General features: G+C 35.6%; 1 protein-coding gene across 1 annotated transcript; it reads right to left on the bottom strand.

Annotated features, from left to right (window-relative positions):
• Positions 1-21,183: 21,183 nt before the first annotated feature.
• Positions 21,184-33,125, bottom strand: smarcb1b (SWI/SNF related, matrix associated, actin dependent regulator of chromatin, subfamily b, member 1b). The gene is given in 10 exon segments (XM_067375857.1): positions 21,184-21,589; positions 21,725-21,856; positions 25,772-25,962; positions 26,192-26,358; positions 28,501-28,628; positions 30,214-30,351; positions 31,579-31,687; positions 31,842-31,953; positions 33,011-33,104; positions 33,106-33,125. Coding segments are annotated over 10 exon segments (1,131 nt in total). The 3' UTR covers positions 21,184-21,549.
• Positions 33,126-72,089: the final 38,964 nt, after the last annotated feature.

Genomic DNA, 72,089 nt, shown 5'->3' with positions numbered 1-72,089 from the left:
GTGGTCTATGAGCTTTATACAGCTTTTTAGCGGATACCATTGAAAACAGCCTCACTTTCGTACCTGTCATGACGCTGCTCTGAATTACATCAATGAAGTTTAGACACTGATTTCATGTCTTGAAAAAACTATTAACAAGTAATTTACATTTCAGTAAGACTTTAGTGACCGTTGGTTTTGTTCAGTTATTAGATTTCAATGAGGATCGGTGTTGTTCTGTTATGTGATTTAAATGGCATCTGTTTTATTCATTTATGAGATTTCAGTGAGAGTTGATTTTGTTCCTTTATGACATTTAAATAATGGCCAGTCTTTTTCCATTATGAGATTTCTATGTTGCCTAGTTTTGTTTCTTAACAAGATTTTTAATGATCGTTGGTTTTGTTCCGTTATGAGATACCAAAAATGGTAAAGAGATCTCAGTGGTTGGTTTTCAGAGTCAGTCAGTTTTGTTTTGTTATGAGATTTCAAAGACGGTTGGTTTTGTACCTTTTTTCTTTTATGAGAGTTCAAAGACAGTCAGTTTTGTTTCATTACGAGATTTCAATGAGGATCGGTTTTGTTCAGTAATGAGATTTCAATGATGGTTGGTTTTGTTCAGTTACGAAATCTCAGTGATGGTTGGTTTTCAGAGTTAGTCAGTTTTGTTCTGTTATGAGATGTCAAAGACGGTTGGTTTTGTTCCTTTTTTCTTTTATGAGATTTAAAAAAAAAATCTGTTTTGTTTTATTACGAGATTTTTATGATGGTCGGTTTTGTTCAGTTACAATATCTCTTTGATGGTCAGTTTTATTCCGTTATGAGGTTTCAATGACAGTCGATTCAACAATTCAAACAATTCTTTGTTTTGTGATGAGATTTCAGTGACGGTCAGTTTTCAGTGTCAGTTTTGTTCAGTTACAAGATCTCAAAGGTGGTCGGTTTTGTTCCATTTCGAGATTTCAATGACAGTCAGTTTTATTTGGTTATAAGATTTCAGTGACGGACAGTTTTGCTCTGTTATGAGATTTCAATAATGGTCGGTTTTGCTGGGTTATGAGTTTTCAGTGACAGTTGGTTTTGTTCCTGTACAACACTTAAAGGACAGTTAGTTTATTTCCACTATGAGATTTTATAGATGGTCAGTTTTGTTTCATTATAAGTTTTCAATGACGGTCAGTTATGTTCCGTGCAGAGATTTCAATGGTGGTTGGTTTTATTTTGCTACGAGATCTCAAGGATTGCCAGAATTGTTTTGTTATGAGTCTTCAATGACAGTAGATATTCTTCCTTTACAAAATTTCAAAGACAGTCGGTTTTGTTCCTTTGCAAGATTTCAAAGACAGACTGTTTTTTCCTTTATGAGTTTTCAATCAGACAGTCAGTTTGTTTCCATTACGAGATTTCAATGATGGCCAGCTTTGTTTCATTGTAAGATTTCAATGACGATTAGTTTTGTTGCTTTATGAGATTTCAAAGACAGTTGGGTTTTTTTGCGTTGAGAGATTTCATTGACAATCGGTTTTATTCTGTGATGAGATCTCAATGATGGATGTTTTGTCTTTACAAAATCTCAGTGACGTCAGTTTTATTTGATTACAAGATCTCAATGACAGTCAGTTTTGTTCAGTTACAAGACCTTAAAGGATTAGTTCACTTTCAAATGAAAATTAGCCCAAGCTTAACTCACCCTCAAGCCATCTTTGGTGTATATGATTTTCTTCTTTCTGATGAACACAATTGACCAATTAGACCAATAGCATCTTGCTCAAAAATGACCAAAGAGTTTCAATATTTTTCCTATTTAAAACTTGACTCTTCTGTAGTTACATCGTGTAATAAGACCGACGGAAAATGAGAAGTTGTGCTTTTCTAGGCCGATATGGGTAGGAACTATACTCTCATTCCAGTGTAATAATCAAGGAACTTTGCTGCTTTGATGCTAACGGTCGGAACTATGCTAAGCTATGCTAAAAGTGGTACTGCCAGACCCGGAGATCAGCTGAATGGTTTCGAAAACGGTAAAACTCAACTGTTTAACTCTAGGGGAGTTGGTAAATTGGAATGTTCCTTTAAGAAGCTTATTAGCCTATAATAGTGTTTTCATGTTATACTTTAGTCACGCATAAAATCCCATCACAAGTCACAGAGATGCAAGAAATAAAAACTAATAATGTAAAGAAAACAATAACTTTCCAGAGTTCTAGGTATGCAGTAACATAGGTAAAGCACATAAACTGCATTATTTTCATCTATTTTATAGGTATCCAATATTCAGTGAACACAAATTGTACAGTTAAAAAGTATAGAAATAGACCTATTGTTTACTCTGTATGTTATGCTTGCTTGAATTTTTTATTTTATCAAAATGGAATGTCATTGATTAGAAGTCTTGGTTAATTGCACAACAAATCTCAAGGGGGTTGGAACTCTACTGTATTTATTTCCATTACTTTTTATAGAACCACCAATTGCATGTGCTGTGATAGATTGGCAAAGGGTTATCGGAATGCATAATCTATCACAGGCATCGGCTAATGAGGGCTTTCTGGGTTGATTGAACTGCTTCCAGTTTCCATACACATTAAAGACACATAATCACACATTTCAAAGAATGCTTTGGAAACTGAAGCAATTGGTCCTTTGTGCATGCTGTAGCCGAAGAACAGATTTTGGACCCAGCCGATTAACTAATGCATAGCTAGAATTGGCTAATGAGACAGGATACAACATTTAAACATAAATGAATGAATACTGAAACAGACAACTTTTTTTTGAGCATAGGCTACCAATAAAAATGGTTTTATTAACAAAGTATAAAACGGGAGGAGCACTTTCAGATAATTAACCTAATTAACACAGGAGGAGCATACATACAGAGGCCTACCTCTGTTCCATGACAGCACTTCCCGTCCGATGAAGAATCTTTCGTCCTCGAGGAATCTTTGCCGCAATCCTCTGGCCTAAGAAGTGATTCGCCTCCGTCGATCCCTCTGTGTTATCTCGCGGGTGTCAGCACAAAATGGGTCCCCGCACGCCGAGATGCTTGCTGAGGCCTACCCTCGCCACCATGGGGCAAACATCCACGATCTCCTTCTGTGTTTCTCATTCCTGCCATAAATAAATGGACAACAAGGCCCGTCAAGCTCTAAACTTGCGTCTTGGGCAATGGATGGACAGATTGTGGTAGATTAAGTCTATTAATTTTTTAATAGACTTATAACCATTGTGGCATTTTATAAGTTGACTAATTAATAACATTAAATACAACCTTTGACATACCCCTGTATGTTTTTAAGAGCCTTTTTTTTTTTTTTTTTTTTTTTTTAAACTTCGTCATGTACGTGTGTGTCCAGTAGGGGTCACTCTTGGGTAGTTGGTTAGGTGGGAACCTTCATTCAGGTAACAGGTTTGCTGGAAGGAAAGTGCACACAGTTTTTGACCGCTATGCAAGTGGGACTGGAACTGGAACTGTGGATTTATTGACTGTTTGTTTGTTTGGATTATTGCTTGCTTGAAATGAAGACCAGTCACAATAAAATAAATGACTGTGAACTTGTGTGTAATAGACTTGGCTGCTTACAGAAAGTAAGTGGATAACATAAGGGTATGTAAGTAGCCATACTATATATCAAGCGCTTGTTTCCATGGTGACTGGTCGATTTATCGCTGTTGAGAATGTCTTGTGTGTTAACCGTTAACATACTCTGGGTTGACTGAACTTGCTACTAGACACGTTTTTGGAACCAGCATACCTCGAGTAAGCAATGTTTGGGTTAATCATCCAAGAGTTCAGGCCATGGTATGTTTGATGGTAAAATAACCTTGCTTTCTGGAATACCCCCCAGTCCTGAAGGTACCTGAGGAGTTGAACACCGCATCACATAGTGTTTTCGAACATATAAGGATTTTTGTAAAAACGCTTAATATCTTTTGAAAATGTTGTCAATTTTTTTTTTTTTGTGTGTCATTGTGTTTCTTGGTTTATACCAATTCAGATGATATCTTGTTTGTCATTTTCCATCATTTTGTTTGTCTGTCATTTTAAAGTAAATTAAAAAAAACAGTTATTTCACTACTACTACAAATTTTGTCCAAAATCTGATCAGACTATCTTTGGATCGAACCTCACAGAAATGATTTCAACGCAATTTTGACATTCACTACAATTATTGAGAAATAGGCCTACCTCTCTGACTGTTAGTTAGCTTATCATGCTAATTGGTTAACATGCTAACCAGTAATTATTTTTAATGTATTTAATGTAGTTCAACTATCAGTTTAACCATTAGCAACATTAGCAGTTAAGTTAGTTTAGCATGCTAATTGGTTAACATGTTAAGTAATGCATTTGTGTGCTTGTTCTTGCCTTGGAAGCTCTCAGCAGCCTGGTGAATGTGTGTCAGCTGAGTGGTGCACTGTGATGTCTGGAAGCTTGCTTCTGCCATAAAAAAAAAAAAAAAAAAAGGTAATTGCAACTTTTTATCTCCTCAGTTCTGACGTTCTTTTCTCGCAGTTGCTAGATAATATCTCACAATTTTGACTCTTTTCTCAAATTGCATGATATAAACTCACAATTCAGAAAACAGAATTGTGAGATATATAATTTAGCAAATGCAAGACAAAAAGGTTAACATTGTGAGTTTATATCTCACAATTCTGAGAAAAAAGGCCATGTATTGCGGTTTGCAGATATGTTTATTATAATTATTATTACTGTTTGTTGTTTGTTGCTGTTGTTGTACTTTTAATGATGTTTTATTAACAAAGTTCGGGAGGAACAAGTGTAGATAATTAACCTAATCAACTCCGGTGGAGAGCGTTCAGTTAATCAATGCAAACCAATGATAAGAGGTATAAATACAGCAGACATACTCTGTTCATCTGACAGTTCATCAGCATCCACCCCATCTCCTCACTTTAGTTCTATCTACTTTTACCACAACTGGGGGGAGTACTTTGGGTTTGGGCAAAAATTTCTGACCTCAGAGCACTTCCTCTGGACAGCACGCCAAATATGCATAACTCTTACTGTATTTAAATAAATGTAAATGTGAATTTGTGAATTATTCACCAGATTATTTTATACATAGCTATCTACAAATGAGGAATGATACAAAAAGTATTTTATACTATACATTGTATATTAATTATATTAAGATTTAATTAATCTACTCCATCATTACTCCTCAAGGTAAGATAAATTGGTTGAGTAAATGATTCAGTAACTCATTCATAAAGGTAATCCTATATTTCATTACTGATTTAATTAGTGATTTTCAAGACCGTCACTTGCTGACATAATACAATCTGCAGTAAATCAGTGAAAACTCCTGACCATCATTACTATGGACAAGTTCAGAAATAAAGAATCAGACAAATGATGAAAAGACCGGAACTCAAAAAACTATATCATTTATTGAAGACATGAAATGTAAATAAGAGGTATTTGTATTTAAATAAAAGTGCCCCCACTCCTCAAAATGCCCCCAACTCCTATGGTAGTCCTCATAATGAATATATAAGATTTGCATAGAGTATACATGCAGCAGACTTTAATGCATATATACATATTAGCTTATTTTGAGGTTCATTACACTATCCCCCGGTTTCACAGACAAGGCTTAAAGTTTCCGTGAACCGGAAGTTGCAAATGACAATGAACACTCTCCAGTGTTGTGACATATTTCCAAGTGAAGCAGAATATTGAATAGAGGGCAGAGTTTTACTTTAGCACTCCTCCTCTCCATTTCTCATTCATTGCAGACTAACTGTTGGAGGGGAGTGGTTTAAGCGATTTTCAACCCAAGCCGTCAAACTGACGTCATCTGGGAAGGAACGCCATTCCAGACCGGAAGTAACTTTTCAGATTTTGATTAAAGATTACCACGACAAACATTTTATTTCTGTGTAATAACTGGCATGGATTAATTGTTCACCACAAGACCAGTAATATGCACTAAAACAAAGTGCACAGGGTCAATTTTGATTTCATGCCGACTATAAACCTTATTTCAATTAGGATATTTAAGTAGCTTTTACGAACGTACCCTAGAAAAAACACTCAAAAAAAAAAAAAACACTGACATATTTTCTCAAACACGCATTTTAGTCTAGGACTAGCTTAATCCTGGTTTAGCCTAAGCCCTGGCTGTGAAACCGGGCCTATATTTAACAAATCATTTTGATTGCTTACAAAAATTAATGCTCATAAAAGCAATAAAAAAAAAAAAACTAAATTGGTAAAATCAGGAGTTGAGATACTTTTTTGCAAGCCTTATAGAGGAAGTTCATAAAACTTCAATAACTGAAACCTAAAACCATTTTCTTTATTTGCAGGGATGCTGTCCTTGCCTCTCATGGACTGATTTTCCGATAGCTCCTCAAATGCATGGTGATGGGAATTCCCCGTCTCAGAAATTCTTCCTGGAGCTGAAATGTGATTTGTTTTGCATTATCCTTCAAAATATTCTTGTTGTATATATTTTTTTTCTTTTCTTTTTTTTTAAGGTGCACTTGGTAACTTTTTTTTTTTTTTTGAAAATTAACAAAATTTCTTCAAATCCAGTCCTGGAGGGCCACTGCCCTGTAGAGTTTATCTCACACCCTGATCAAACTCACCTACCTGTACTCTGTAGACCTTGATTAGCTGGTTCAGGTGTGTTTGATTAGGGTTTGTGCTGCACTCTGCAGGGCAGTGGCCCTCCAAGGCCAGATTTAAGGGACCTTGTTTTAAATAATGACTTAATACATCAATACTTCTTCCAGAACATGTTATTTCTTTTTACTCTTATGCACTATGGTAAGCCTATTATAAGTGTTTATATTTCAGATTTAGCAGGATAGGGAGTAAAGCAAACAAAACAAAAAAAAAACTGCAATGTTTATAATTAAGATGAAATTCTATTACAAAAAAATAACAGAAATTGGCAAATCTTAGAGGAAGTTCATAAAACCTCAATAACTGAAACCTAAAACCATTTTTGATTGTTCCTAAGTATATTTACCACGACAAATAGTTTTTTTCATAACTTGCATGGAAGTACTACTTCATTACAATACATTACAAAATACAATACATTATAAATAGGTTTTATATATATTGATTATATATTATTCTTATATTTTAAATAATTCATAAGTCTATTTTCTATGTCTGATGAGTATATTTAAAAGTGTATGGTTCAAGTGGTAACTAAATACTTATCTTAAGTACTAAAGATTTTTTTATATATAAAGTACAAAATTATTATGAAAAATAGAACACTATGTATGGAAGTGAACTAAGTGTATTGAAATGAAACTTTATTTTTTATTTTTATTTTTTTTACTTTTTTTCACCTGGGTGCGCAAAAGACATTTTGTTTTTTAACTGATATAGGGTCAAAAGTTACAGAGTGTACCTTCAAAAAGGCAGGGTCAAAAATTTAAATTAAATATATGTAACTTTGAGTGTTCTGTATTAACAAAATCCACGTACTTACTTTTATAATCACCAAGTCTTCAACCTGAGACTTTGACAAACTTTCCACACTTGTGAATTTCACTCTCAACCCCATCGTATAACCTGTGCAAATGTGAAAAAGGTCAGTGCTGCGTGATTATAAAATAAATGTATGTGAAATCAATGATTTCCAAAAAATCCCTCTACACTATTTTATTTACTGTAAATATTAAATACTATTTGTCTTGATAATCAGACAATAACATCACAAGGAATTTACAATACTTTAAAGAATTACAATACTTTTACAATACAAGTTTCTCCTTGTAATAGTATCTTTAATTACTGTAATAGAAGTTGTTGTATATTTGCTCACCACTATAGCAGAAGAAAGGCAAACTGTCCATGCATTGTTCATCTGTCCACTGACCAAAATGTTGTAAAGACACAGCTGTGCAGTGTTGATTACCAGTCTGTTTTGGTATGTTAAAACCATTATCTGGCTGTGCAACTTCACCACGGACCATTTGTCTCCAATATGTGAAAGAAGAGTTGCTCTGATCTGACAACAGTCTGTTTCTGTACAGACCAATCCATACAACATTTCCAAGTGAGACACTCAGTATTTGCTGACGCTCCGTCTCATTTCTCACACTGGCCAGGTCTGTGTAATTCTCTCTGCAGTAGCTCTGAGCTTCAGTCCAGGTCCTTCCCTCAGATACCCAGACATACTTCTGAGAGACATTTTCTCGTCCTAAAAAAAACAAACCCACACAATTTAATTTGGTCTACTTTTAGTCTGATTCAACACCAGGGTCTTGTGTTAATCCAGTGATGGACAAGAACGTGCACAACTAGAGGAAAATTTTGTTCCTATTCATTTAATCTAAGTTCTAAAAGTTCTAAAAAATAATATATATATATATATATATATATATTTTTGAGCTGTGGGTTGTTTCCTATGCAAGTAATCTCTTATGCATTTTTGAGTAGAATATTTCAATTTCTCAGTAAAATAAGGTCTGTTAACATAACATTTTTTGTTTTGTTCTACAGCAACTGATTCACATACCTTACACATGAATTTTGTTTGTCATGTTTGTCATAAATTAAATTGTTAAACAAGTTACTATATTAGGGACAACAACTGCCATTGAGTTTACAAGCTTAACAAATCAGACAATCATTGTATACCTCACACAAAAACAACTTACATTTCATGTTTGAAGTAAAGGTCCTCAGAATTATATGTAAAACCTTATTTTACTCAAACTGATATTATGCCATCAAATTGAAAATGAGCTCGGACTATATGTGATGGAGGCACAGATCCAGTTCAGTATCAGGTTTCAGCATGCATCCTCACAGAACATTCATTAAGTTCTTGTACTGACATAAATGTTGTTTCTACAGTTTTGGTTCCCAATGACTTTGGTTGTTTTTTGTTCATACAATAGAATGGGAACCAAAACTTTTTGGTTTCCAACATTCTTCAAAATTCTTTTTGGATAGAATTTTAAGGATATTATTCAACTTATTACAGTGTCACATTTTGCCGGCACTTATTTGGTGGTTGAAATTGCCTTACATTTTAGGATTTAAGATTTGTCTCTCCCACATTCTGAGGAAGCATGCTAAAGCCTTGAGGGACTGATAAAGATAGGTTTTAGAATTGAAATTACATGTCTTACCATCATAGCAAACAAATGCATATTTATTGTCACATGATGAATCAGACCAGTTTTCATAATCCATGTAAACACACAGTTCTTTCCCATTATAGTTGTCTGGTTGATGATACCAGTTTCTGAAATCTCTCTCTCCTTCCTGATAGAAATCATTATCCTCAATGACCATCTCCAGCTGTTCTTCAGCACATCATCATACAGTCCAATCCAGGCTAAACCATTGTAACTCCCATTAACTGTGTTGATCAGACTGTTCATTTCCTCCATGTTATCAATGGTGGCCAGATCAGTGTAATTCTGTCTGCAGAATCTCTGAGCTTCAGTCCAGGTCTTATTCTCAGACACAAAGTGATACTGACGGGATGATGTCAAAGATGACACTGTGGAGAAAGTTTCAAATATTAGCCTTATTATTATTTTTAGAGAATATTAGCCATTAAGACAAACATCTACTCACCACTGTAGCAAATGAAAGGTAATGCAGTATCACAGTTTTCATCTGTCCAGTTCCCAGAGTCACTGAATGACACTGCAGTGCAGTATTCACCGTTTCCAGCATTATCTGGCTGTCCTGTCCTCCAGTTACTGAATGAAGAGTTGCTCTGATCTGACCAAGATCTGGTTCTGTACAGTCCAATCCAAAAGGAATTCAATTCATTCTTGAACAAATACTGGATCTCATGGATTTCAATGATGCTGACGAGGTCTGTGTGATGCTCTCTGCAGTAACTCTGAGCTTCAATCCAGGTTTTTAATTGGTTAACATACACATATTTTGTACTGACATTCTTCCTGCAAGTAATTTTTTTATTATGAATAATTGGAGTATTGTACATTTATTTGTAAATATTATATTCAAAATTGAAGTCCACCATCTTACCATCATAGCAAATTAAGCGATTTGAGTAGGAGCATGGATATTCATCCCATAAACCATATGTGTTCATATTCACACACAGACTCTGTCCACCTGAGTTCACTGGTCTCTGAACATACCACCTTTTATAACCTCCCTCTAATGCTGCATTATTCAGAGACCATCTCCAGCTGTTCACATCATCATACAGTCCAATCCAGGCTGAACCATTGTAACTCCCATTAACTGTGTTGATCAGACTGTTCATTTCCTCAATGTTATCAATGGTGGCCAGATCAGTGTAATTCTGTCTGCAGAATCTCTGAGCTTCAGTCCAGGTCTTATTATCAGGCACAAAGTGGTATTTGTGGGTGCATGAAGATTGTGTGCAGGTTCCTTTAAGTAATTTTAGAACAAAAAAAATCTGATTATTCTCTTAAAACCAGCACAAAAAGAAACTCAAATTTTTTAATTCAGGGAACTGTCTTGCTTCATACTATTGAAATTCAACACATTGGTTCAGTAAAAGTATCATATAATAAATCACTCAATAGGCTGCTTCAAATACAGCTTCGTTGTGAAGGGGTGGATTCTGGAATGCCCTACCCCTTACATATCTTTTGAGCTATTAAATAACATTTATCTTTCTAAATAATCAATTATTTGAAAGACTTCTTCAATGTATGTTAAAGCATTTATTTTCCTTTTCAAACACTAGAAAATAATTTTGAATATTGTAACTCTCACTGAGAGAAAAGAAAATGTTATCAGTATGTTTTGGGAAAGTTTCCTGCTCAGAGCAGAGCTCAGATCAACTTCAGCCTTGTAGAATCTGCAAATCATGTGTATCTGTGTATATCCTTTGTACTGGTGGACAACTGGCACTCTGCTGGAGAACAGACAGACGCCATGTCATGACCCAAAAGGACATCCAGTACTTAAATCCAGGGTCCCCTCGTCAGCATCCTGACGAATGGAGATATGCTTCTGACTATCTGTCCATGGAAGATTACCAAATTTGTCTATTTTTCTTAGCCAATTCGATTCATTCATCCTGACATAATGACATTGTTACAAGTCACATCTCCCCTGGACTCCATCTCCCATCATCCTCCCTGATTCTCACCTGCACTCACTTCCTCATTACCCTCCTGCTGATCACGAACTCCCTGCACCTGGACTTCATTATCAGCACACCCTTTATAATGGACTCACTCCCCAGCACTCATTGTTTGTTCTTATGTTTGCTTTGTGTTTGGTTGCTGTTTTATATCAGTCCGTTTAAGCCTCATCCCTGCTGCAACTAAACCGTTACAGATGTAGTTAGTAGACTCTTGTTAGAGTATTGTTGTGGAAATGTGACATTTTTTTTTTAAACTCTGACTCCGGGTCTTTATTCATCATATCTGGTCTTTTGGGTCTTTAACTGTAAAATTACCCTACAGTTAAATTCATAAAAAAAGTCAAATATCAAAATGAACTCACTGTTATAGCAGAAGAAAGGGATGCTGGAAAAGCAGTTCTCATTGGTCCATCAGCCAGAATCTTTGAGTGAAACAGCAGTACAGTGCTGAGAACCTGTCTGCCCATTATCATTTATACCATTTTCTGGCTGCGCTGGTGAATAAGGAAAGCCTGGTTTCCAGTTTTCATAATTGGTAATTTGTTGGTCAGACCAAACCCTGTTTCTGTACAGTCCGATCCAGACTCGTCCACCTGTTCTCTCAAAGATCATCTGGTTCTCAGTCTGATTTCTCACATTAGCGAGATCTGTGTAATTCTCTCTGCAGTATCTACGAGCCTCTGGCCAGGTTTTTCTATAAATGATTCTGATGTAACTCTGTGTGGCATTTGCTCTATCTGAGATATAAAATATGACATTTAAACATACACAGAAATTTTCACTGAAAATGATAAACCCATCTAACAAATCAAAAGTCCTTACCATCATAGCAAACAAATGCTTTAGGAATGTCGCATGACCTATCATACCATTTGCCAGAATAATCCATGTAAACACACAGTTCTTTCCCACCGCGGTTGTCCGGTTCATGATACCAGTTCCTGAAATCTCTCTCTCCTTCCTGATAGAAATCATTGTCCTCCAATGACCATCTCCAGCTGTTCTTCAGCACATCATCATACAGTCCAATCCAGGCTGAACCATTGTAACTCCCATTAACTGTGTTGATTCATTTCCTCCATGTTATCAATGGTGGCCAGATCAGTGTAATTCTGTCTGCAGAATCTCTGAGCTTCAGTCCAGTTCTTTGATTCATTCACAAAATGATACTGACGGGATGATGTCAAAGATGACACTGTGGAGAAAATTGTAGTTTTATTCATTTATTATTTATTTATTTTTTTTTCACAGCTGAAGCAAAGGATGAGAAGACTTGTATGATTGCAATTTATGCAATTTAATAGATTACAGTCCAGGCTGAGAGATATACATACCACTGTAGCAAATGAAATATATAGAAAAGCATTTTTCATCTGTCCATTTCCCAGAGTCACTGAATGAAACTACAGTGCAGGCTTCAGTACTATCTGGCTGTCCTGTCCTCCAGTTACTGAATGAAGAGTTGCTCTGATCTGACCAAGATCTGGTTCGTTACAGTCCAATCCAAGCGAATGAATTATAATAATAATCTTCATCACTTTGTACTAATGACTGAACCCTTTAGTTTTCAGTCTCATTCCTGATGCTGACGAGGTCTGTGTGATGTTCTCTGCAGTAACTCTGAGCTTCAGTCCAGGTTTTGTACTGGTAAACAAACACATAACTTGTGCTAGCATTCGCTCTTCCTGTAAAAAAAAAAAAAAAAAATAAATAAATAAATAAATAAAAAGGAAAGGAAAGGAAAGAAAAAAGATATGTTTCAGTATCATAAAGCTTTTGTTATAATTACTTGAAAAGCCCAACCGCAATTCTCAGCATCATATGAGTGGTTGAGAGTGGTTGTGATTAAACTTAAAAAACATTAATGTCATATCAAATGAAATTACTCACCATCATAGCAGATAAATGGATGTTGACTATACAAGCTTGTTTTATACCATTTCCCCAAGCTCATACGCATAATTGAATAGTCCTCCATAATTCACCTGGCCAGTAAACCAGTTCCTTAAGTCTTTCTTTCCCACATTGAAGAAATAACTGTCCTCTAGAGTCCATTTCCAACTGTTCAGATCATCATAGAGTCCAATCCAGGCCAAATCAATGGAATCATCATCCACTGTGTCCATTAACTGGATCGTCTGTTGTTTATTCTCAATGGTGGCCAGATCAGAGAATTTATCTCTACAGTATTTCTGAGCTTCTGCCCAAGTCTTGGATTCATTCACAAAGACATACTGACGAGAAAAACTGAAGCTGATAAAACCTAAAAAACAAACAAAAAAAACAAACAAACAAACAAAAAAAAAACAGACAAATTTAAACACAAAATGAATGTGTAGATTAATTATTTTATTTTCTAAATAATAAAAATAAATAACTGTAATACCAGAAGCTTGACAAAATCTTTACACAGAAAAGCAACTTTTGTGATGATAGAATATTTAATGGAAATGTTTGGCTTACCTGATATCAGAAGCAGGGTAAACATGTTTACTGTATGAATAAACATTATGCACTTTAAAATGTGCAATACATTTATTATGATTATTTCTACTTATTTATATACTTGCACTGATTATTACTGTAAAGGCTTACACTTTATTTTACAGTGCCGTAGATTACATTGTAATCACTCAAATAAGTACTGAGTACTATTAATTAACTACACGTACTTACTAGAGTTACAGTTAAGGTTAGGGTTTGAATTAGGGTTAGTTACTTGTAATTATGCATAATTTACTCTTATTACTATAGTAAGTACATGTAACGTGTAACTATGGCACTGTAAAATAAAGTGTTACCCTGTAAAGTTTTAAATTCAATGATGGAAATTCATTCTCAGCACTTGGTCAACAGCTTACCTTTGAATGTCTGCGTTTGTCTTTTCTCTTGATTTGCTATTTTGGTTGTAGTTTATCGTCTTCATAATTGATTTACAAAATATGGGTGGGGTCATGACAACATAAAACATGTCTGATCACATACATTCCCTATCAAATTTGAGTGTACATGCTGTACTAACAGACTAAACAGGATTTTTCTGAACAATATTGGCCAATTTAACAAGTGACTCATGAACAATCTTCACAAAACATAAAAACGGTCATAGATCGTTCACATAACCACACACATTATTAAGAATCAAGGGTTCACAAACTTTTGAGTGGGTCGTTTTTATACATTTTTTATAAATAAAATTGCTCTGTTAGCTGTGGTATCAAAACATAAATATGATTTAAAGTTTAATATATGGCAGAAGTACAGAATGTCACATTTTATTATTGACTGTTTCAACAAAAAAAATGTTTTACCAACTAAGAAGTACAGCACTTTTAGTGTTTCATCCCTCTGACTAATGTGAGCGTATTGAGACAGTTTAACTTAAAGTAAATGTAAAAACTAATATTTAATTGTAAATCCCTTGCAAACAATCACAGGAGCGAATCTGTGACCCATAGACATCACCAGACTCTTATTTCACACTCTGAAATGCTGTTTCAGGGTTTAATGCAGCCATTTTCAACAGTTACTTGTTTTGGGGAGTGTAATTTAATACACAAACTTGAAACAGAAGATGTTACCCTTTCCTCATTCCCTGCATTGTGTTTTTTCAACATGACAATGAGGATATGCATTCTCCCACGGTGAAAAACCTTCTGTGGACATGTAGTGCACTCTTGAGCGCCTGTGGGGGTTTCTGTAGAGATGAGTTGAGCAACACTCCCCATTAAAGATCAGAGGCCGTATTCACAAAACATCTTAAGGCTAAAAGTAGCTCCCAACTTGACGATTTAGGAGAAACTCTTAAAAATAATGGGCGTGTCAGTCCCAATTTTAGGAGACCTAAATTTTTGCTCTGAGAGTATTTCAAAAAGCATTTTAGCACTAAAGCTCCTAAATCTGTGAAACGTTAGTAGTCAAGAGGACTCCTAAGTCACTAAGACCAAATCACAAACAGTCCTAATCCACCCAAAGACACTGTACACCATTGAAGCAATAGCGATAGAGCCTTGGGTGTTGAACCTTTTCTTCATAAATGCAATACATTTTGATTTATAGATTTGAATCTACGAGCAAAAATGGCAAAAAAAAAAAAAAAAAAACTTTAACAAATAAATATTGACTGATTACCTGTGGCAATGGTTTTCATGAGTTCACACTTACAAATGATTGAATAGAGTAAAAAATAAATAAATACATTTTTATTCAAAAATATTTATTTGAATAGGGCAAAATTTGTATTTTAAAACCTTTATTTTAATACGGAAACATGACACGTCATTCTACAATATTTCTATGATTAAATCGATGACTCCTCCCCCATCAGCCAATCACGGTGTGTATACTCCATAGGTCAACCCTGCCCTTACTCTTAGCTTAAGACTTCTCTCTATTCCTTAGTAAATGTTGGTCTCAGCAGCTTTGTGAACAGTTTTTAAGAGAAAACTCTTAGCTAAGATCTTTTACTGCTATTTAGGAGAACTCTTAGTGCTAAGATAATTTTTTTTTTGTGAATATGGCCCCAGGGCAATCCAATCAAATACAAATTACAAAATACTATTTTGCATTTGAAATATGTATTTGAAATACATATATCATAAAAATTGCCCATCCCTGTTCATTGTCATGTTGAAAAAATGCCTAACAATACAGGGAATGAGGAAAGGGTAACGTCTTCGGTTTCAAATTTGTGTATTAAAGGTGCTAAAGAGGATGTTTTGTTTTATACATTTTTGCAATATTACTTGAAACTGTCTTTATTAACTGATAAAAGACTATTTATTAGGTGCACTGAAAGGTATAATATTAATATACATCATCTGTGCACGAGGTAGGGCCTTAAAAACAGCCAATTGTTTACGCGATCATCACGTCAACGATTGGCCCTCTGGCTTGTCAATCACTGCCAAGATTGATGGCATGGCTGCGCGCTCCAGTAACTTTCCACATTCCACAGGCGCCGCATGCAATGTTTTTGTCAGGAGACAGGAGTAACAACTGCAGATTATGAGTTACCTGCGGTGAGTCCGACATAATGAATCCACTAACACGATACAGCGAATGCCGGTGGTAAACACTCGTGTTCCAATACTCGTGCACAAGTTTTGGGAGGCGTTCCCTCGAAATGTGAAGCTGTGAAGGAGGGGGGTTGTTCTTACGCATGAGCTCATTTCAAAAACTCAGTAACAGTCTTTGGTTTCTCAGTCAGCAAAAAGATCCTGTGTAGCACCTTTAAATTACACATGGTGTGGAAATTCATGACAGCATTGATAAAGCACAACTCCCTCACACCTACATCATTCATACATCCCTATATAAGTATTACTACCACTAACCTTTACTGTGGGAACCAGGCGCTTCTCACTGTACTCCTCCTCTAGCAACACCATAACATTTTGGATGCTGTTAGATCCAAAATGATTGATTTGGTCTCATGAGACCAGAGTATTGATTCCCAGAATCTATATTTTGTAAATATGGTCTTTGGAAATGGCTTACTGATTTTACTGTGCTTTGGCTACAAAGGGTAGTTATTGTGGGTAGTTTCAGTGAGAACAACAACCATGCATGTCATTTCTGCAGGCTACATCTTACTCTGTGAGTTAAACAATCACTCTTGTCATAGCTTTTGCTGGCTCTGAGACACTCACTTGGTATTTTTCCTGCTCTTTGTCTAGCAAAAAAAAATAAAAAATCCCTCATCAATAAATGAAAGCTTAAAATGAAGGCCTGATTATTTCAGGGGCCTTGTCACAAGTCCATTGTTTTTAAATTTCTGTGTAACTTTTGCTATATTTTCACACTTAAAAAATTATTTGGTAATCCTCTTGTACCACTGTCCTCTTTTGTGCTAAAAAATCTCCTGACAGTTCTCTCCCAGGTGCTTCCATTGTTGTCAGCATTAAGTTTGAGAATGATTCAGTGGGCTATAGAACACTTTAATTGTCAAGAAATTACTTTTTTTTTTTTTTTGGTTCAACATACTTACCTGTTGATCAAACATTGCCTTAAACTTACACCAGAATTTTTTTATTTCGTTTTATTTAGTAACTTTTAGGAGGGTATACTCTACTAGACTCCTGAAGGTGTGCTGTGGTATCTGGAACCAAGATATCAGCAGATCCTTTATGTCCTGTATGTTGTGAGGTGGGGCCTCCATGGATCAGACTTGTTTGATCAGCACATCCCACAGATGCTTGATTGGATTGAGATCAGGGGAATTTGGAGGCTAAGTCAACACCTCAAACTCGTTGGTGTGCTCCTCAAACCATTCCTGAACCATTTTTGTTTTGTGGCAGCTTTGTGGAGCATTATCCTGCTGAAAGAAGCCACAGCCACCAGGGAATACCGTTTCCATGAAAGGCTGTACATGGTCTGCAACAATACTTAGGTAGGTGGTTTGTGTCAAAGTAACATCAATATGGATTGCAGGACCCAAGGTTTCCCAGGAGAACACTACCCAAAGCAATTTTAGTTACAGTAGCTCGTCTGTTGGAACAGACCACACAGGCCAGCCTTCGTTCCCCATGTGCATCAATGAGCCTTGGCTGGCCATGACCTTGTCACCGGTTCACCACTGTTCCTTCCTTGGACCATTTTGATAGATACTGACCACTGAAGACTGGGAAAACCCCACAACAGCCGCAGTTTTGGAGATGCTCTGACCCAGTCGTCTAGCCATTACAATTTGTCCCTTGTCAAACTCGCCTGTAGATGAGTTGAGCAACACTCCCCATTAAAGATCAGAGGCCGTATTCACAAAACGTTTTATCTTGCCACTAAGAGTTTTCCTAAATAGCAGTAAAAGTTCTTAACTAAGAGTTTTCTCTGAAAACCTATTCACAAAGAGACAAACTTTTACTAAGGAATAGTGAGAAGTCTTAAGCTAAGAGTAAGGGCGGGGTTGACCTTGTTGCTATGGATGATGTCAATACACTTACTAACTATGACCACAGTGACTGGCTGATGGGGGAGGAGTCTCTGTCAGCAATTTAATCAAGATAGCGCATTTAGTATAATCTGAAATCCAACCAATATATTTCAAGCTTTCTATAGATATAGTTCTCATGTATGTGAGGCAAGCAGCCGCTGAGTTTCGGTTCATTTAGCCTGTAAGTCGTGCTCCAGTTCACGCACCAGTGATCTTGATTGTCTGCTATATTTGCTTCTTATTTATTAAATCCAGGCAATTGGTTGATGAAACACTGATTAAAATTAAGATATAATTTTTACAAAACGAAAATCACTTTAAAGAAAGGCTTTCTTCGAAACAAAACTTAAGTGGTCAAAATCATGACCCGCTCCATGACTCCCGATATATTGCGCATCTTATGATGCATCTTATGCTGTTCACTTTTCATAATCAAGTAAATGAATTTAAAACATAACATAGGACTATTTAAACATTAATATGAAACTACATTTTCTTTAATGGCTATACCAACACGTACAGAGAAATTTCATAAGCAAGAGCGGATCATGAGTCACGAGTCAGATCAAGAATAATTTATTCTTAGACTTATATTTAATATTGGGGCATTCAAGTTATTTGACATATTTATTTATTTTTTTAAGTAACGCAATAGTTACTTTCCCTGGTAATTAGTTAGTTTTCGAATGATGTAACTCAGTTACTAACTCCGTTACTATTTGTGAGAAGTAACTAGTAACTATAACTAATTACTTTTTTAAAGTAACGTGCCCAACACTGCTTGTCACATAGCAGCTTTTAGACGTTGTTCTATTTTTTGTTTTAAGACAGTAATTAAAAAGAGGCAGCCTCACGCTATATGAACTTAATGGGGACTGTTGGATTGACCTGGTATGCTGGTTTGAACTGGTTTATGCTTGTCCTATGCTGGTCCTAAGCATGGACCAGCATAGGACCAGCATAAACCAGCACAAACCAGCATACCAGCTTCAAAACCTACTTTACCAGCGTATGCTGTTTTTTTCAACAGGGTACACAGACGAAAGCCGACTCACCTTACCTTGACAGTTTTCTGCATCCCTCTGCCACCCTATATATTATATATATATATATATATATATATTCGATTCAATCATTTGTAAGTGTGCACTCGTGAAAACAACTGAAACAGGTAATAGTACATTATTTATTTATTCATTTATTAAAGATTTATTTTGGGCATTTTATTGTATTTAAATCAAAATATGTATTGCATTTATTAAGAAAAGGCTCTATTGCTATTGCCTCAATTAACAGAGTACAGTGTCTTTAGATGGATTAGGACTGTTTGTGATTTGGTCTTAGTGACTTAGGAGTCCTCCTGACTACTCCTAATGTTTCACAGATTTAGGAGCTAGTTTTAGTGCTAAAATGCTTCGTGAAATACTCTCAGAGCAAAAATTTAGATGTCCTAAATTTAGGACAAGCCCATTTTTTTTAAGAGTTTCTCCTAAATCTGCAAGTTAGGAGCTACTTTTAGCCTTAAGATGTTTTGTGTATACAGCCCCAGTGAATTAAAGGATTACTCCACTTTTAAATAAACTTTGCCTGATAATTTACTCACCCCCATGTCATCCAAGATGTTCATGTCTTTCTTTCATCAGTCGAAAAGAAATTAAGGAGCTCATCATTCAGGAGTTTAACAGGACAGATATGACAATTTGTTATGAACTTGTACACTCTGTGCCAAGAAGGGTCAGAGCAGTATATTCAAAATTATGGAGGGCATACTAAGTACTAGAATATTATACATTTGTAGAATTAAAGCTAGGGTGTACTAATTTCTGCACTCCCTAATTTAAACAAAATTGGCTAATTTTATTTTATGACTATTGATGACATATTTCTCAGTTGTATTATGTTTAATACATTTTACCTTTTGCCATCTTTCCATTTATTGTATAGTGATCATAAAGAAAATACATATTTGGTAGGCTATTTGTTCAGAGGGGGTGTACTCATTTATGATGTGCACTGTAGGGTGCGTTCACACTTGTAGTTCTGTTCGTTTGGTTCATTTGGTCCGGACCAAAGAAGAAAAAAAAAAAACATTTAGTCCTGGTCCGGTTAGCGTTCACATTGGCAATTTTTATCACCGAACCAAAAGATACCGAACCTTAAGGCATAGGGATACATTCACGACGTGATTGTTCGGATTTTATGACGTATTGCCTATTTTGAGACGGAACTTACCGAACATCCAAAACAATGCTTTTTGCTGAGGTAAATGCGCTCGTTGTGTGTGCGTAGTCGTGCGTAGCCTGCATGTGATGGTATTTTGGCCAGCTGGGAACTCGTGAAGAGCTTATAAAATGTGTAAAGGAGTCAAAACACCGGCGGGAATCCATCCGTCACACACACAGATGATATGCTGCGTGGAGACGCGCGTCTGATGCCTGTGATTCGCGACTATGACAAGAAAAACCGACATGTGTGATCCTGTCTTTTTAGGGTCTCGTCTTCCTGTTTTTGGTTCGGTTACATGTCTTTGGTCCGTGTTGCATTCATATATCATTCGAACCGCACCAGAGTTCGTTTGGAAGCGGACCGAGACCCATCTTTTCAGCGGTCTCGGTCCGCTTGTTAGGTGCGCACCAGGGTTCGGATGGCAGCGTTCACATATGTTCAAATGAACCGCACTAACCGAGCAATCGCACCAGGGTTCGTTTTAATCGAACCAATTAAACATGACAAGTGTGAACGCACCCTAGTGTGTCCCAATGGGTAGCCTAATCAAAAGTTCTACACACTTGAGCCAAATACAGGAAATAGGTCATGTAAGTAGACAAGTGGTCAAGTGCAAAGAGCACAAGTGTGGGTATTTGAACAGAGCAAAAATGTTCACCTGCTGCCTAATATATCCCACCCACTAACAGATGTCGTGATGAAGAGATAATCAGTGTTATTCACTTCACCTGTAAGTGGTTATAATGTTATGCCTGATCGCAGATCGGTGTGCATGTATATAATATAACATGTGCCTTGATAGACTGGCACAAGTTATATATATATATATATATATATATATATATATATAAAAAAAAAAAAAAACAACCATAAGAATGCAATTTGCAATTGTCTTTATTTAAAAAAAGAAAGAAAAAAAAAGCAATTCAAGTTCATAGTATGCATTAGCACCTTTAACGAAAAACACAACACTCAATCAAACATTCTCAACAATGTCCTGTTCTTACAACCAGACTAGACAGATGTCCCTATAACTGGAGACCAGAGAATCAGCAACGACAGGCATTCTAACGAGACTTCCTGAACAGCCTCCATGAGCGCTGTAAAGCCTGGTTGATGCCAGATCAGAGTTTAAAGGCCTGATATTAAGAAAGTGTGTAATGCTGTGTGGGTTGAGGAGGTCAGAAGGCTGGAGGAATGTTATCTAGAGCTGTGTAGATCTGTGCAAAGGCCTCCAGCAACCCTGAGGCCCTTTGAGAGACAGTGAGCTTATCGAGTGGCAGCATCAGTAACGTCCAGTCTTTACCAGGCAGGGGCGGTGTTGGCAAGTCGTCGCATACGCCTGTGAAATAAAAATGCAACATTATTCAGGTGCAATAATAATGCACTTAATTTCATTATAAATGATATTATATATTTTAAATCAGTAAATAAAATGGTGTCAAGTAGGCAAGATCTAATTTGAACATGTTCTCACCTCGTGTTTCTGTCCTGGTCTCTGATTTTCTTCTCCATCTCCGCATCTGTCAAGGTCTCCAGCAGAGGGCACCACTGGTCGGCATCGCCTGTGTTCCGAATGGCAATCTCCACCGTAGGTAATGGGTTCTCACTACAGGAAATGAGCCAGATGGAGTCAGTAGACAGCATCTCTTAAACATCGTGGAAGACCAATGATGCTTCACTGATGACCACTGAGGCACAAAGGTGATGAATGACATCTAGAAATATCTATTAAACATTTGTTAAGAAAAACTGTTTATATAAAATCATACAATTTACTTCTAACCATCATACAGAAATCAAAGCCATGCTGTGGCAGCACATGCAGGGGTCTAACATGACAGTCACCAAACCACTGTCTGTTCTGGTATCACTAGGTTTATGCCATGTCATTTTTAGGAGGGAAAACTGATTTAGACATTAACGACATGGACATATACAGGCACATGTCCTGCAAAGGTATAATAAAATAAGAAAAGATTAAAAGTACTCAGCTTCCCAGGGTATGAAACGTTGGGGGGTAAGAGGGAGAGGAGATCAAGAAATTTTGAAGTATATTGACCTGAAATCAGACCTATTGGAACAGACAGTGGGAGAAGCAAACAATTAGAAGGTTATTGCAAAGCAAAAACAAAAAGCAATGACGTTAATCACAAAGAATTAAACAAAAACTCAATCTTGTAACATTTTAACCGTTCTAACTGAACCACAAAGCAAATTATGTGCCATTTTCACCTATGATCTACAGACAGCATGGTGAAAAGTAATGTAACTGGTTACACCCCCACAAATCCAAATCTCTAAAAAGGCAAAAGTAAGGTTGCAAGCCATGCAAGAGAAAAGCAACTTAATTATGAATCAATATGTAAGCAAAAATCAATGTAGGCTGTACTGCAGGGAGAAAATGTAGTTACTTTATAACTAACAGAGGAAAGAGAAACACAAAACTACTTCAAGGAACAATAAAGAGAAGTCACAATGCTCAAATGGTTGTCTGCTTGCCGTCAGACAAATAAATGAGATTGTAAAGAACCAGTGGATGGCCCAGACCGCATTAAAGATGGTCTCAATTTAGTGGCATAAACAAGACATGCCGTGTGTGTTTGTGTGTATTTGACCACATAATGGAAATTCCACTTCATATGACCTAATAACACAGTAAATCATTGTTTAAAATGGAATCAGGCTGCAGACTCCACAATCTCTACAGACACACAGGATATGGATACAGGTCAAACAATACAGTACAGCACAAACAAACAAAAAGATATTAAAGGGTTAGTTCACCCAAAAAATGAAAATTATCCCATGATTTACTCACCCTCAAGCCATCCTAGGTGTTTATGAGGATATGTCATATTTGTCACTTTTTGGAAGTACGTTGAATGCGTATGGCTGTCCTGCTGGAAGCTTGTTATTTTACTTTAAGTTTTAAATAAGGATATTTGTCTTACACATATGCATAGATTCACTTCAGATGGCCTTTATTAACCCCCGGAGTCATATGGATTCTTTTTTCTTATGGATGGATGCATTTTTTTTGTCTTCAAAATTTGGGCTGCCATTCACAACCATTATAAACCTTGGAGGACTAATGATATTTTTAAATATATCTCCGATTGTGTTCGTCTGAAAGAAGAAAGTCATATACACCTAGGATGGCTTGAGGGTGAGTAAATCATGGAATAAATTTAATTTAGGGTGAACTATCCCTTTAAATGTAAATATTAAAGAAAACCATACATGTGAGACATACACTACCTTCCAAAACATTTGGGGTTGTAAGGTTTTTTTGGAAAGAAATCTCTTTATTTGATCACAATACACTAAAATAGCAATAAAGTTAAATATTATTACAATTTAAAATAATGATTTTCTATTTCTATATATTTTAAAATGTAATTTATTCCTTTGATGACAAAGCTGAATTTTCAGCATCATTACTCCAGTCTTCAGTGTCACATGATCCTTCAGAAATCATTCTAATATGCTGATTTCATATTATTATAAATGATGAAAACACTAATATTTTTGTGGAAACCTGGGGCCGTATTCACAAAACATTTTATCTTACCACTAAGAGTTCTCCTAAATAGCAGTAAAAGTCCTTAGCTAAGAGTTTTCTCTTAAAACCTGTTCACAAAGCTGCTGAGACCAACATTTACTAAGGAATAGAGAGAAGTCTTAAGCTAAGAGTAAGGGCAGGGTTGACCTATGGAGTATACACACCGTGATTGGCTGATGGGGGAGGAGTCAGCGATTTAATCATAGAAATATTGTAGAATGACGTGTCATGTTTCCATATTAAAATAAAGGTTTTAAAATACAAATGTTGCCCTATTCAAATAAATATTTTTGAATAAAAATGTTGCCATAAAGGTTTTAAAATAGGTGTCACTAATTAAACTAGTATATACAGTTATTTGTCCACATCTCAAGAGAATGCAGAATTCAAGCGACAAATTATGTTTTATAAACAAAGTTTGGGAGAAACACATTCAAACAGTTTTTCTAATCAGCTCAAGAGGAGGAATATATACACAGATGAAAGCTGACTCGCCTATAGTTACTTCGACAGTTTTCTGCATCCCTCCGCCACCCCACTCTTCACTCTCAGCTGGGGATACAGAGATAACTTTGGGTTTGGGCTAAATTCCAAGATCGGAGCCCTCAATCCCCTTGGACAGCACACCAAATACGCTTATTACATATATATATTTTTTACTCTATTCAATCATTTGTAAGTGTGAACTCATGAAAACCATTTCCACAGGTAATCAGACAATATTTATTTATTTGTTGTTTTTTTTTGTCGTTTTTTTGCGTCTCATCGTAGATTCAAATCTATATTGCCTCTAGAAGTCCTCTTGACTACTCCTAATGTTTCACAGATTTAGGAGCTAGTTTTAGCGCTAAAATGCTTTGCGAAATACTCTGAGCAAAAATTTAGGACTCCTAAAATTAGGACTGACACGTCCATTATTTTTTAAGAGTTTCTCCTAAATCAGCAAGTTAGGAGCTACTTTTAGCCTTAAGATGTTTTGTGAATACGGCCCCTGATGTATATTTTTACAAATTTATATTCATACAAATCTAAGACAGAAATCTTGTAACATATCTTTATGATTTTTGTATGCAACAATTTAATGCATACTTGCTGAAAGAAATTAATTTCTTTAAAAAAAATTATTTCATTTAATAATACATTTATTTAAAAAGTATTATTGATTCCATACCGCTTTTTTTCAGGAACTAAAAAAGCCATATCATTTATATTCACTCACATATTTCACACACATGACATACAGGAAAAAAAAAATGAAATCGTGCACACAATTTACTAATTCATTACCTCAAAATAGTAAATTGTGTGCATGATTTAGTAAATCGTGCACATGATTTAGCCTACCATTTTTTTCCTGTATGTCATGTCTGGGGCTCCGTACACTCCAAATGTTTGTTGCTGATTTGAGTTTTATAGTGCTTGACAGTGATTAGAATGCCATCCCCGACACATAACCCATAAGCATCTTTCTCATTGGTAAATACATTTTTGTGGCAAGTGGAAAACAATTCAACCTACATGCAAAGGAGTTGTAAAGGCATGTATAGTTGCATTTTTTTTTTTTTTATTCTTCTGCGAAAACTGTGAATAGGCTTAGTCTGTTTACAAAATACCTACTGATTCTTGGCTAAATTACAGGCTAGGGAAATAATTCATTCTCTGCCTTATGACAGTGAGGTGGCGGTACAAATACTAGAAAACAAATCATGTCTCAACAGTGAGCCACAGAGGGAAAACCACAGCGACTCTCCTTTTACACTCACTGTACGGTTTAAATCATGGCAAGCATTGATTTTAAAAACAAAAACTGTCCTAAAACGACTCTATGGGGAATCCAGTGTCTCTAGAGGGGCAGCTACCTCATTTATGGACTATTGCATATAAATGGACCATCATCATCCTGAAACTAAAGCCCCAAGGCACATGAATTTTCTATCAGTAGATTTCAGTGTTGCCCACCTGAAGGCGTACGTCCTCTGGTGCCAGCTGAGCTGTCCGCGGATGCTGTAGGCGATGGTAGTGACGAACTCTCCTCCGAGGCCCAACTCAGAGCAGAGCTTCAAAGCAAACGTTTCTGGCGAGTTCTCCTTCTCTGACATGTCCCATTCGAACTGGTCCACCAGAGAGATGTTCCCCACATGAATGTTTAGCTGAAAGCACAATGCAGGTCAGCAATGGAATTAATCACATGCATTATGACTGGCCTCTGGCTCAAATACAGAACTGACACCAAATTCTGCTGCTTTTTGAACATGGCCATAAAGAGACAATTTTTCAGACAAATATTAATCAGGCCTTGATAAATATTTCTAATTCTAATTAAGTCTAATTAAGTTCAAAGTTAACTTTTTTGCTTTTGGCTACCACTGTAAAACACACCTTAATGATGACCCTCTGGTCCGTCTGCTCATCCAGAATGCTGTCGGTAGGGTAGGACTCGATCTGCTGTCTAATGGCTGAGGCGATGGCAGGGACAAAGGTGAGAGGATTCAAGTCTAGGTCATCACACAGGATCTCAGCAAACATCTCTGGAGTCATAAGTTTCTCTAGAAACACAAAAGCAGACACTTTTCCACTTAAATGTATTTAGCATGAATGCATAGTGCATTCAGCAAAAGAAAACATAGGCTACCACTAAAAATCTGGAGTCATTTTTTTTTTTTTTTTAAAGGGTTAGTTCAACCAAAAATGAAAATTCTGTCATTAATTACTCACCCTCATCGTTCCACACTTGTGAGACCTTCGTTCATCTTCGGAACACAACTTAAGATATTTTTCATAAAATCCGATGGCTCAGTGAGGCCTACATTGCCAGCAAGATAATTAACAAGATAATTAAGCAAGATAATCAATTCCGAGAAATCTACTTAAGATGTATTTAAAACAGTTCATGTAACTAAAGTGGTTCAACCTTAATGTTACGAAGCGACGAGAATACTTTTTGTGCGCCAAAAAAACAAAATAACTACTTTAATCAACAATATTTAGTGAAGGGTGATTTCAAAATACTGAATCTTTTGTTTCGAATCAGTGGTTCAGAGCATGTATCTAACTCCCCAGTGATGAACCACTGAAATTTTGAAACACTTATGATGTAACGAAGCCTCGTTTACTGAAATCACATGACAGTTTGATTTGCGCTCCAAACCACTGATTCAAAAAAATAAATATTCGTAAATCTTCGAAGCTTCATGAAGCAGTGTTTTGAAAATGCCCATCACTAGATATTGTTGAATAACGTCTTTTTTCTTTTTTTTTTTTCGTCTCTTCATAACATTAAGGTTGAACCACTGTAGTCACATGAATGTTTTAAATATCTTTAGTTGCTTTCTGGGTATTGATATTGTCTTGCTTGCAATGGAGGCCTCACTGAGTCATCAATATAATCAAAAATATCTTAATTTGTGTTCTGAAGATGAACGAAGGTCTTACGGGTGAAGAACGAGACAAGGTTGAGTAATTAATGACATAATTTTCATTTTTGGGTGAACTAACCCTTTAATACTTTTATTCAGCCAGGATACATTAAATTGATCACAAGTGACATTTAAAACTTTGTTACAAAAGATTTCTATTTCAAACCAATTGTGTTCTTTGGAATGTTATATGCATCAAAGAATCCCGAAACAATGTATCACGGTTTCCACAAAAATATGAAGCAGCACAATTGTTTTCAACATATTATTAATAATTTTATTAAAAGTAATAATAAATGGTTCTTGAGAACCAAATCAGCATATTAGAATGATTTCTGGAGGATAATGATATACTGCAAATGAAACATATTACAATAAATTAAAAAGTTACTTTAAATTGTAAGAATAATACACAGTATTTAAAAAAAACACACAGATTGTGTCTGAACTTTATGATTTTCATTTCTTAATGTGAATAAGATTTTTGCAGCTTACTGTAATGACTGTTTGGGGGAAAATTAAGCTTAACTGTTATGAAAATAATGTGCATAAGATAATAGTTTTCTGAAAAACTTCTAGTAAACAACTGATTTTCTATTTTGTTACCGCCTCAGGTTGACCACACACAAAGATTTTAAGCCCGATTTCAGGCTCGATTGGTAAACCCCAATGATCTGGGGGGTGTGGCCTGATTCGAGGCTTCTCGCAACAGACTTTTTGTCCAAAAAAATCCTCAACTGTGTGGTGTCATTAAGATTATTTTACTGCTCTTATCATGTCGGAGCCTGCACGATCCCAAATCGTAAATAAACATACTCTTGATCAGGCTGCCTCTTGATTCCCGCGGTAGCCAATGAGAGCGAGCAAGCTTCACCTACCGGATGTTTCGTTCTTCTATAGCTGAAACTTGACAGCCACAAACATGCCAAGAATGTGGAGTATTGAGAAAGATGATCACCCATATTTGTTCCCCCTTTGTTTTTCTTCCTGTAAAACAAAACTCCACCAGGAGAACCAGCTGACGATGTTGATCATCCTCCATTTGTTTTTCTTAAGTCACATTTGACCTCGTGAGTGTTTGTGAGATCTCATCTCACTGAAAATATTTACAAACAACAAGTGTGTGGTCTTGCGGTCTGGACGAATCTTCTAGTGTGTGCATTCGGAGGATTAAAATGCTAAAAATCGGTTAAAACTGCCCTAACATCTGTGGTATCTCGGAGTTTTAAAATCAGTTAAGATTTGAAAATCATCTAGTGTGGCCAGCCTTACCGTTCATGTTCCAGGTGAAGGCATCTCTGAGCTTCTGCCCATCAATCTCCATGTCCAGGCGGATAGGCACCAGGACCTCTGCCTGGGATGCATTTTCGTGGATGACTGCAGGGTCATGGTCATCAAAACTATGCATTGAAGGAAAGCAGAGACCCATAAACACACACTCTAGAATTAATTAGCACCATGTGTGCAGCATGTGTTCTTAAAGTCCACACCAGGGCTCTGATTCTGAACAACAGCCCACATTTTTCAACAAATGTCTGAATGTTTAACAACCTACATATGTGATTATGTGAGGAATTTAAAATGCTTGTCTTGCAAGTAATGACAGCAGAATGAAGTCGTTTTGGACACACTGGAGCATTGCTTTAAACCAACAGCTTGTTGGCGGCATTCCAGTCTGAACCGTCTCATTTAAAGCCAATCACTGACATTTACCAGAGCCTTCAGAAGGGTATGTTGACAATATTGGCCATTACATTCAGCTAAATATCCCAAAAAGGACATAAGATGGAGATGCAGGTCAATCGAGGACCTAAAACCACAAATGCATCTGGCTCATTTTTGTTCGTCTTAAAAAAGGGGACTTTGAGCATTTGGACCTTCATCAGATTATCCTTTCGTGTCCTTTCCTTTCGGAAGTGAGGAAGAAGGAACTTCAGCATGTCCAAAGAAAAATTAGCCTATCAAGGGTAATTGCTTTTCATAACATAATCAGAACAGATTCTGTCAGAGATAAACAACATAACCTGAAAGAATCTCTTAGCAATAACAAGCCAGTGTTTTGGACGATTGCTTCATCTGCTGACCTGAAACAACTCAGTCATGGGAAGTATATAGAGGAAATGTGGTTTAGTTCCTTCATAAACATCCTCTTGTTTGACATTACTGTGATAACATCATGTTACAGTCAACGGTTGCTTAAATAATTAATCGGAGTCTTAAGTTTCTTAATCAAATTTAGATTGAGTAACGCACTGATGATTGTTGGCAGATATCTCCAAAGAAATGTTTAAAAACCTGTGAAAAGACTTAATGAGCTAATTTTCTTTTCAGTGTTGACATATTTTTTACTGGAATATTTCAAATTGAGGCAGACAGCATCATATTGGACAAAAATATGCATGTCATGAATAATTTTGCTCCATTTTCCCAGAAGTCAACATTTAGAAGTACGATAGCATATATTTTACCAATCAAAAATTTGGGGTCAGTAAGATTTTTTAATCTTGAAAAAATGCATCATGGTTTCCACACAAATATGAAACTGTTTTCAACATTGATCATAAGAAATGTTTCTTGTGCATGAAATCAGTGTATTAGAATGATTTCTGAAGGATCATGCAACACTAAAGACTGGAGTAATGCCTGCAGAAAATTCAGCTTTGATATCACATGAAAAAAATTACATTTTAATATATATTAAAATAGAAAACAGTTATTTTAAGTAGTAATAATAATTATTTTCAATATTGCTGATTTTACTGTATTTTTGATCAAATAATTGCAGCCCTGGTTAGCATAAGGGACTTATTTTAATAAAATCTTACCGACCCCAAACTTTTGAACACATACACTACTGTTCATAAGTTTGGGCTTAGCAAATTTATCTTACTGACCCCAAACTTGTGAATGGAGGTGTATGTGTTTTTAAAGCAGACATGGACGATAAGACAAAAAAACTCGTCAGACTCTCATTACTCATCTTACCATAATGGAAAGGTTCTTTTCTTGTCACGTCCCATTCGGTTTCTGTTGATAGTGGTGGAACAAGGCACTGCGTCCAGGTGGTGGGAGCTGTTGGGTAGGGTGGGCACCCACTGACTGTTCCTCTTTGCCTTCTGCTCCCTAAATTTCAGATACAGAGTTAAAACAACATAAACTCCAACAGAAAATTGTCTTTTAGGCTACATAGTTCACAAATAGCTATAAAATTATATATATATATATATATATATATATATATATATATATACACACAATTTATATACAGTACCGTTCAAAAGTTTTAGGTCGGTACAATTTTTTAATGTTTTAAAATAAGTCTCTTTTTCTCACTATGGCTGCATTTATTTGATCCAAAATACAGAAAAAACTGTAATATTGTGAAATATTTTTACAATTTAAAATAACAATTTTCTATTTTAGTATATTTTAAAGTGCAATTTATTCCTGTGAAATCAAAGCAGAATTTCTGCATCATTACTCCAGTCTTCAGTGTCACATGATCCTTCACAAATCATTCTAATATGTTGATTTGGTGCTCAAGAAACATTTATTATTATTATCAATGTTGAAAACAGTTGTGTACAATTGTTTTTAGGATTCTTTGATGAATATAAAGTTCAAAATAATAATGCATCCCTTTTGAATAAACGTATTCATTCTTAAAGTAAAAAAAAAAACAAAAAAACTTACTTACACCAAACTTTTGAACAGTAGTGTATAATGTTACAAAAGCTTTCTATTTCAGATAAAAGCTGTTCTTTTGAACTTTATATTCATCAAAGAATCCTGGGAACAAAAATGAATAATAATAAAAAAAAGAATAAATGTTTCTTGAGCAGCAAATCATCATATTAGAATGATTTCTGAAGGATCATGTGACACTGAAGACTGGAGTAATGATGCTGAAAATTCAGCTTTGCCCTCACAGGAATAAATTGCATTTGACAATGCATTCAAATAGAAAAGAGTTATTTTAAAATGTAAAAAAATATTTCACAATATTACTGTTTTTCTAATCAAATAAATGCATAAGAAACTTCTTTTAAAAACATTTTTAAAAAATCTTAGATCTAAAACTTAAACGGTAGTGTGTGTGTGTGTGTAACAAATAAAATCCCCTCAAGAACTGCAATCTAAAAACTGTGGTTATATATAATTATCATATATAAATGATTTGTATAGAACACAGAGATAAAATCTGCTCTAAAATACTAATAGAAGTCATATGTGTATTAATAAAAACAACCCCAGTACATGATGCTGTATTTGTTATATTTTTTTATTACTTCTTATTTCCATTTAGACGGTCCTGTACATCACATAACCAAGGACCACAAGACTCCTCACCTGAGATACGCCGGAGGCTCTGTGCTGATGGACACTGCCTTGTACTTCTCATCATTCCCCTCGAAGATCTCCTCACACTCAGACGCCTTCAGCAGGGTCACACTGGTGGCTAAAGTTGTGTAACCATGATCTAACACAAAAAGAACACTGCACAAACTGCTGTCCAGAAGCAGGTCTAAAGGACTTTGAGGTAGATGCGGCTTATGGGTGCTTCTGGACCTAAGGATTTGAAAAGATAATTTAAAGGGAAAGGAATCACTTACCGTGTGATGATGCTACAATCTTCTTCCGCTCCTCCACGGACGCAAGGCGTCTCCATAGTGACGGGTACCGCTTATACAGAGAGCCTCTGAACATACGCAGGTAGTTGCCAACCTAGAAAGCAAAAACAAAGTAAAAACTAAATGTGTTTAAAGGAAGATACTACTTTTTTCCCCCGTTGTTGTTTTCATGCAGTGGTCAGTTTTGAGATTTTTTTACTTTAGTTTCAGACTAGTGCAAAGAAAACATCCAAAATACACATTTAAGTGTTTTTATATATTACACTTTATCTATTTGCATCTGTAGATTTCTATATAAAACATATATCTAAAGGCTTAATTTGTTAACGCCTCGTTTGCATTTTTAAACAACATTTCAGAAAACTTGTAATTTAAAAAACTGTCTTAAGATTGATTAACTGGGTAAGTAAGGTGATATATATATTTTTACCCTATTCACATGTGGTGTTTTGCCTTAAAATAAATGCATTGCTGTATTTAGCCCCGCACACTATTCTTAATACAGTATCAATGCCATAGAAAGATATGCTAAAAAAATAGTAAGAGTGGTGTTATTCTATGCACACATGTGTGCATGGTGTGATGGAGTATAATGTTTAAGTTTTGAAATCATTTACTCTCATGTTCCAAACTCTCGGTCACCATTCACTTTCATTGTGAAAACAGATTCAATGAAAGTAGATGGAGACTGAGGCTGTCAGTTCCTAACATTGTTCTTGACATCTCCTTTTGTGTTCCAAGGGAAAAAAAATAAGTCAGTAAAGTTTTGAACAACGGGGTGAGTAAATAATAATATAATTATTTTCTGTGTGAACTATCCCTTTAACATGTTATTGAAATGAAAAACTGCTATAATTATAACGTTATCTGTCAACTTGTCTGGCCCAAATATAAATATCGCACTTTAAATCTGACTTTTATACATCGGAGAGGCAAGTGCTTCACTTTATAGAGGAACGAAGATGATTGCAAGTTTTATTGATAATTTAATCATTCATTCATTACGTCGATATGCAGATAGCAGCATCTTTAACTGACAACAACCAACAAAGACAAGTCAAAGAAGATGTTTTAGTGTTAATATGATGGCTACATTAATGCATATCATATGTAAACATACGCATAATGCTACGTGCAAACAGAAAACGTACCTCTGAACCTATCATGTAAAAATCCCCATCTTGCTCGAGTTGAAATTTTATTGGTTTTTGTCCAAATGTTTTACTCAACGCCATCTTTGCGAACACAATGAGCGACAACGCGCATGCGTATAAAGGAAGCGGCGAGGTGGGAAGAGCTCATGGTCTGGGGCGCCACGCTGCAGGCGTGCAGTAATGCCTGCTGTTGGAGGACACCTCACTGGATGTTACAATCTTTTTTTACAGTCTATGGTTACAATACAAGGAGGAAGCCCTAAAAACAGTTTCAATATCTTAAAAATCAGTACTGACAATTCTACTTTTCTACGGAATATTGCAGTAGGCTATTTATTATAAATGATTAAAAACTTAAAACCAAACAAAAATGAGAAATGATGCCCAGTTGGCAATAAACTGAAATAAGTTTAAGTTGGAGCACTAAAATTATTAACTGGAAATAAATAAAACTAAAATGAATTAAAACTAAAACTTGAATAAAAATACAAAAATAATAAAAAAAAAGCACAGAATTACTAAACATTTAACTAAAATTAACAATATATATATATATATATATATATATATATATATATATATATATATATATATATATATATATATATATATATATATATAACTATAATAAAACTAAAATAAAAACTAAAATAACACTGGGTTGAACTTTATGCATTAAAGCAACTTGAGAGTTATTTGGCAGGCTGTATATTAATATAAAATGTATTATTAATATACATTTTACATTGTATAGGTCTATTAATTTGTTGCTGGAACATGAACAAATACAGTAAAAGCACATTTTTAATTTTAATAAAACTGCTTTTATAAATGTAACAGGTTTGAAAAGTGTTAATGTGTTTCTCACATTTTAAGAACCAGTCATGGCCTTTCACTCAAGTTGTGTGTTATTTCAGTATTCAATCAATAGGACAATATGAACTATATTTCAGTGAATGTATGAGCCAAAACACAAGCTAAAAAAAAAGGCCATAAGCATTCTGCTAAAAATATTTATTTTAAAGTGTTAGTTCACCCAAAAATGAAAATTCTGTCATTTATTACTTACCCTCATGTCGTTCCACACCTGTAAGACCATCATTAATCTTCGGAACACAAATTAAGATATTCTAGTTGAAATCCAATGGCTCTGTGAGGCCTGCATAGGGAGCAATGACATTTCCTCTCTCAAGATCCATAAAAGTACTAAAAACATATTTAAATGAGTTCATTTGAGTACAGTGGTTCAATATTAATATTATAAAGTGACGAGAATATTTTTTGGTGCCGCAAAAAATAAAACAAAATAACGACTTATTTAGTGATGGCCGATTTCAAAACACTGCTTCATGAAGATTCGGAGCGTTATGAATCAGCGTATCGAATCATGATTCGGATCGCGTGTCAAACAGCCAAACTGCTGAAATCACATGACTTTGGCGCTCCGAACAGCTGATTCGACATGCTGATTCATTATGCTCCGATGCTTCCTGTAGCTTTGTTTTGAAATCGGCCATCATGAAGCAGTAAACATTTTTGGGTGAACTAACCCTTTAAAAAACAATCAAAACAGTAAGAACATTTTGCTTGAGATCTCTGAGTCATATAATCTAAAGCCAAATTATTTAAATTCATTTGCAATTATGTGACTATGCTAATTAGATTGGAAAGTTTGGAGGAAAATGTGCAAGCAATTAAAGGGTACAGAAATAATGTTTGAAACAGACCTTTTAAAATGGTAATCATGTGCGACATCTCCATTATGAAGAAGAAATCTGCTCATTCTACATTCATGTGGTGGTATTTCCTAAAATGGTGGTGAAACTCTTACATCTGCAGCACTTTACACACACCTGAAGCATGGCCCTGATAGATAGTAGCTGGCATACTCCCTGATCTAATCCATTAACACAGGTCACCGCCTGAACTCGCTTCATTAACGCAAACACATATTTTCATTAAACATGCTGCATTAAACTTCACATTATCCTTTGGCTTGGAACATTAATAATTGGTCATTACCAGTAAGATTTACAGTGAAATACTCTTCCTGAAGCAGTTTAATCACATCCTTTTGATACTTTGGAAAGTGTGTCTCTTTCCAAATCTGTAAGACTTGTTCATCTTTAGAACTCAAATGAAGAGCTTTTTTTAATGAAATATTTTTATCTACAGCCTACACAACTATACTTTTAAAGGGTTAGTTCACCCAAAATTGAAAATCCTGTCATTACCCTCATGTTGTTCCACTCTTGTAAGACCTTCGTTCATCTTCAGAACTAAAATTAAGATATTTTTGATGAAATCTAAGAGGAATATGACTCATCCATAAACAGCAATATAATCACTTTCAAGGTCCAGAAAGGTACTAAAGACATCATTAAAACAGTCAATGTGACTGCAGTGGTTCAACCGTAATTTAATTTTGTCCTTTGGGGAACAAATGTGAAACAGAACTGAAATATATCAATCAATCAATACAAAGCACCTTTTCAGCAAATATCTCAATGTATGTCTCAGTCTAACCATGACACATACAATTCAGTATGAAAGAACATTATATGAGTTTGAGTTTTCTACACTGAGTTAAAACTTGACAATGATCTTGGTGCATAAGGGACACGATGCTGCTATAATTGAGTGTTTCTGCTAAACGAAATAGGCCTTGAGTGTTATGTGACCCCATTTCATAGTCAGTCTCTTAAGTCAATTAATAAAGAAAATCATAATTTTACAAGAGAGCTCCTCTTAGATAGGTTCACATTAGAGATTAAAAACACAGTGGAAGATAATAGAAAAGACAGAACTGAGCCTCAGAGGAGAAAAAAAAGAAATCTCATTATATGTGTTTCTTTACTCAGGCGGTTTTTGAATTGCAAGCAATTTGCCCTCATACTGATATATAATCCTAATGAAATGATGGGATAAGCCCACAGATCTAACACTTCATTGCCTGTTTGAATAGAAGGTACCTTTATCCGCAGTGGCTTAGTTGTAGCTTATGAACGATACATCTTTGCTTCTCTATTTTTTTTTAACACGGGGTTAAACACGAACCACCAAAATGCAAATGAGACTTAATTGATAAGCTTCACTTGCATCTACTTTCTCAAATATGTCTTGTCCATTTTAGATGCTGCTGTCCATGCCTTCTATGAACACTAGATGGCAATCTTGTATAAATGTTCCTCAACCCAAAATATGTACATTTCACCCCAGAGATGGATTCAGTGAAACTATGCTGGACTCTGTAAGTTCTTCAGTTTCACTGGTCTGTTAGCCCTTTAGTCACTACTGAAATGTGTATCCTGAGGGAGTGTCTGCTCAGTTTCAATGTTTTTATGTGAGAGAATAATTTTGCATAAAAATGTGTCTCGAAAGCCTGCCAAAGCCCAGCAGACAACTGTAAAACAAGCAATGAAATGAAATACCAATGACCTTCTATTGTGATATTGTTTGTTTTGTAGCAATTTTTAAATACACCTTGCATGAAAATGTTATATTTATACTTCCATGTGTGCATATTCATCTGAAGGAAAATCTTTTTTTTTTCAATATTTCTGGTCATAATCCAGCACTCACAGCAGCCATAAACTTTACAGTGCGCACAGGACTTCCAATTCATTCAATAATGCAGACATAAAAACTTGTCTTCCCGAAACAGAATCATTATGATGAATTCCTGACATAATAATTTAGTGCACATATGGACATATACTTGGACCAGACTCCATGCGCACTGGCATGATTGTTTCTGACCCTACAGAAAGCTTTTATTCTTTATTAGACAGATGTATTGGAGTGCTGGCAAGCACTTTCAAGTTAAAAAAAGGAACCAGGAATCTTCCATAAACGTCTGAGACCACATTGAAAATCTGGTATTCAAAATCAGATAATTAAGGATTAAAAAAAAAAAAAAAACATTATGACAAGAGATATTTCAGATTCTGCTATATTTATAAGTAATTAACATTACATTTTATGGATAACATGAACTCCATTGTATAGACGGTCAGATGATCTTGCTTCCATTGAAGCACAAGATATTCTTTGATCATTCACAGTCATTAAATCAAAAGGAGCCCACATGAAAACATTCTATAGAAATTTATAGTAAATACTACAGTGTTTTTGAACCATACTGTAGTAAATTGTAGTATATATTACAGTATTTACAACACTTTGTTAATGAATGCTACAGCATAACTATAGTGAACTGATAAACTGTATTAAATACTGTAGTAGGCTATACTTTAGATTTCACTACAGTAAACTAGTGTATTGTAGTATAATATATCCTATAGTTGAAAACTTAGTACATTATTGGGTAAAGTATGTGTTTATATTAGTTGTTATAGGCTATTACCACAGCAACTATTGAATTACTGTAACAAATTAAAGGTGATAAAGAGGATTTTTTCATCGACTGACAATCCAAAGACTGTTAGTGAGTTTTTGAAATGAGCGCATGCGTAAGAACAACCTCCCACGGCTAATTTCAAAGGAACGCCTCCCAAAACTCGTGCACGAGTATATGAACACGAGTGTGTACCACCGGCATTCACTGTGTCGTGTTTTTTGGATTCATTATGTCGGACTCACCGCAGGTAACTCATAATCTGCAGTTGTTACTCCTGTCTCCTGACAAAAACATTGCATGTGGAGTGTGGAAAGTTACTGGAGCAAGTCTCTCACAAGGAACGTCATGGCAGTGATTGACAAGCCAGAGGGCCAATCGGCTGATGTTTTTAAGGCCCTACCTCGTGCACAGATGATGTATATTAATATTATTCCTTTCAGTGCACCTAATAAATAATCTTTTATCAGTTAGTAAAGACAGTTTCAAGTAATATTGCAAAAATTTATAAAACAAAACATCCTCTTTAGCACCTTTAATTCAAGTACTTTACTATAGCATTGTTCTAAAACACTATATAAATTACTACTAAGTTGCAGTCAAATTAGCGAAATTTCACAGAAAAAAAGGTTCATTCTCTATTATAAATAATGTAGTGATATATGACGCACAACTCGCACACTTTCAGTGACTCAAGTCACTTTTAGTTCAAAACAAGCAGTTTTCTGTTGGTGAATTTGAACCTAACTTGTCACGCAAAATTATACCAATTGGGCAAATTCCTTTTGAAATGGAAATTTGACAAACAAAATTATAAAACATTTTTACAATCAAATCAAATCACTCAAATCTTGATAATATAAAACACAATAACAATTTTCAACACACATTTTTAAAATGTTGCCTCTTTTTTTCAAAACTTAACACACAAATCCAAGAATTGCACAAACAAAATGCAAAATGCCTCACATCTCACATTCAAAATATCACAAAAACATCTCAAAAGCAAGCATTTGTCTTATGTTCCGAACACCTTTGCCATAATATTCTATTTTTGGATATGTCACAGTTATTCAAAACCTAAAGCTCTTCTTTCACGAGCTCCTATTTCTGTACAAGATTGAAAGTAATTGGCAGAGAGATGTTGAAAAACTCACGGTAAACACAAAAGCAAGATTGAAACCAAACTCTTCATTTTTTTACTGTAAGCATTTGTGGTTGTGAATACGGTATTACACTGTATGAAAGAAAATAAATAAATATCAACCACATGTATTTGGACAGAAACAATGGTTTTGTCTGAAAAAGGAAATCAAGATACTTCCTGTTAGATTTCTTTGTGCTATATAGAGAATTGTGTGTTGTGTTTTGCAAAAAGTGTTTTGTGAAATTGAAAACTGAGTCAAAGGCTGAGAATTAGTGTATGGTTTTGCAGATTTTCTGTGTGGTTCTGGTGTTTGAGTGTTTTTTCTAGAAAAGCATTTGAAAAAACTCATTCTCACTCGAGTTTTGGATACCAAAATGTAAACAATATTTAAGAATATTTTCGAATTTTCAGTCTGTTAGCATTTTTGTCTGTATCATAATATCCATACTCTAAATCAGTGAAATTGTATTTGTGGAATTGCTTAAAAAAACTGATTATACAATACAATAATCCCTCCTTTGGCAATATAGTTTCAAACGTTTTAATCTTGTGACACACTAATTAGAGGTCAGTTCCATTTGCTTTATCAACATGACTGTCCCTCATTACTGTCATTCACTAAATAAACACCAAGGTAGAGTTATGTATATTCAAAGTTCAATTATTGCAATGACATATTGCTTTTTGATATTTGGTTAGGGGTTATTAAAGCTAAAACTATGCGTGCAAGGCTTTTCATAGCTTTTTCTAAAATGTCAGTTGCATTTCTGAGCAAGTCAGATGGGATTACAGCCTCAGTGTAGTTTAGTGTAGGTGCAAACATCAACTGCCATGAGAAGAAAAATCAATAACACCTCTGCCCCTTCCCATGATATCATCTGTGAATTTTTCCAAAGCCTGATCTTGTTGACACTCTAAAGATGGCCCTGGAAAACCGCCAGAAGTCTTCACTCCTCTTTCCTCTATTCCCTTCTTTTCTAGTTCCATTTGTGTCAATGTTTTGGCCTATTGCTCTGTTCACTTCTCCGCTCAACTCTTCAGCATTTTAGACAGCTTTGAGCTTCTATCCTTTTCACTGCTGATTCCTAGTAATCGATTTTTGTGCGCTACAGTTTGCACTCTTCTATCAAATTTAAGTGGATATCCAAGTGCATTTCAAGCCTGAGAATTTTCTATTGACAGACTAAATGTTCTGGTTAATTATCAATGAAACAGATTTTTGTTAAAATAAATATATTTTCCAATATATAATATTGAAATGTGTTTGTTTGAGTTGAACACTACTCAGGAACCCATCCAGAAGATTATGATTATGTTTTTAATTATGACTGCCAGTGATTGATGCATTGTTGTCGTGAGTGCAGCTGAGCATTAACAGCATGAATTTTAAGAGGGAGAGAAAGCGCAATATAAAAGAAGAGATGAGGGAGGCACTTTCATATGTCATTTGGGATTGCTCGTATTCAAGTAACTTAAAAATGATAACATTAAAAATGATTCCCTGCCTTATCCCGATGGTGCTACTGTATGGGCCCTCAAATCCTCAAATGTAATTCCACAAAAAAACTGTTGAACCTCACATTGATGAGAATGAGACAAAATTGCATGAGCTGATGCACGTAAAGGGTTAATTCACCCCCAAAAAATGAAAATTCTGTCATGATTTACTCACCCTCAAGTTGTTCCAAACCTGTATGAATTTCTTTCGTCTACTGAACACAAAAAATATTTTGAAGAATAGGGGGGTTGGGGTTCCGTATACTGTTTGGTTACTGGCATTCTTCAAAATATCTACTTTTGTGTCCAGCAGAAGAAAGAAATTCATACAGGTTTGGAACAACTTGAGGGTGAGTAAATCATGACAGAAATTTTGGGTGAACTATCCCTTTAAGAGGACTATTCCTTTACTATTACAGCTTTGTTCATTTGCTAAAACAAAAAAGCTAAAAAGTTCTCAGTTGCTTGACCTCATTTAACTAATTGTGCAGTCTGTTGTCAATAGCTTAAACCATTTCACATGGTAAAACACAATTTTAACACATTCTCATTCTCAGAACACATTCTGCACTCTAATGCACGTCATCCATACTGGTAAACACAAGTGGCAACAATCAAATACAAATAAAGAGCACATCTCATTGATTGAACACAACCACTCAAAATTGATGTAACCTTTTTCAAATGATGTGACACAACCAATATATAAGCCAGTTCAGAGAGCAAACAGGTTGCTGAAGGTGCATGGGAGGGAGAAAGTCTGAGAATGGATAGAAGAAATAATGTGAGAGGACGAGGACGAGTGCGTATGTGAGGTGGGCGACGAGAAGGATGAGGAGGAGGGCAAGAAAGAGGAGGAGGGGGAAAAAAGGTGGAGGAAGAGGGCAAGAAAGAGGAAGAGGGGGAGGAAGAAAAACAAAAAAATTGCAAAGAGCAAAGCAGAGTAGTAATTTCTGATCAATTTTGAGCTACTATGAACATGTTTCCATTCATCAAACAATGACGGAGAAATATTACATTTGTTTTGAGATTAAAAATTTACTTCTCCCTGAGAACTATATGTTTTGAACAATGTGCTTTCTGTTTTTTTTTTTTTTTTTTGGTGTATTGTTTACTGACTGCTTGATAGTGTATATCATTTGGATCACTTTGTTTATGATTCGAGAGCAGTGCTTGATTTTGAACACAGGTAAAAATGTTTTGAGACGAAAGTTTCATTTTGCAAGTGGAGTCAGAGGTTTTGTAAATAGTGCTTGAAGATGAGGTTTTGTGTTTAATGGTTGCAAGGTTTCATAAATTGTGTTTTAGCAATTGAGAAAAATTGTAAAGAGACTCAGAAGTCTAAATTTGTTATAAACAGAGCGTTATGAATCAGTGTGTCGAATCAGCTGTTCGGAGTGCCAAAGTCACGTGATTTCAGCAGTTTGACACGCGTTCCGAATCATGATTCGATACGCTCATTCATAACGCTCCGAAGCTTCCTGAAGCGGTGTTTTGTAATCGGCCATCACTAAATAAGTCGTTATTTTGTTTTTTTTGGCGCACCAAAAAATGTTCTTGTCATTTTATAATGTTAATATTAAACCACTGTACTCACATGAACTGATTTAGATGTGTTTTTAGTACATTAATGGATCTTGAAAGAGGAAATTGCTAGCTATGGAGGCCTCACTGAGTCATCGTATTTCAACAAAAATATCTTAATTTGTGTTCTGAAGATCAACAAAGGTCTTACGGGTGTAAAACAGCATGAGGGTGAGTAATTAATGACAGAATTTTCATTTTTGGGGGTACTAACCCTTTAACTCAGTGCAGCGTGCCATCTGAATTTTCCTAGCCCGACACCTTCCCCAGCACCACCTGCCTAGATCTGCTATGGGGTTCTCCTTACTTTCCTTGTAGCAGCTCCCATTCTATGTGCTGTATTTATGTGCATGTTTCCGCAGTTACCTTCACTCATGCGGCAGCAGCTGGAAAGATCTAGTCAGCCAAGATTATGCCATGTCCCAATTCACATACTATCCGTCCTAAATAGTATTCGAAATTAGAATTAGTGTGTCCCAAATCAGAATGTTGAAATGAGTATTCCAAAGATACCCAGATGGTCTACTTTTTCGGGTTAGAATACAAAGTGCAGATCTGTGCACACTCTAACAGCTAATATTTCAATTAAAACTACAAACACAAATAAAAAGTATTTAAAAAACTACAAACATGACGGATGTCTGAGGCCTACGGTTAAGCAAAGCAGTTAAGAAAAAGGGGTTTGAGTGATTAATAAATAGTAGCTTATCTAACCTGATGAAAATATATTTATTCAATGTTATCCACATTATATTTCATCTGCAACAGCATTGTGAATTTTTATAACGATGTGTTTGGTCATTAAGTTTTAAAATGCATCATTATGCAAACATGAGGAAAGTTCTCTGCATGAAAGACCCATGACTGGCAGATCTACATTTCTCTCCGAAATGGTAGGAAATTAAATTTAATTGAATATGGAGGATTTTAACAGTAACAAGATGATTGACAGGGCAGTTTAAACGGTTACAGGTTGCATGTAACTAAGCGACAGAGCATAAAGACGCAATTATAGTAGCTTGCATACTCTTCTGCATACACATACAAGTATGTATACTTTTTCTTCACAAAAACAGTACATACTTTTAGGGCATATAGGTGAATTGGGACGCAGCATAAGTCTATGTTCATTCCATTCTTATAAATAAATGCTGTTTAAATGTATTCCGGGAGTTGTCTTGATTGAAATGGGAAATAACAAATATTAAGCATGTGTGCATTAAAACAAATATGTCCCATGCTGAGTTTCTAACTGTTTGTAGATATGAAAGCACAACAGAAGCAATAAAGAAACACAAACTGCTTGTGGCAATGGAAAGTTGGAATAAACACCCTGATTTAGAGCAGTGGGTTTTATTTTCATTTATGCTAATTATATTATCCATGCTTGGAAATAAACTTTTCTATTTTTGTTTAGTAGCATGTGAAATAATAATGTTGCATCGTGCTTGTTTTTTTTAATTATTAATGTATTTATGCAATATTTCTAAGATAATTATTTTATACATTGGTTGGACAGTGTCCCTGAGGTTTTGCATGAAAAACACCAACTTTTGCACAGTTTATACCACAAGCTTTGCGAACGTTTCACTTGCTAAATCCACTCACGCTCCTGTCATGTTTCTGACAATCCTGTCTTTCTACTGCTTTACTGAGCACAATCCACAGGATGAGGACAGGATTTTCATCAAATGTTTTCAACTAACTTGAATAGACACGAGTGTGCTCAATGTCTGATCCTTCTATATACATTCAAATCACAACTTTAAATGCTTCAATTCAATTTCAGATGTCCCCGAGAATGACAAAAGGAGATTTAAACCATTGGATCTCTCTGAGGGCTGAAGCTAGGAATCAAACAATCTGCTTTTTACACAAGTCATCAAGGAAAATGGCTGGCCCATCATGTTTGCTCTAATTTTTCACAGAGCCACAGAGCTTTGACAAAAGTATCTACAATGCATGCATTTAGCGAAATGTCAGCTTGAGACCTTTGATGTCACAGTATACCTATTACATGATTCGACAGCTTGAAGAAGGTCTTTAATTCCTGGAGAAAGCAAACATACAAAGTATATTGATATCATTTCTGTCAATTCTAAGTTGCATGCAAAACTATATTTTGTCAGAATACACAGATTTGGCCAAATGGAGAAATGTGCTTTAAAAAGTGTCTTTGGCTATTCATGTAGCTCAAACCTCAAACAGTATAATATGGAGCCAGCAACATCATAGGTTTGATTCCCAGGTAATGCATGAACTGATAAAACATGTAACTTATATGCAATGAAAGTCTCTTAGGATAAAGTTATTTTTCAAATACATAAATGTATAATGGTGTAATTCCATTATGTAACGACAGGGGTCACTGTTATTAACCAGGTGAAGCTTCACCTCTTCACAGAAGGACCTTTTTTAGTCTAAATAAATAAATCAAATAATAAATGGCCATCACTTTTATTTTTATTGGAATCAATCTTATTCTCCTTCTGGTTTCTGGGAAGCATCAAAGTCAGTTGTCAAGAACACGTTGGGTTCTAAAAGGGGAACGATGGGGTCTGCACATAGCAGTGGGAGGCAATCAGAGGTTGGTTCCATCTTAACTGCTTAACTGGTACCTAAGTATCTTTCCCTTGGATCACACTACTGTGAGATAAATCTGCTAAGGTTTGAACAGTGTGAGGGTCTATTTACCTGAGTTGATTGGCACCGTGAAAATGAAATGTTAATCTAGGCTGCGCTCGTCAGCCTGCCATGTCTAAAAGCGTGAAGCCATGCCAGAGTTCGCACCGACTCTGCTGTGGACTTGGAAGCCATTAGCGTGATTACATTGGGAAAAAAAGACCCAAAGACCCTCTGCCAAATGGCATATAACTCAAATTCTGTGCTGCACACTAAAATGAACAAAGGATACTAGAGGGCTTAAGTGTATAGCATAGGTGAATAGGCAAACTGTGCTAGTAAATTGCAGTTATTTTGTCATTCAGAGCTGAAAAAGAGCACATATAGGCTTATTGAAAAAACATGCCTTTACCAACACTTTTGCAAAACTCAAAAAATGTACCATACATACAATTCACTGCAGTTTCCAGCTGAAATTAACACTAGTGGCAGTAAAACACCAACAAGTTTTAATAATTTTCACACAAATTTTGAATATAAGGTCAGATTATCAATTTAGAAAAAAATTATTTTCATGCGGTTCCTTGCAAATACTATGTTAAGACCTCAAAAGACTTTTACCATATTTTTAAAATGAATACATTTTTACACTCTAAAAAATGCTGGGTTAAAAACAACCCAAGTCAGGTTGAAAATGGACAAACCCAGCAATTGGGTTGTTTTAACCCAGCGGTTGGGTTAAATGTTTGCCCAACCTGCTGGGTAGTTTTATTTAAACCAGCTATTATTTAAAAATTGCTATATGGCTAGCTTAAAATGAACCCAAAATAGTTGGGAAATTAAAAACCAGATGCAATTAGAGACAACAATAATAGACAAAAGGTGAATGTTTATTAATAATCTTTAATATTTTATTAATATAAATTTTATAGTTTAATAGTTTATTAATATAAATTTATTAATAAGCAATTTAATAAATGTTTATTCTTTAATAATTATTCATTGAACATTAATAAATGTTCATTTCCAACATACTTTGGGTTAATTTTAATTAAGCAATCCAGTAATTTTTAAACAATAGTTGAGTTAAATAAAACTACCCAGCAGGTTGGGCAAACATTTAACCCGACCGCTGGGTTAAAACAACCCATTTGCAGGGTTTGTCCATTTTCAACCCAACTTGGGTTGTTTTTAACCCAGCATTTTTAGAGTGTATGTTTGCACCACATAACCTGCTGCATGTATGGCTTTTCAGACAACTTGCTTGGCAGCTCACCTGGTACACTGATGCAGAGCGCTCGGGTATGAGGAATAAGTTATGGGTAAAATGCTGGGTTAAAAACAACCCAAGTTAACCCAATTGACAAAGCCAGTGATTGGGTAGTTTTAACCCAGTGGTTGGGTCAAATGTGTACCAAACCTGCTGGGTAGTTTTATTTAACTCAGCTATTGTTTAAAAATAATTGTATTGCTTGCTTAAAAGGAACCCAAAGTGTGTTGGAAATGAACATTTATTAATATGTTTAATATATGTGTGACGAGCAGGGTGGGCGAGAGCCGTGAGGGAACGGCGCGAGGCCGGTGACGCGAGTGATAATGAGCGTCACCTGCGAGGCGTGCCGGCCTCGAGTCTCTCACGGAGGAGCTCCGGAGGCATAAAAGGAGGAGCGACTACAACGAAGGACGAGAGAGGACCAGGCCTGGACTTTATTTTATGTTTTATTATGTTTGTGTGGCCGGCAGACGTCCGCGAGGGTCTGCCGGCAATACTTTCGTTTTGTTCTATGTTTATTTTGAATTAAAAGTTATGTTGAATGTTCGCCGGTTCCCGCCTCCTTCTTCCCATTTACGAACTGTGTTACAATATGAATGAATAATAATTTAACAATAATCATTTATTGCTTATTTTTTTAACATTTATATACATTTTTTATTAATAAATGTCCACCATTATTATTGTTGCCTCTAGTAATTATGTGTCTGATTTTTAATTTCAAACTTATTTTGGGTTAATTTTAAGTCAGCCATAAAGTAATTTTTAAACAATTGTTGAGTTAAATAAAACTGTCCAACATGTTGGGCAAACATTTGACCTAACTGCTGGATTGAAACAACCCAATTGCTGGGTTTGTCCATTTGTAATTTGGGTTGTTTTTAACCCAGCATTTTTTAGAGTATAGTGCCTGTCACTGTACATTTCACTTGTAAAAGAAACAATGTAAGATTTCACTGAAATGTCAGCACAGTCATGTTTTTTTTTTTTTTGTCAATGAACTTGGATTGAAAAATAAAAATTTCCAAATCTGCTTGACTTTAGGTATCCTCAAAAAAATTCACTCAGATTGATGCTGTTTGCCGCCCTGTATCTCCTCCCAGAATGTAATGTCTCTCTTCAGGATGCTTACAGGCTACTTCATGCTGTCTCACTCGTCCACCTGCAACACTCCACCGTCACGGCAGAGTGCTAAGCCCCCCATTTCCAATGGAAATTTCACTTCTAATTCACGGTGCAGCTGTGACGGCTGCCCTACTTTGAAAAATGATGAAAGCACAGGGGCCCTCGCAGAAAGAACCCATTCCCTTTACACCTGGGCTCTGACAATCCCGACAACCCTCAGTCAGTCACTCATTGTCCTTTAAATGAGCCTCTTTGTCTCAATACTTCATAATACTATAGTTTTTCGCATAGCCAGGCTTGTGTATTCTGTGTGAACTCTTTCTTGGTGAGGTCAAGGGGCTTTTGACAATAATGCTGATTAGTACAGCCGGACGAAACTACAGCACTTTTATTAAATAACAGGGTTCTGATTAGCTAATGAGTCTTCTAAGAGGTAAAAGAGGGCTGATCGTTTCTGCAAAGGGCTAATGCTGGACAGCACCACTCATGCTCGATAACATTTGGCTCATTAGGAGCGAATTAAAAACAGACACAGCTGTGGTCAGCTTGTCTTATTTTCATTTCACACACAGCGAGGTGATTTGGATATTATGAGCCCACATTTGCTCATGTTTTTTAGGTGGGTAGAATACTCTATAATAATTTTCAACCCTTTTTATTTTTTAGGTTTAGCCTTGGTCATATTGCATTGTAAATCATGCTCTGCATATAGTATGCAAGTGTCACGCTCCAGGCTGTTGTTGACAGTAATATCAGATAATGTGTGGACCACTTCAATGTTGAAAATTATCTCAAATGCGTGACATTTATGTCTTTTAGTTTTATTTTTCACTTCATATCAGTAAACTAAATGAACGAGAATGAAAAGTGAGCAGAGGTGTGATAAAATTGCTGCTTTCACCACTTGCATTGCTTTTGTATGTATGAAGCACTCGGAGGATGACATAAACAATCTATGTGTTCCCACTTCAGGCTTCCAGAGATGTTCTGTGTAGGACTTGTTGTTCACACATTCAAAAGGTCAATGCACTCTAATTTACTGTGAAATGTGAAAATCACAAGTATAGCTTGACCGGTCAAGGGTACGCTGTTCTGAAAGCGTGTGTAGTAGGCAGACGAGATGCATGGATAATGTATTGTACAAAGGTATTCGAAAGCCATAGTGTGTAAAACAAAAAAGCATAGGGCTGCCATGTTCCATATGTCACTTTGATCAAGACTTGCAAGACTTTTAAACATACGGCATGTCGTAGAAACTGATTGAAACTGACAAGTGAATAAAGCATGTAACATGAAGAGAGAGGTGTATGTGTTTGTACTTGTGCCAGAGCTGGTTATTGAGATGAATTGTTTGATGGAAAACAATACTAAGGCTTAACTTAACCAGTCAGGTAACAGGATGAGTCACGGGGGACACTTATCAGGCGACAGATTACGTTCAGGCAGCCAGTCATATCCTGCAGGACAAAACCAACCGAAAAAAAACAAACAATTTTGTTAGTTCAAGATTGTTCATTTAGCTAGACAAAGTAGCTTAGGGTATCGGCTTGTGAATATGCAAGCTTATCAAGTATGTAGATGCTCTTAGGCATCAACAAACACACCATTTCACAGTCAAGATGGCCATACACACTTTCCAGCATTATGACCCCAAGACAATGTTTCCTTTTTAACCCTTAAATGCATACCTTGGGTCTTTAGTGACCCGGGACGTCATTCACTACCCTCTTCCTCATTCATTTTTTTAAAGTTAGACTTCAACCTTCTTGGTATTCCTCAATCATTAAATTATAAAAGAATGCCTATTTTTTAATTCATTTTTTTGTAAAAATTGTATAGGGTCGCTAAGGTGTGTATCAGTGTATGTATATTTTTTCTGCACAACAATAATTGAATCTTAGATGACGCAATAAGTGCAATTTACATTTATTCCACAAGGTGGCAATGTCTGATACACAATGCTGAAGTGAAGACTCATTCAGACAGAAAACGAAATAATAAGAAAAACATGAAATGGCTCGGTGATTTACTGCAGAGTAAGTACTGAACGCAATCAAATATGACTGTAACTGTTACAGGATGAATCTGGTGAAGCTGTTAGCGATCGAAATATTGAAATATTGATTTTGAAGATGCTGAAAATTATATAGTTCTGAGAATGTTTGAGATTGCGAATGGGCTAATATTTGCGACCTCAAACATAAAACTAGCCTTTTATTTACTGAATTTACTGAGAAATGAGCTCTGACGAGGACAGTGATGATGACATAAAACATCTGCTCAAACTGAACCCTTTCAAGCTCCAAAAGGTAACAAAATACGATTTATTTTATTCTTCTGTAATTGTTACTCTAATATCAGAGGAGTTTTATATTATCACGGCAGGTAGAGATCCCTCTGTGTTAGATATAGATCCGGGTCGATAAAGACCCGAATATGTAAGAATGATTGGCGAAACAGTCATGCATTTAAGGGTTAAAGGGTTAGTTCACCCAAAAATGAAAATAATGTCATTTATTACTCACCCTCATGTCGTTCTACACCCATAAGACCTCCGTTCATCTTCGGAACACAAATTAAGATATTTTTATTAAATCCGATTGCTCAGTGAGGCCTCTGTAGACAGCAATGGCATTGTAACTTTATGTTAGCAATTTCAATAAATATAACCAAATTTTAGAGATTGACAAAATCACCTGAATCTCAAATACCATCTGATGGCACTTTAAGCCACAGATTCAAAATGTATTATTTCTTTGCATTTGAAAAGCAGCACATTTTCCATAAAGTGCTTTACACAAGAAAAATGGTAGCACTTTATTTTACTACTCTGCACATACATATTATGTACGCATAGCACTCAGTTATAACTAACCCTATACCTACCCCTAAACCTAACCTTAACCCATGTAGTTACCTTGTATTACCAGTACTTTCTTTAGTTAACTACACTGTAAGTACACGTACTGTAACATAAAATGTAACCAGAAGCATATGGAGACATATGATGTCTATAAATGAAGAGACTACAAAGTCTACAAAACCTTAATTCTGTCACGGTTATGTTTAGTTTCTTTCCCCTGGTTTCACAGACAAGGCTTAATCCTGTCTCAGACTAATATGCATGTTTGAGCTGTTTTAACTGAAAGCAACTTGTGCTGACATATCTTAAAATATGTCACTGCAATTGTTATGTATCTTAGATGAACACCAGTAATGTTTTTTTTTTTTCCCTAAGGCACATTTATAAAAGTTACTTAAATGTCCTAATTGAACTAAGACCTACTCCTAGCTTAATCGAAGACTTGTCTGTGAAACCAGGCATTTGTGTCTTAGTTTGGTTTTCTCTGTTTCCTGGTTCCCTTTGGTTTAATTACTGTGTCCCATTTAGTTCACTTTTTGCTACTCTGTATATATATATACTCCCTGTTTTTTTCAGTTCGTTGTCCGCTATTGTCTATGAGAATTAATGTGGTTGTGTTTGTTATCTTCTATCTCCTGTGTATTCCTTCTTTATTTTATTAAAGCTTGTTATTAATCTTCTTCATTGTGCACTTCACTACAGCTACACCCGTGACAGATGCATTAAGCAATTATATTTTGATGATTACAAATGTTACTTCAGCAACAAATCAGCATATTCATTTCTGAAGGATGTGACACTGAAGACTGGATGAATTGCCGCTGAAAATTCAGCTTTGCCATCACAGGAATAAATTACACTTTAAAATATATATATATTTATATTATATTTTTTTTTGTATTTTTGATCAAAAAAATGCATCCTTGGTGAGCATGCGGTTTTGAATGGTTGGCTAAATGTTATTTTAAATCTTTTAAGATTAAAGGGTTAGTTCACCCAAAAATGAAAATGCTGTCATTAGTTACTCACCCTCATGTTGTTCCACACCCATAAGACCTTTGTTCATCTTTGGAATACAAATTAAGATATTTTGGATGAAATCTGATAGCCATATGACTCAATAGACAGCAATTTAACAACCATGAGGTCCAGAAAGGTACAAAGATGAACGAAGGTCTTTCGGGTGTGGAACGACATGAGGGTGAGTACTTAATGACAGAATTTTCATTTCTGGGTGAATTAACCCTTTAAATGTTTTCTTTTAAGCTTGTCGTGGACTGTCTAACTATATAAATTCACTTGCATTGATACTTGCATAATGATCTCTTGATCTTCAGCACAGAAGGAAATCCTGCTTGTTTCTCTGCACTCAAACAAACAGAGCAATATTTCACTATCACCTTGGGTAACCTGCAGGACAATATATATTTTAACCTCCAAACACTGACACATTTTAACTTTAAATTATTAGAAGACACTTATATATTGAACATTACCATGCAATGCGAATGACAAAGCTGAGTCTGCAAACCCAGAACTTGGGGCCTAAAACTCATAATTGAAATCCAAGTTTTCTGTTGTGTAGAAGCCCCTATGGGAATCCATATCAGTATGAGAAGCTCCCTGTCTAAGTAGCTCAGATAAATACTATTATCATTGCAAAGGGGGCTGAGTCACATTCTCCATGCTAGTTAGAGATGCCGATACACTCTGTAATTTTCAAATTAATCCAGGCGGCTGACGACAGAGCTGCTTTGAAATGATGTTGAAATAAACTGAACTACATTGTGGCCGTCCTTCGGGAGTCCACTATTCCAGGCTTCCACAAGGTCAACACAAGAGCTACAGCCATTGTGGACTGTGAATGATACTGAAATATGAATTTCAGTACAGATACAAATTGCATTCAGCAGAGTAGACAAAAGTTTGAAGAAAGATACGCAGTAGTCAGTGAGAGTGCAGCAAGTTTACTTTTCTCCAGGGGAACCTGGTCTTGTCAGTGCTGATAATGAATGCCACGGTCTGCTTGTTATTGTCAGCAGAAAGTGGCATCGGTTTGGCAATAAGGGACTAGCTGGGAGTGGCACCTGGCGCTTCCTGGGAGGTAGATGAAAGGATAATAAGGGCGAGTCGTGAAGGTGATATACCTGTGAGAAATTGTTGCTTGGTGTAATGCATTTAATAGCTCATAAAAACACCTACAGACTCACTTGTGCACACAAGTATGTGTTAATCAACACCTGTCTCTAACTCTTGAGACAAGAAAATAAGGCAAATCCACCTTGCTGAAAGCTTTCCCATTAAACGTGGAAAAATAAATAAGAACGAGCCAAATGTAATTATGTTAACAGTACAAAAAAAACTTGCAAATCTGAGCTGCCACAATCTTCACACTCCTCATGCATATATATACAGATGTAAGAGAATGTTAAAGAATTCTTCAATTTCTGCATTAATTGGTCATAAAAAACATCCTTAAGGGCCTGGACAGCTTGCAACGGTACAATAAATTACTAAGGTTATCAGGAGATTTTACATGGAGAATGTAAGGCCATCTGTTTGCAAACTGAAGCTCAGCAGAAGTTGGGTTATGCATCAGGACAATTGTTAGTAATAAAGAGGAATGGTGCAAAATTGATCCTGAGACAGTTGCGCAGGGGTTCACATACTTTTTCTGTCATGCACTTTAAATGTTTAAACAGCAGATTGCCTTGTTTCCAGTCCAAATATCTAAAAAATCTTAAATCCAGATGCCTTTACTAGATAAGTAAAATTTACATAAGATATTTAGGGCAGATGCCCTATTGTTTTCCTAAGGATTTTTTTTTTTTTTTTGAAGCCCTTATCATGCTTGAAAACTCTTGAAACTTTGCACACATGTCGGAATCATCAACCATCAGGACCGGCCAAAGCTGGTACCTGGGCGTGGCAAGGCTCGACAGCACCCCCTTGAATGGAGTCCGAAAACGTGGTCCATATATAAAACACACTTGTACGTATATATATGAAACATCGCCCTCTCATTTTTATCCAATTCACTTCAAACTTCATCAGTATATTGTCAAAACATGACAGATGTAGACCTGCAAAACGATTAATGATATCTTAAATACAGTTGCCATGGCAACACATCAAACTTTAATAATGTTCTTGGGATTTTTGAGGCTCTTAGAATGCTTCAAATTACATGAAACTTGACACACATCAGAGTGGTCAGCCAGTAGACATGCAAAGCCTTAGAAAAGGGCATGGAGAGGGAGCTCTCTAGCGCCATTTTTTGACAAAAGTGGGGGGTTAGTTTTACCTACAGTCCCCAAACTTGGCACATATATTGAACTTATTGAGCCAGACAACTTTCTAATTTAAAGTCATTAGCTCTGACAAACAGGAGGTCAGATATTTAGGTTTGAATGTAATTTTTTTTAATAATCAGGCTCTTAATGTTTAGCTACTCCTCGTACGGGATTCATACGATTCACACCAAACTTTTTTGGATATGGTGGCAAGACACTGAAGATGTTAAATTGTGAACAGATATTGGATATCTAAAACAGTGTTGCCATGGCGAGCAATTAAATTAATGACAAAAAGGGAAACAGAGGGAGTCTCATATCTTGACATAATTATTTTACATTTACCCAGTTTAAATGCATATTGCATACCATACACTGTTACCCTGAAGCCACCAGGGCTTGGGCCCATCATCGCTGCTTGCAGCTATATTTTTTCTTGTTTCTGGGAAAAAAATAAAGTCAAAATGAAGTGAGTTTTTGCTTAAAACTCACTACCCTATTGGCTGATAATTTTGCATGTTTTAAGCAAAAACACACTTTATTTTAATTTTATCCCCCCTGAAAACAAGAAAAAATATTTTATATCATTTTACATATCTAGTAAAAGCATCTGGATTTAAGAATTTTTAGATATTTAGAAAAAAAAAAATACTAAATAAGAAATAATTTTTGCAGTGAATCCATAAGTTCTAGCAACTGTAGAAAAGCAATGCATAATATTTACTTTTGGAATATTTCTGCTTTGTCACTTCATCAGCCTCCTTTTCCTCTCCTTGACTGCTTGTCAGTCACACCTGAATCTGTCCTTCACAAAGCCCCCTTCTATCTTCACCTCTCCATCTCCCTTGTCTGCTTGCTCCTGTGGGTTGTCTAATGGAAAGCATGCTGGTTGTGGTTAAATCTCAGTTGGTGGCAGGATTAAGGGATATGGCACATGGATCTGCAGCTACCTCACAATACCGACATGCAAACCTGCTCTGCTATTCAATTCAAGATTAAATTTAGATAGCTGTGTGGCAGTCTCATTTCCTGGGTTCTTGCTGCACCTGATGCTGGAAGTCCTGTAAAGCTCAACAAAAATATGATTGCAACTTTTACACATGCTGTCCACCTCCCATCCCGTTTGAGCATGTAATCTGTGAGCTCCTGGCGAGAATACTACAGAGACACAATTTGTACAAATCTAACAAATCTTTGGTCATATCTAGATGTGTTATGTTTTCACTGGAGCACTCCTTTGTCTATTTTGAGTAAAGAATAATTGACTCTTGCCTATACCCAGAGATTCTGGGATAGGCTCCAGCACCCCACGACTCTACACAGGACAAGTGCTTTGGAAAATGGTTGGATGGAATAATTGAAGACAAACCAATGAATTGCTAAAAAAATGAAAATACATCTGAGTGGCTGCTACACCTCAGGTCAGAATTCATTTCCAATATGAATTTCAGTGGTTCAGAGTCAATCCGGTTATACAGTTTTGGGGACTGGGGCGAGATTGATAGCTTGCCCACCCTGCCAGATCCAGGGAAACACATAATTTTTTTAATAATACAATTTTCTAATGTTTAACAATTCTTAAATAATTATTTTAAATGTGATTTTTGTCATGCATTAGAACTATGTCCTCATAAGAATATGGTAATTTGTCTCTTTAGTTGCATCACGCCAGTAGTAATGTTATGTTCTTCTTTCTTCTTTTGAAAGAGAACCAACAGATAATTAGAATTACAACAATATTATCAACATTATAAATTCAAAACCCAGCCGACTCCGACTTGGATAACAGACATCAGCCATACAAGGTCAGCTACGGGTAGGAGAGGAGGAGAGCTAAAGTAAAACCTTGCCCTCTTATTCAATATTCCGGTTCACTTAGAAATACGTCACAACACTGGAGAAAAGTCGTTTGCAACTTCCGGTTCACGGGAACTTCAAATGTGAAATATGTAATTTCTGTGACGCTATAGCGCAATTAAAAATATAAAGCAACCTTGCAAATGGCCCTTCCTTGTGTCTGTAACCCCTAACTAAGAAAAAATGTTGGACGGGTGCCTCATTTAATTTTCCATAGCTCATGTTGTCTTGAGATTTTGTCTACCGAGATTTCTTGGAAAGACATTTTTGCAGTGTTTCGTCAACAGAACAATCCAAAAACATATTAAAAAAACAAGATGTTTCTATCGCTCACAGCCTCGCTTTCATTCCTGTTAAAAATTAAGATGGCGCTGTAACGTCTCTGTATAAACAGTAAAATATAAATTGGCACGGGTCTTTTTTTTTTTGCCAGTTGGAAGCATTTGGTACTTACGGAAGAGGATTAGGGTCAAGCAATAATAAAAAAATAAAACCATCTCAAGATTAAAGTTGTTAAATTTCAAGAAAAAACTCATTAAATTTCGAGAAAAAAGTCGAGATAAAATGTTGAGAATAAACTCGTTAAATTATGAGAAAAACTCATTAAATTTCTAGAAAAAAGTTGAGATAAAATGTTGAGAATAAACTCGTTATATTACGAGAAAACTCGTTAAATTTCAAGAAAAAGTTGAGATAAAATGTTGAGAATAAACTCGTTAAATTACGAGAAAAAAAATCGTTAAATTTTGAGAAAAAAGTCGAGATAAAATGTTGAGCATAAACTCGTTAAATTACGAGAAAAAAACTTGTTAAATTTCAAGAAAAAAGTCGAGATAAAATGTTGAGAATAAAGTAATTAAATTACGAGAAAAAAACTTGTTAAATTTCAAGAAAAAAGTCGAGATAAAATGTTGAGAATAAAGTAATTAAATTACGAGAAAAAAACTTGTTAAATTTCAAGAAAAAAGTCGAGATAAAATGTTGAGAATAAAGTCATTAAATTACGAGAAAAAAAATCGTTAAATTTTGAGAAAAAAGTCGAGATAAAATGTTGAGAATAAAGTCATTAAATTACGAGAAAAAAAAACGTTAAATTTTGAGAAAAAAGTCGAGATAAAATGTTGAGAATAAAGTAATTAAATTACAAGAAAAAAAAATCGTTAAATTTTGAGAAAAAAGTCGAGATAAAATGTTGAGAATAAAGTCATTAAATTACGAGAAAAAAATCGTTGAATTTTGAGAAAAAAGTCGAGATAAAATGTTGAGAATAAAGTCATTAAATTAAGAGAAAAAAAATCATTAAATTTTGAGAAAAAAGTCGAGATAAAATATTGAGAATAAAGTCATTAAATTACGAGAAAAAAATCGTTAAATTTTGAGAAAAAGGTCGAGATAAAATGTTGAGAATAAAGTCATTAAATTACGAGAAAAAAGTCATTAAATTACGAGAACAAATTCGTTAAATTATGAGAAAAATGTTACATTTCGAGAAAAAATTATGAGAACAAATTCGACGTTTTTCTCATAATTTAATGACTTTATTCTCAACATTTTTTTTTCGTAATTTAATGACTTTATTCTCATAATTTAATGTGTTTATTCTCAACATTTTATTTCGACTTTTTTCTAGAAATTTAACGAGGTTTTTCTCGAAATTTAACAACTTTAATCTCAAGATGGTTTTATTTTTTTATTATTGCTTGGCCCTAATCCTCTTCCGTCGGTACTTGTGACTTTACAAATGTAAATAAAGAACTGGTTGTTTCAGAAAGTACTGTAGAGTGCTTCATTTATTCTTTACTTTAAAAACTAAGTCTATAAAGGGTAATATTTCATGTATGTGAGGTCTGAGATGTGGGAATGGTGAAGAGACAGACGATAACCAGCTTGCAATTTAGCTCAGTATTACCATCTAATCAGTCAATTTAGTCTTAAATAGCCTGCATAGCACTTCATCTTTTATAACATGAGATTTTGACCAAATCTATTCAATCTTGATTCTGGTAAAATGTTGCAACAAAACTTTTTTTTTTTTTTTTTTGAAAAACTACAGTTTTGGACATATAAGGTAATAAAAAATAAAAAAAATTCCTTAAAGTAACTACAAATAAGCATGTAAAACAAAAGCAAATATCACAGAAAAAATTCCGTGCGGAGCCTGCCCCCGCCCCACACAATGTTCTTGCCTTTTTCCCCCTTATCTGTTCGCACCCCTGAAGAAAGCATAACTAACAAGGTTGAATGTGTGTGTCACATGCGTGACAGAAGGACCCACAAATAAGGCTATTTAACAACGCTTCAGCACTTCTCAGTAGTGGGCTGGTGGCACTTTTTAAGTCATGTAGCTTTGCATCCAAATATTGCTGCGACTTCAAAAAGTTGTATTTTACTATGATTTAGAAAAGTTATATTTTGAACTCTAAGCGGTCAACAAACCTGGAGACATTTCAAATGAGAGTGCCGTAGTATAGGCTCACTACTCTGTTTACACTAACAATAAATGAGATAGAATAACAGCTTTTCAGTCTTCCAAGAAGAAATGTCTTTTATCTGTATTCAAAGACAAGGTTGATTCACTGACTAGGAAACTGCATTTAGCTCTGATAGCTCAGAATTACAGCTCTCCTTTCCATCAATTCAATTTCAGTGTGGACAAACATCCTTTGCAAGAAGCCAAATGCATGTTTTTGTTGTCTTGAAATTGTTCATTATGCCCACTTCCTTGGAAGAGACCTATTGTTGTTTAGCTATTCAAATTCAATTTTGACTGATCTTCCTTAAGGGTTCAAAGAAAGTGGAAGCTTGATTATTACCTGCCTTTTATCTGAGATTTGATTTTGTTTTTGTGTGTTTGGATAGATATTGTTAATGTAGGCACCTGCTTTGCTGACAGGAGTAAATTGTTTGTTCTCCCAGTGCTTCATGGTTAATAAGTGATGTACTATTGTCACAGAATAAACCCTTGTGACAATTGCCCTGTACATTATCCTTATTATTACAGGAGTACTTTGCTTAACAAATAAATAAATGGACATTAAAATAGAATTGACATTATTATTTGACAAGAAAGAGACATATGAGATATGAGATCTACGTCGTAATATGAGGCCTACTTGAAACTAAGAAATAGACTCCTGTTGCACTTTCATACAGACAGTATTCGAGACACTACTGCAAGTTACTGTTTGAATGGAACATTTCAAGACTCACACTTGTAAGTAAATAAGGTTGTCACTTGACAGTAGAAATGTATTATGTATTATATAATGTATATTTATTTTCATTTACAAATCTAAATTTTGTTTATAACATGCTTTTAATATACAAAATGTACTGCGTAAATGCAGGAACAGCCCATCTGGTGCAGCATGTTTTTAAGCACCTTGCTCAATGTCACCCTAAGCTTGAGAATCACAGCCCACATGCTTAGCAAACAAGCAACAACAGTTGTTAGAAGCAGAGGCATTCATCTGTCTTTGGGGGCTTGCAGTCATTTGGATGGATGGTGCTCTGCTCTTATGCCAGTGTTATTCTGAAGTCAAGCACCCCATTTAGTCGGTGTGGGAGGTGAGCATTGCTGGCTCTCAACCAAACAGGTTTTTCTCTTCCATCTGGCCTGTCATTGTGATGTAGACACTCTTGTGTAACATCAGTGGGATAGATTCAGAAAAGTGTCTGCTGGTATGCTGTAAAGAGTTCACGAGGGACTTGACATCTGGACTTGTCACAGAGCTCTGCCATCATTGAATCGCAATGAAAACACTGAATATAGCAGGATGAATTAGTCTGCCACTGACTTTAGGTGTGCATAAATTTGTGTTTAGCATTTCTAATATTTTTTCATTTAAAATACATTTCATTAACATTATCTAACATGCTTAATTAGCTATTTAAAGTGTAAAGAGTACATATTTCAATTATGAGAATGGATGCCAAGTAAAAAGTCCATATTAGCTATACCCTAATATGCTTGCTGGATTCCACTAATTGCTTCTTGCAGCTGTATTTATTATTACTTTTCCTCATTTTGAACAGCTATAACTTTTTATCCTTATGCTGGAAACTCACTAAACTTTGTATATGTGAAATGTCTACACCTAATTGCATTTTATGTTTGGGTAGGATAGAACGTATGGTTGCCTAGCAACTAACTTTTGCATTTTTAATATTCAAAACATCAGGCCAACTTCTTTGAATTGGAGACTTCATATGAGAGTCCCACTCCTCATGGGGAACAAGTTTGCCTCAAGGACCCAAAAGTTTTTCCATGAATTTGTTTTCAGTATTTTACACTTATAAACCTTTAAAGGTCGTCTTCTCATGAACCATTCATTCAGGGAATCTAAGATTTTTAGGACGCTCTGCTAATTGCTTCTCTCAGGTATATATTCCTCTTTAAATGTACAAGAACTGATGTTTTAAGAATTCTAATAAGATGTGTTCATGAAAGTGCTGCAGTGGCATTATAACATAAATAGCAATGCCATTTTAGCATCCATTTTAACAACCCACACTATAAACCTGACAAGAAGAGTGGACGGCACCATGATAATGATTATCCACTATATGTCCAAATCATCTTTGTCAAATACTTTGCTGACAGAAATAAAAAAACAACTGTCTTAAACTGAAGCGTAAGTGCTCATTTTCAATGTCTTAGCTGTGTGTGTGTGTTTTAATCATCAATCCCAGGCAGTTTGGCTTGCCATAATGAGCATCACTGGTGACCCCCAGCTAATCCCTCCCAATATGCAGTTCTGCCATAAACAGGAAAAAGTTCTAGATGCTGCATTTGCGGGTTTAGCAGGTTGCTCAGCTGTGAAATAGACCTTAAACTGTGAGCAATTACTTCATAATAATCCCACTGCTTCATCCCAGTAGACCCGCAGAGATAATTAATAAATTAAATTTCTAATTACCAAATTCTGGTAGGCTATTTGTATGTTTGAAATTAACTGCAGAAGTTTTCAATCTGGTATTCATACTTTCGCCCAGAGTTGAGGAATAATAAACTGCGAGAGGCTCCAGGTTTTTTTTTTTCCCCTTCCTCTGCTTCTTTCATTTTCTGCTTGTATGAAATCAAAATCCATTTATCTTTCTGTGCCTAGCAGAAACGAGCAGTAAATGATTATCTGAGCGCATGTGTACGAGTATGAAACCCACATATAACGAGTGAACACATTCTCAAAGAAACTTCTGTTTGAATTCTCGTGCATTTCACAGATCTTCGTTCCCACTCTGGTCAATTAGCAGGAATCTTTTTATATAGGCATCTTTACGAGGGCAGTACATCACTGTCTTTCATGGATGCGGAATGAGCTGAATACTTTGGCTATATCTCCTCCTGCCAGCTCCCTGTTTTTGGCAGGCCATCTCATGGGGGCTGAATCATTTGTTTACTTCACTTTTCTGCAGTGGCATCTTCCCACTGAGTGGGTAATGAAAAACGTCAATTTCAAATGCCTGTTTTCGCTTCCTTCATATTTGTTATTATTATCTATTGTTTATCTCTTACAGTAAGTGTCTTTTCTCCTGTAGTGCCCCTTTTTGTTTCAAAACCTGATATTGTTAAAAATGTCTTTTATTTCTCTTTTTGAGGCTTCTATGGCCTCGCTGTTCTGATTTTTATTTTTCTTGTTGCCATGGAGTCATGAGAGAGCACAAAACACAGAGAGACAGATATTCACATGATGACCGTATTCGTCCTTGTGTATTGCTGCTCTTTTTCAGACTTTTTTTGATTGTAGCTCTTCATATGAACTTCTCCATTCACTTTCTGTTGTTCAAACTTCACATGTCTGTGTTGTAGTCTTTGTGTTGTCATTGAAGCTTTCCCTCTGCAAATTTAAAGCTGCAGTCCGTCATTTTTTGGGTTAAAAATTTTTCAAAATCAATTTTTGAGCAAGTACATAACCAGACAGTGTTCTAAACTATCTTCTTACCTTAGCCCGATTCACAATGGTAAGCTTGTAATAATGTTTTCTAATAAGAGCAGTACTGGTGGGTTTCCGCTGGAAATTCGAGCATGCCGTCATTATGTCACGTCTGTTTACATAAAGAAGGAGTCCCAGCTCATAGGATATTGCGCATTTGAGGATGCTGCAGGTGGAGAATCATTTATAGCCGTTTCTCACAGCAGCTGCAATAACTAAACTTATCATTTTGATGGCGGATTGTAATCCAGAAAGGTCCAAATGACATTCATCAGTGATTTCTGGAGATTCACCCGTAGTCAAAAGCAAAAGACTTCAGTCTGCGGAGTGGCTACAGAAACTGAAATCTACAGGTAACGCTAATACACACTAAATACACATGCAATGCTGATGTTGTTAACATTAACAATTTGAGAACAAAGTATAACAATAATAATTATTTGCATGGTTTGACGTGATATGAGCTAAGCCAACGTTAGATTTAATCACTATTGGCAGCGTGATTTATTGTAATGCTTTTTTTCTTAGTTGGTCAGAATTGGTTACTTACTTTTTCACATGACATTTTCCAGTGAAAATTCTTCCAAGATGTAGAATCAGCCAGATGAATAATTTTGTACTTCACAAATGATTACAAAATTACACCTGAAACTCTTGAAAATATAAAGACCTTTTTTCTTCAACAAGTGGTCAGTAAAAAGAACTTCCTAATGTTGATAATGAGCTTCAGGACTCATGTCAATTATAATATTTCTTGCCATTATATGAAGCATTAGAATTTTTTTATTTTGCTTTTTTGCAATATGTCTGACTATTTATAGTCAGAGTTTATAGTTTTCTTGCAAAAAAAAAAGAAAAAAGAAAAGCCAAATTCATTTCTATACAAAATAAATACACACAAATTTTAAAACATTTTAAAATATGAATAAAAATAAATAAGAATTACTTCAAAACAAGGTTGCATATTTAGTTTAAATCGAGCTGTCACTCAGCAGGTATAGCTAGTAGTTTGCTACCTAATGTTGGTTTGCAGTTATTGATAAACATATATTTCAAATAAGTCTTCTTAGAAAATCTTTGGTTGTATGATTAATCTTGATGAATGCAGTCAAAACTACAATATTTGTAAAAACTGTGAAAAGGGGATGAGATGATTTTGTTTTCATGCTGTGCAGTAGAAACGGTCCTCATGATGTAACTTTATGGGTGTCGCAAATTTAAAGGGTTAGTTCACCCAAAAATGAAAATTCTGTCATCTATTACTTACCCTCATGCCGTTTCACACACGTCTTCAGAACACAAATTAAGATATTTTAGTTGAAATCCAATGGCTCAGTGAGGCCTTCAATGTCATTTCCTCTCTCAAGATCCATAAAGGTACTAAAAACATATTTAAATCAGTTCATGTGAGTACAGTGGTTTGATATTAATATTATAAAACGATGAGAATATTTTTGGATTGCCAAAAAAACAAAATAACGACTTATTTAGTGATGGCCGATTTCAAAACACTGCTTCATGAAGCATCGGAGCGTTATGAATCAGTGTGTCGAATCATGATTCAGATCGCGTGTCAAACTGCCAACGGCTGAAATCACGTGACTTTTGCGCTCCGAACTGCAGATTCGGCACACTGATTCATTTGTGCTCCAATGCTTCCTTAAGCATTGTTTTGAAATCACTAAATAAGTTGTTATTTTGTTGTTTTTGGCGCACCAAAAATATTCTCATCGCTTTATAATATTAATATCGAACCACTGTACTCACATGAACCGATTTAAATATGTTTTTAGTACCTTTATGGATCTTGAGAGAGGAAATGTCATTGCTTCCTATGGAGGCCTCACGGAGCCATCGGATTTCAACTAAAATATCTTAATTTGTGTTACGAAGATGAACAAAGGTCTTACAGGTGTGGAACGGCATGAGAGTGAGTAATAAATGACAGAATTTTCATTTTTGGGTGAACTAACCCTTTTAAGGATTTGACATTTTTTTGTAATGTGGACAAATAAAGCAGTATCAGGGTTGTGAGAAAATCTGATGATAACTGAAAATAGATTTTAACTGTTGAATTGATACTCAAATAATTGTTTACATGATTTTGCAGGATTTTCAAGGAGGTCACAACTCCTGTAGTGGGACTGTTCAAAATCAACCTTAAAAAATTGAATGTTAAATTTTGTACTCTTAACTAACACTGTAAGATTTTGTGCCTCTAATGCTATAAAAAGTAATAGGACACCAACGCTGCTGAAAGTGCCACAAGGCAAACTTGATCACAAAAGCCCATTTTAGAGTAAATGGGACAGAGAGAGAGAAATAACTAGCTTGAGAATTGAATGCATGGACAAACTTGCACAATTAAATAGAAGTAAAATAAACGTTTTATTACAGTTTGTGTTTGCACAAAGACTAATATGGCATTGTACATTCGTCAATGATAGTTGCAAGCATTAGCATAGTTTTTTTTTTTTTTTTGTACGTTTGTATTATCATAGCAATCATTTTCTTTTACAGTACACCCTATAATCTGGATGAAAAATAGACAACTTGGGGAATATAAAAAAGGAAGGAAAATAAACTCCTTTTTACATCCTCCTATACTTAGCTTCATACTTAGTAGGACTATAAAATGTTTTCTCCCATTAACATTTTCTCCCTCTCGTTATATCATGCATTTGGATCAGAGGGCAGTGTTCCGATTTGTTTTATTGACTAAACAAGGTAATGAATAACCTCTTCCTTTTTCTTCATCACAAGCTTTGATCGCTTTATGTTTGATAAAGGAAGCCGTGTACTGGCTATGTTTGCCTGTAATGGCCTGACTAATTAAAAGTCAGTCTAGGTTGAACGGCAGAGCACTTGCTAAGACCCTCTTGTCTGATGTGGTTTTCTTTAATCTCATCTGAGATCTAACATGTTCATAATGTATACCATCCAAAATATTCATGATTACAGCAGGGAAATAAATATTAAAATTAGAATGGACACATTATAAACCTTAGCAGTTTAGTTCATTAATATTAATCATGAATATGAATGATCTGTGCATAGGAGAAGGGTCTGTCTGCATCCCGTAGTACAAACCACGCCCTACAAGTTACGCCTCCTGCAAAGAAACAAGCATGGATGTCATTGACTGTGTCAGTGTGGGACCAACAAGTATGAAGGTCAAGAAAGTGCATCCATCCATCATAAACGTACTCCATAATAAATAAAGGCCTTCTGAAGTGAAGTGATGAATTTCTGTGAGAAAAATATCCATATTTAACAAGGTATGAAGTAAAATATCAAGCTTCCGCCAGACCGTCTTCCGTATTCAACTTAGGAAGAATTTTTTCACAAGTTGAATATGGAAGGCGTAAGCTGTAGCATAAGCGTTTTGAACTGCAAGAGGCATTACACTTTTCTTTTTTTTTGTGATTAGATACAGAGATATGCGATAAAGTCAATTCATCTCAGCTTTGGAAAGAAAATGTAAACAACCACACATCTATAATTGAATTGGACTAAAACCAGATAAACTGATGAGATGAAATAATTGTAATGGGCAAGCAACATATCTGATGAAAAAAATCACAGTGATAAAATCTGAGAAATTTCAGAGGGAGTTTAAAGGAAAGCCATGTTGCTTTGAAATACAAAACACTTTATTGTATTATATTCTCTTACTTAAATTCTTTCAATATTGAGAGCTTGAATAACTTTATTATTTATTTTTATTTTAACAAGCTGTAACAGCTCAGCACTTGCATCTTGCTGCTAACAAAAATAGTCAAATAAATAAATAAATAGACATAAATAAATAAAGCCTTTCTTGAGACGAGGGGAGAATTTATGTCTTGGTATAAGAAGGCTTCTTTTGGCAGGTGCAGACACCGATAGTGTTTATCCCATAATTAAAATCCTCTGGATGAGAGTGGATTATGCTGAATATATGTAATCTCTGCTTTAGACCCATCCTATATTCCTTTTATGGAGATGTTAATATCATAAGATAATGTGACATGCACAGGCACAAATTTACACTTAGGCCAAAAATAATATTATGATACAAGCTGAGAGTCAACAGTTTTACAACACTCTTAAAAAAAATAATTTAACATCTTTTCCAAGGCAGTGATAACCATTAGGAGTTTGAGTTTATGAAATTACATGTCTCAATGGCTGTGTATCACAAGGCACATTTTATTATAATGCTTAAAAGTAAAAGCATGGGAGGGGAGTATTTTGTTGAATTTAGCTTTTTCCATTGGATTTGTTACTCAAGAATGGATCAGTACCAACTGTTTGTAATTCAGCTTAGTCGATAAGCCGGAGCGCCGGAGATACTGGTTAAGGCAGTAATGAAAGTGAAAGCTTGAGTTGTTCTATCGATAAAAAGTTTACCAGTTTATTAAGCACCCCCCGAAAATGCACAAGGTTTATATACAGTATATATAAACCTTGAGAGTTTTGATGTAATTTGTTGTGTATGTTGATGATAATGCAAGGGAGTGAGAGTTTATAAAGATTTTAATGCGCACTTCTTGTACTGTGTTTTATTCAGCTTTTACAGTGATTTTCTGACACTTTATCTTTTGTGTGAAGTACAATAAACTCAATAAAACTCATCAGTAAAGTTTGGCCATCATTTGGATGGGGTCCGCTACAACAGAATTGTACTAATAATGGATAGAAGCATTATGGCAATGACAACATTATTTATAATCGTAATTAAACTAAACTATACTTGTTCTATCTCCATGCAGCATATGTTCTCTTGCTCTGTAGGCATCATTGTCCGGCTCCGGTTCAAACTGAACCCCGCTGCCGACAGTTTTGGACATTTCAGTGAATGAGATTGTTCTGCTTGTTTGTTTCATGAGCTCTTGAAGCCCCGCCCTCTTCTTGAAAGGGGGCCAGGAGCAGCTCATCAAGACTAAGTTTTTGTTACAACATCTGTTTAACTTATAACATGAAAATAAGGTTAATAATATAACTTAGAAAACAAAAATTTCAGTTTTACTCAAATTAGGGTGATGCAAAAATTAGTACACCCCACTGAAAGTCTCTGAAGCAAAGCTACATTTTAGACTACAATTGTGTAATTTAACAAAAATTCAACCACAGGTGAGTCTAATTATTCATTACACAGGTTTCCAGCATATAGTTGACTATAAAAGGGTGTTAAAACCCCTTCCCATTTCATGCTGTCAGCAATGGCACCACATGGAAGAGAAATGTCACAAGACCTGAGAAAGAAAGGTGAAGGCTACAAGAAGATCAGCAAAGCTTTACTTATCGGTCAGAATACTGTAGCAAAAGTGGTACAAAAATTTAAAAAAGATGGAATTGCAACCATCTCACAGAGATGTCCAGGTAATCCATGGAAGTTAAAGGGTTAGTTCATGACATTTCCTCTCTCAAGATCCATAAAGGTACTAAAAACCTTTTTAAATCAGTTCATGTGAGTACAGTGGTTCAATATTAATATTATAAAGCGACAAGAATATTAACTTATTTAGTGATGGCTGATTTCAAAACACTGCTTCATGAAGATTCGGAGCACAATGAATCAGTGTATCGAATCATGATTCAGATCGCGTGTCAAACTGCCAACGGCTGAAATCATGTGACTTTGACGCTCCGAACTGCAGATTCGATACACTGATTCATTTGTGCTCCGAAGCTTCCTGAAGCATTGTTTTGAAATCGGCCATCACTAAATAAGTCGTTATTTTTTTTTTTTTTGCCGCACCAAAAATATTCTCGTCGCTTTATAATATTAATATTGAACCACTGTACTCACATGAACTGATTTAAGTATGTTTTTAGTACCTTTATGGATCTTGAGAGAGGAAATGTCATTGCTCCCTATGCAGGCCTCACGGAGCCATCGGATTTCAACTAAAATATCTTAATTTGTGTTCCGAAGATGAACGAAGGTCTTACTGGTGTGGAACGGCATGAGGGTAAGTAATAAATGACAGAATTTTAATTTTTGTGTGAACTAACCCTTTAACACCTCGACAGGAGCGTCTTCTGATGAGAAGGGTTGAAAAAAATTGCCATGCAAGTTTACTGCAGTTATCTAAAGAAGTAGAAAGCCAAGCTGGGGTGACTATTTCCCGTGACACAATACACGTACACTGCAGAGGAAAAACATGCATGAGTGCCGTCCATAAAAGAAGCCTCTCCTAAAGCCCAGGCACAAAAAAGCCTGCCTAGAGTTTGCCAGAGCCCATGCTGACAAAGATGAAGACTACTGGGACTCTATACTCTAGAGTGGTGAGACCAAGATAAATTTTGGAACTGATAGCTTCAAAACTGTATGACGTCACAAGTAAGCATGGTGCCTACAGTGAAACATGGTGGTATCAGTGTCCTTATGTGGGGCTGCATGCTGGTGTCGGGGAGCTGCATTTCATTGATGGCATCATGAATTCACAGATGTACTGCTCTATACTGAAAGAGAAGATGCTACCATCACTCTGTGTCCTTGGTCATTGTGCACTTTTCCAACATGACATTGATCCTAAACACACATCTAAGGCCACTGCTGGATTTCTGAAGAAGAACAGGGTGAAAATGATTCAGTGGCCAAGTATAACTCCTGATCTGAACTCAATCGAACACCTATGGGGAATTCTGAAGAGACAAGTTGAGCATCACTCTCCATCCAGCATCCAGTCTCTAAAAGAGGTCATTCTTGAAGAATGGAAAAAGATCTATGTTGCACAATGTCACCAACTTGTTTATTCCATGCCTAGAAGATTTGGTGCTGTCATTAAAAATCATGGAGGCCATACAAAGTACTAGATGTAGTAGTTTTTCTTGTGGGGTGTACTCATTTTTGCATCACCCTAATTTGAGTAAAACTGAAAAATGTTGTTCTCTAAGTTATATTATTAACCTTACTTTCATGTTATAAGTTAAACAGATGTTATATTAAACTTAGTCTTGTCAACATTTTGGAAATTGTTTTTGTGTTCACTAAGATATTGTTTAAAATGTTACTTTTCACAACTTTTCGCTGAGCACTGTATTTATTTTACCTCACTTACTTTCTTTTTCTTTTATGTTATAATTCTAGTATTTCCTCCAAAGCATTTGAGTCACCACAGCCAGCTTTATAATATATTTTCAAGCGTTGAAGTCCTATCATCCTTTTCTGCAGTCCATCTCATTAGGCGAAGCTGCTTGGGCTCATTAACCAGAGGCCTTGGATCATTTCTTTTGCATGTGTTCATAGTTACAGTTTTTTTCCTACATATAGTACATTTTAAATGAACTCAGTTCAGATCAAGTGAACCAGAAAATACTTAGTTGTGTCCGTCCGGAATTGATTTGATCATTGTGGTTTGCTGTTGCTGTGATCTCACGTGATTGACAGGTTGAATATTTCAAAATGCAGTTTTCTTCCTAGTTGGCTGGGATAAGCTGAATAAGTTTTTGAAAAGTTTCATTCTCTTTCAGAACACAGAGTGCACAAAACCAGTCACTGATGGACTCAACATCCTTGTAAGGATGTTTGCCAACTTATATTGTTGCAGACCTCTCCTCCTGCTCACCTACACTTCAGAGCCAAACCACTCCACTCCCAAACCGCGTAGCAGTCAGTGTTCAGAGTGGCTGTCGCTTTAAAGGCAAGTTGCTATTCAAGTGAAAGCAACTCCCTGGGAGAATTCAGTTGGGTTTCGCGGATTCCGTTTGAAGTCTGTTTCAGAGCATTGTCTGCTTCAGACACAGAACCAATTGAACATGAGGCTTTGTTTATTTTATGCCTGCTAGCGCTCTCTGTATAGGTCACTTCTAAGAATATGTGCTGAAATATGGGCTTTTTATTCAGACGTTGTGATCAATTCTTATTGCTCTTGATTGCTTGTTATTATGTAGGTTGAGAGGACACATCAAACCCTTGCATATACAGTAGACTGCATATGAGTGAAAGATACGTTTTTTTGTTTTGTTTGCAGTATTGCTTGAGCATTTAGTTAGATATCGTGCTGGTGAGTGTTTATTATACAAAGCACATCTATATCCTAATTCAGTCTGATGTTTATTGACATGCTACATTGTCAATATTCACAATGCTGTGCATATGTTTGAGTGACTCAATTATTGATTTATAATTGTGGTTTATTAATTTCAGAAACCTTGCACTTGTCCATTATTAACACTTAAAGAAATCATAAATAATGAATTGCTTGATTTACCCAGAAATTCTCAGAAACCCTCTGGTGGTTGATGTTTCATTTGCCAGCATCTCATATTAAACTCTTTTCAACATTGATTACAAAAATATGCATGATTTAGGGGGAAATTACAGTATTTGGACTCTTGTACCTTGCTAAATACTCTTCGGAAATCATTTAAAATCAGTAATATACAGTGTGCAACTGGATATCAAAAGTCTAATTTAACCTTTATATTAAATTAAAAATGTCAATTTTATAATTTCCAGCCACATTTTCTTTTATAATGGTGCATTTAATAGCTCCAAAACCCATGATTGAGTTTTTGATTGCGTTATTGTTAGAGGTTTGAATTTGATAAGGATGTGTGCTAATGAGCCTTTGAAACTGCATGCTTTTTTTTTTTTTAATTGCTTCTAATAAGTTTATTCTCTTGAACCCGAAGGGATCAAAGAAATTGTGCTTAAATAAGAGTAATACTAATGTAGAACATTGTTGTCTTATAATTTGCTTTGATTATTCTTGGCCTCCTGCAGTTGTATGTTGCTGACTGACAGCTGAATAGTTTGCCTGCTCATTCTCCAGCTTTTTTTCTTCTTCTTCAAAATATTAATCCCTCTGTGATATTATGCATGAGAGGATTATGATATTGTTTGAAAGTCTTACTTCAAGCAAGGTGCTTGACAGTTGCAAAATGAAAGGGTAAGTTCACCCAAAAATGAAATTTCTGTCATTCTATTCTGTACTCACCCTCATGTCGTTCCACACTTGTAAGACCTTCGTTCATCTTCCGAACACAAATTAAGATATTTTTTATGAAATCCGAGATTTTTTTTTTTTTTTTGTCTCCCATAGAAAGCAACATAATTACACATTCAAGGTGCAGAAAAGTACTTAAGACATCGTTAAAATAGTCAACGTGACTGCAGTGGTTCAACCTTAATGTTATGAAGTGACAAGAATACTTTTTGTGCACCAAAACAAAACTAAAATAATAACTTTACTCAACAATTTCTTCTCTTCCCTGTCATTCTCCTACGCCACTATGTCCTAATACACCACTATGTCTAACTGTGATCAGCATTCGTTTAGTGAGGTCTGATCGCGCTCTGATGTCTAGCACTCATTGAAGTATAAGCGTGAGACATCACTGCCATTGTCAGAGCGCGATCAGACCTCACTAAGTGAATGCTGAACACAGTTGGACATAGTGGTGTATTAGAGGTAAAAAATTATATAATATATCGTTTCGTGTCTTAGGACATCAATGTGCCGCCACGAGCCGCAGGGTTTCATTTGGATTTGTCTGTGCATGTTTATTGACTCTTATAAATTGTGTTCCCATTCACTCGCATTATAAGACTGACAGACATCAACGGTTCGAGTTAAAAATCATCATTTGTGTTCTACTGAAGAAACAAAGTCACCTACATCTTGAATGCCTTGGGGGTAAGCCGATAAACATCAAATTTTCATTTTTGGGTGAACTATTCCTTTAAGGTTGAACCACTGCAGTCACATAAACTATTTTAACAATGTTGTTAATACTTCTCTGGACCTTGAATGTGGTAATTATGTTGCTTTCTATGGGAGAAAAAAAAAACCCTCGGAAATCATCAAAAATATCTTAATTTATGTTCCGAAGATGAACAGGTTTGTAACGACATGAGTAATTAATGACAGAAATTTCATTTTGGGGTGAACTAACCCTTTAATAGTTGTATATATGCTAATCCAGATTTCACTGAATATTTGATTGTATTTTCCATGTAATATTTGGCACATGCACAGAATATATATTAGAACATAGTTTTTCATCACTGAATAGAGGCTCATGGTGAGAGGGTTGAGCAGGACATAATCAACTCCCAATAAAACTCCATCTCAGTGTGACTATAACAGCATAGCCAGACAGTTTTGGGGCATTTTTTGTCATTAAGAGTCTAATTGAGACTAATTTGCACATTAAATGGCCACATGACACATGAAAGCATCCTTCACACTAACCTGTAAAGTATTTCTCAGCATTCTGCTCATGGGTGGTGCTTGCTGTCCAATGCCCCAAGGAATTATGTGCCAGGGCAGTTCATCTATAGCAGGGGTGTCCAATCCTGCTCCTCGAGGGCCACTGTCCTGGAGAGTTTAGCTACAACCCCAATTGAACACACATGAACCAGCTAATCAAGGTTTTTAGGCATACAGGAAACTTCCAGACAGGTGTGTTGTGGTAAGTTGGAGCTAAACTCTGCAGGACTGTGGCCCTCCAGGACTGAGTTTGGACACCTCTGATCTATAGCCTGGGCTATTCAGCAGGGAGCTTCCGCTGTTTGAATAAGCAGGACAAGCTAATGATACCGTGGCATGCCTGACTGATCATTTTATGTATTTTCCTTTTATTCTATCTTCATTTCCCTTAAACTCTGGTGGCAGCTCATTGCTTTTTCCCCCTCTTTTTTCTCAGCTTGCAGTTGGCTTCACAAACCTGGATCCAAATCTCATTGCGTTCTGAATTACAAAGAATTAAGCTTGATTTTCCAGGCTATAATTATACTGTCACATTAGTTCAGTGGTTGAAAACAAGGAAAGGAAAAATTAATGTGTGCTTTTTTAGTCCATTTTTGTTTACAGGCTTGTATTAAGTGTAAAAAGTTCTGCCAAAACTGTAATTTTCTTTCTTGCTCAATGGAACAGCTAATTCATCTCAGCAAAGATTGATGCGAAATGCTATCAAACGATGAATGGGTTTATTAGTTTATAGATTATATCAAGGGCTCTGGATTATTATATAATCATAAAGGACTCATGACTGCGCAAGAACAGAGCAAGCATTTCACTGCTGTTAAAACTATCCAACACAACAGTTTGAGACCTCCCATTTGACTCCTATTCAATTTGAAAAGTTGCAAGGTTATCCTCTACTATGTTTTAATATCCTGGTCGATAAGTGTAGATGAAATCAGATATGACAACAATAGTGGCCCAAATACAAAATGAAGCATTTGACACAGCCGTGCCTCACAGTTATGAGGCCTTTTTTAAATTTATACTGGTAATTATCATACTTAATGATTTTGTTGTCACCTGAATCACAGAAAAACTTTCTTTTCAGTGCTATATTCTTCCCCAAACATCGGTGATCCAAATTATACCCGTGTCAGGCAATTTTAAAAACCTTTTTGCCAAATCATTTGCAAATCTTAACTTCATCTGAAGTCGTTATGCGCCCTGGAGAGATGACGAGAGGGCCTATGACACGGCTGTCAAGACTAATTCAAGTGAGTGGCAGTCTGTGTTTGCTGTGTAGTGTTTTCAGAGAGAGAGGGGGTGAGTAATTTGTCCATTACG

This window comes from Chanodichthys erythropterus, chromosome 22 (assembly GCF_024489055.1).
Source record: "Chanodichthys erythropterus isolate Z2021 chromosome 22, ASM2448905v1, whole genome shotgun sequence".
Taxonomy (NCBI): domain Eukaryota; kingdom Metazoa; phylum Chordata; class Actinopteri; order Cypriniformes; family Xenocyprididae; genus Chanodichthys; species Chanodichthys erythropterus.
Note: the sequence above shows the minus strand (reverse complement) of the source record. Positions and strands in the feature narration are given on the sequence as shown.